Below are 53,226 nucleotides of genomic sequence, written 5' to 3' on the forward strand. Positions count from 1 at the left end.
CACATCGTCTGGGAAGACAGAGATACCAATCTGGGTGCCCTTTTTTTCTATTTCTTGCCCAATTTCCCTGGTTTGAGCCTCCGGTTGTATAGAAGAGATGAGAGCCAACTCCCTCATCTCTCTTCCGATCCTAGGAGGAAAGCATCCAGTCTCTAGCTGTTGAGAAGGGTGTTATCTGTGAGTCTTTCGTAGAAGATCTCTTGTCATTTTGTCATCCTGAACTATTTTTTGAACGTATAGAGTAGAAAAACGTGAACCTTAGACTCAGACTTGAGTTTGACTTGATTAGTTTATTAATTCTACCAGGAACCTTTCAGTGTTAGATGCTAGTGTAGAAAAGGAAATCCCTCCTCCCAAACTGCTCACAGTGGAATGAGGGAGACGGTCATGTGGGTTCAATATTGTGATGTGCTGGGTGTGGTGATGGGGCGTGACCAGGACAGTGACAGGTACAGAAAACAGCCCCCCGGGAAGATGAGACGACCTCTGGACGTGATGTCTGAATTGCTCCTAAGCAGCACTGGAGAGAGTCCTGGAAGAGAGGGAATGTGCGAGAGGTGGCGGGACAGGTGGACCCCGCGTGCCACAGCCTAGCGCAGAGCGCAGAGCCTGCGGGTGTTGCTCAGACTCCTTCTTATCAAATTCCTGTGACTCGGTCGAGCAGCACTGGGTGGAGCTGATGAAGCTGTGCAGCAGCTGACTCTGTATGGCTCCCATGACTTGTCACCGTGGACTGTACGGCAGCCACATAGGCTGAGCTGTTAACCCAAGTGCTGCGTGGTTGCACTCAGCTGGAGGTCGTGACCTGGTTCTTCCTTACAGAATCTGGAACTTAAACTTACATGCTTCTTCTTGGGTCCTTTTCAGTTCAGGAAATGGCCAGGTGATTCATTTGGTAAGTGTCTCCAGGTCTGCCCTCCCCTGGAATGGCTTCTCCCCCAGGCTGCCCTGGGAGGCTGAGAAGGAGGTGGCTTTCAGTCCCAGTTCCCCGTCAGTGACTTCCAGGAACTGAGAAGGAAGCTGAAAGAACAGAAAGTCAGATAGTTTCTGTCTTGGGCTAAAAACACTCAGCTCCTCTGTTCTTACAACACTTGTCTCTTGGCAGCCAGACCAGGAAGGAGAGGGACGGTGAAGGGTGCCAGGGTGCCAACAAGAGCATCCGAGTCCTTGACAGAGCTCAAAATAGCATTCACAGTGCGCAGTGACTCATCTCCCGCAGGCCTGCCCACCCGTGATCCGAGCAGCGAGGACGGGCTGAGTCAGGGCTCCTGCATCTTCCTCCCAAGACTGAAATTCCCTGCCTTCCCTGGGCTCTCCTGGCTGCTCAGCAGAGGGAGGCCCACAAAGCAGGAGGCGGGGTCAGGGAGGAGGACTGCCCTGGGCCAGAACTAAGCCTTGCTGGCGTCTTTGCTTGTTTTTGTTTTGGGTACTGGGAATTGAATGCAGGGTGTTTTACCCTGAGCTTTACCCCCAGTCCTTTTTGTTTCTGAGACAGTGTCTCCCTAAGGTGCTGAGGCTCACCTGGAACTTGTGATCCTCCTGCCTCAGCCTCCCAAGTCGCTGGGATTATAGGCCTGTGCCACCACACTTGGCTTTGTGACTTCTTTCTTGAAGGGCTTTCTCTCCTCTCTGCATTATGCCTGAGGTCCACCTGGAGAAAGTGACGCCTCACCACTGGTTTTAAGGACTGAGAGAAATGTGGGAACTGCCCAGGCCTGCTGGGCTAAGCCATGCTCCCATGCTGATCTCTACCAGTGTGCTGGGGATTGAACCGAGGGCCTTGTGCTTATGAGGCAAGCACGCTACCAACTGAGCTACATCCCCAGCCCCACTTATATTTATCTACGATATCACAGGTGTTGGACTTTTGCTCCACCAGGTGCATCCCGGTCTCATGGGTGGACCTCGTGTGTTACTAGCCACGACTGGAGAGGGCACCCCCGTGCTTTCACACTGCATCTCTGTGTGATCTGGGCCCAGTATTCACCACTTTTGTCTCCCTTTCACCTGCAATCACTTGTTTAAAAATCATCTCCATCTGATGTGGTGGCACATGCCTGTAATCCTAGTCCCTTGGAAGACTGAAGTAGGAGGATTGCCAAGTTCAAGGTCAGCGTGGGCAATTTAGTGAGACCTGTCTACAAACAAACAGACTGGGGATGTAGTCCAGTGGTAGGGCACCTCTGGGTTCAATCTACAGGACCATAAAACCAACAAACAAAAAAATAATCTCAGTGTCTGTGTCAAGAGAAGATAACAACTCTGCTTTGAGGAAATAAGAACATGTTTTCTGTAAGGAATCCCACCGAAACCACGCCGGACACAGGAAATCACGTAAGGGAGTTTATTAAGCAAATAGAGTGTCTCCCTGCAGGGTAAGAGAGAAAATGAGAGGAAAAGAGAAAGGGTGTGCGCTAGAGAGAGAGTGAAAGCCAGGAGGATAGAGAAAGTGAGGAGGAGAGACAGAAGGATGAGAAAAGATGGCGGGGTAGCCACAGTAAAGCAATTGAATTCTGCTGAGCTAACAGGGGACCAATATCCGAGAAGGACACTTGCAAGCTGACTGATGAACCAATAGCTAGCTAGGATGTTCACAGACTGACAAGTGGTTGGGAGGCGGGGAAAATGGCTGCGAGGGAAAGGGCGGGGAGCAGCTGTGTACATTACAGTTTCTTCTGAGCCAACACGAATGACCATGCCACAAGAACACACGCTCTGGGTGACAGGAATTCCTGCAGGACGTGGTTTCCCAAGGACATGGCTCGCCTGTGACGAGATCACATAAGCCTCTTACATTTCTCCAAGAATCCTGGAGGGGTCATCGGATAGGTGGCCACAAAAAGAGGAGGAGAATCTTCCACAAGATTCAAATGTTGTTTTCAATAAAGCACAGAAATTTCCTATAGGACTCAAGTGCTGTCTCATTCCCAGGCTTTAGATTTAATAGAGGCCAGAGGTCCATCAGCCTCATATACATTTTAAGATTTTATCCAGGAGAAAAAAAATGCTAAGTCAGATACAGAGGTCAACGATAAATGGCTGTCAGTGGGGCCTAGAATAGCTCAATACAACTTAGGCTTCTTAATTTACAGCACTTCATCTCTCCTCAAGGTCACAATGCTCCAATCAGTGGAGTTTAAACAATCTAGAAGCTCTTAAATACAAATGAGGCCTCTGGAGAAACTTCAGTTCACACGTGTTGTGCTTAAAAATGGATCCTTCATCATCTGGTCGACCGGAGACAGGTCGCAGACCTGACGTCTCCTTCAGCCGGGCCCTCTCATTCTCTGATCAGCGCACAGCTCCTGCTGCGTGTCCTACTTTACTTTTGTAGCAAGTCATTTCCCCTCTTTTGCCACTTTCACAAAACTGACTTTCTTGGATCCACTCAAGTTAAAATTGTGAAGTGTCCCCGTTCCTCCCTCACAGAGGGAGCTCTTTGCCTTCCAGCTCTGCCTGTGTCTGTCATTACCAGCATTGTTCCCGGACACTTGATATGCAGATCTGGGGACTTGTCTCCAATGACACAGCACTGTCTGTCGGCGGGGGAGGAGGATCTCATACAGCTTCTGAGGGTCTCCGGTTCCCCATCCTCCTTGCAGGCAGCTTTAGTGACAAGACATCTGAATGCATTTATTTCTAAAAAGAGCAACATAAGAGGAGGACCTGGGTACCATGCAGATAATGCCCTGTGTGAGAGAAACAGGAGGCTGTACGTGAAGAATTCTGTACTTTTGTACCAGAATCAGAACTTGTGATATTCCTCCCCGTCTCCAGATAATGGATGATTCCGAACCCCCACGGATGGTCGACCCACTTACTTCAACATGTTATACAACAACCTGCAGCTCAGGGGAGAGTGATGGACAATTCACCAAAATGTGAAACGGCTTGAAAGAACATCCGCTTTTCTCATCAGAGCAATCCCATGAAATGGGTGGGACAGAGGGTTGGCCCCATTGTCACGTGAGGACACCAAGGCACAGCAAGACTGCCATTCAGCATTTTTTTCAAAAGGATGCAGACTTGGTTAGCACGGTTGGGACTGGACCCCTGACCTGTCTGATTTCTATCGCACTTCTCTTTCTGTAGTCAACCTCTTTCATTTGAGAGATGAAACCAATCCACCACCAGCAGGACCTGTGCTCTGAGTTGTCTTGTTAAAGTAGGAACGGGTTCCATCAAATTATCCACATGCTGTTCCCTGGAACTGTGGGTACATGGTCCTAGGAGCAGCCCCTCTCTGTGACAGCTGAGGACTCTGAGCCCTCTCCTGCTAGCAGTCACCTGACTTGCTCCTGACCTGTCCATTCCCCCATTGTCTTTCTCTCTTTCTTTTCTTTTTTCTTTTTCTTTTTCTTTTTGTAGTGCTGGGGGTGGAACCCAGGGCTTTACACATGCGAGGCAAGCGCTCTACCATTGAGCTGTGTCCTCAGCCCTTGTTTCCTTTCCTTGCCAGCTCCCGACGTGCGGGGCTGGAAAAGGGGACACTGTGTTCCTGCTCCCTAGAAGTACTTCCCTGGTCCCACCGGTCATGGTGCACCTGCCAGGTGTTAGGTTCTTCACCAGGTCTGAAGACAGCAAGGGAAGGCCTAGGTCTCACGCTGAGGACCTGAGTTTAGTCTTGGAAACAATTGGATTATTCATCAGCCTCTTCGCTTGCAGTTCCTGAACTGTCTTGTCCGTGTGCTGACTTCCGGGAAGCTCTCCTCACGTCACGAGTTCACACTGCACTGTTGGTCTCAGTCCTCTTCACTGCCCAGCAGAGCTTGGGACAGTCACGTTACTGACCATGCAAACATCCCACCCTCCAGTTGTCTAGGCCTCCTTAACTACACTGCCTCCAGTTGTCTAGGCCTCCTTAACTACACTGCCTCCAGTGGCAGGACACTGCTGTCACCCACAGGGGTGGTCCTTCCTCCAACTATTTCAGCCCAGAATCTCTCTGACCACACTTCAGGGGATTGACGGGCTATGACCATGTCTCCTCTCTCCTCTCTTTGCCTCTGGCAGACATCACTAATTGATGGCTGGGGCACTTGGTCTGACTGAGCCCAGACATAGTGGGTCTATCCCAGCACAGTGGGGCCCCCTCCTCTGGTTGTGCTTGACCTAAGGGTTGTCACTGTTACCACCTGGCCCTGCCACCCTTCTGCCTTGCCACCTACCCCCCACTCATCACTACCTGCAGACCCCAGAACTCCCACTCTCCTGGCCACTCCAGACTGCCTTCTCCCGTTTCTCTGCAGAGTCCAGAAAACCCTATGGCTGACCTGGGAGACGTGCCTTCGTTCAACGATGAGCAACAACTCAAAAATGGTAGGAATACATTTTCACACTGTCACCAGAAATAAGTCCTCGAGGTGGTAGCTTCGTGAATTCGCTTGGTGTAATCTTCCACAGTTATACCTATATCAAAGCCCCACCTCACACCGTACATAAATGCACGTGTGGGGAAAAAGACTTTGCACCCAAAATGACAAAGTAGTACTAACTACAAAGCTGTGTCCCTGGGACCCGAGTCCCGCCCCCGGGCTTTATGGAGAGCCCCTGGAAAGCCGCCCGGCACCCGAAGCCCCTTCTCTGCGCTCCTGAGCGCACTGCGCCGGCGGGTCACAGGGTTTCCAGGCATGCACGCTGCAGCCCTGAGTGCCATCAGCTCCCAGTGACACTTCCCAGTGGACGTGCCCTTGTGCAACCATCAGCGTCACTCCTGGTCCCTCCACCCCCCGGATGACTTTGCTCATCACTTTGCGAGGAGGAGGAAGCCCCCTGCCTTCCTCCCCCACCCTGTGCAGGCTGCAGGGTGCTTGCCTGGCTGCACTCCATCAGCTCGCTCTTCCACCTCCAGTCTCCCCTCTTCCCCTGTCATCCTTTCTGCCCCTCCAGCCTCCCCCAACTTAAAAAACAGACAAAAAGTACAAATCGACATGAAGCCAAAACCAAATCTCCACAAACAGCCCCCTCTCTTCGTCTTCAAGGGACGCCCTTGGCCATCTGACTTCCTTGTCCCCATCGCAGCTTCTATACAGGACTCCTCTAGAGAGCCCCCCAGGGTCCCCTCCCTCCAGCCCCATGGGCCACTGCGCAGGACCACCCTGCCTGACTTCCCATGGCTCTGGGGAAATCTCCTTGCTGGTCTCCCACCTGTCCCCAAGCCCTTTAATGTACCCATGCCTGGCTAATCATTCTCAGGGACGATTTTGAGAACTCATTGTTCTGCTCAAATTTAATTTGGCAGTTATGGTTGCCTTGTCCTGATCCCCTCCTACCTGGTTAGCTACCTCCCTTCCTGGATTCTGTGCCAGGCCACCTGACCCTGACTCCATGCCCAGGTTTACCCTTGTTGTTCTTCCCCCAGGCCGTTACTCTTGCCGTGTCGTCTCTGGAGCATCCCTGCCCTCTTACCTGTCCCTCAATGCTCAGCTCAATTTCTGTCACCTTTAGGAACTCTCTAGTGATCTGCACAACTATGAGCGACCTTTTCCCTGCATCTCTCAAAGCACATTTCTGGAGCCTCCTGAAAACACTTTGCTCTCTTAACTACTGCCAGGTCTATTTCTAGCCTTTAATCTGTTTGAGCATCAGGAATATATCTTTTATATTTTTTCCACCTCCCCAGCTCTTCTCCATTGTCCAGTGATGAGCTCTGTGTTCTTGCTGAGTCCTTGCACATAAAGGAGCTCAGTGTAGACAAGGCATTGGGTGTTAATCTCTCTGTGCTCAAGGGCCCAAGCTGGTAGCCCACAGCATGCACAGCAACCCCTGATCTATTTGCTGAGCCACTCTAGAGTTGTTGTTGTTGTTGTTTTGTTTTGTTTTTTTTTTGGTTTTGGTGGTAAAATATATAGAACATGAAATTTGCCATTGTAACCACATGAAATGTACACTTCAGTGGTGTTATTTACATTTACATGTTGTGCAACCGTCACCACTATTTCCAAGCTTCTTAATCCCCCTAAACAGAAACTGTGCCATAAAGAATGATTCCTCATGGCTCCTGCCCCCTGTCCCATCCCCTGATGATTTCCCATCTGCTATCTGTCTCCATTAACTTGACCATTCAGCGGGTTCATGTGTGTGCAGTCAGGCAACATTTATGTCATATTTCTCTTAACATGCTGTTTTCCAAGTTCATCCATGTTGTGGCTGAATGGGTGACTAGCATTCCATTATATGGTATACCTACATTTTGTTTATGCATTTGCCTGTTAACGGACAATGTCGAGCTATTTCACCTGTTGGCTGGGTGAATAATGCTCCGAAGAACAGTGGCATACAGCTCTCTGCCTGAGATCTTGCTTTCAGTTCTTCGGGGGAACATACCTAGGAGTGGATTTGCTGTGTCATATGGTAATTCTATCTTTAGCTGTTTCAGAAACCCACTGTAGACTATTTAAAATTCAAATTAGTTAACTTTAAAAAATGAGGGATTATACACAAAGCTTAGAATTTTTTCAGCTTCTGAGAAAAATAAGAAGTCTGGCACTTTGGGGCCCACCTCTCTGTAGGGGTGTCGTCTGCTGGGGTTGAGTGGGGACTGCTCCCTCTAGATGGGGCATCTGGCTCCACCCCAGGAACCTCGTCTGTTGGCATCAGACCTCGGTGCTTCCTGCCTGGTCCCAGGTCTAAGCCTTTGCCTGGGTCCCCTCCCTGTATGAAACTTCAGTCCCTCCCTCCTGCCATGTTGGTACTCGCTCTGTTATATTCTTCACATGCCACCCCTTCTTTACCTAGGCTATGATCCTCTGAAGCAAGGGTCTTTTCATCTCTAATTTACATAGGACTGACAGACCCATTGTTTATGCACAACCTGTTTGTAAATGAAGTTTTACATTTGATACTTGAGGTTAAGGACTGAACTAATTGATAAAGTTCTCACTGACTGAGCCAACTAAGTGCTAGACCACACTGTAGAATATTACAAGAAAAGGAAGGAAAACTAAGATCGGGGAAATGAGTCAGAGATTACAGGCAATGAGGGAGTGGCTAACCATTTCCTCATTTGAAATATTTCTTCATAGGGGTTTTCTTTTTTTAACCACTCATGTTTTTAATCTGATGAAAGTCATCTAAAATGTCATTTATGGGAAAAAGGTAAGACATCATAGAACAAGTTAATAAGAAATTGACTTAAAATGTAATGTCTATGTGCACATGCAAAAGAATGATTTTGGACCCCTAACTTGTATCATATATTTTTAAAAAATGATTGAAAATGAATCATATACCTAACTAAGGACCAAAACTAAAAAAATTCTAGAAAAAACACAAGACTAAATCTTTGTGATGTTGAGTTAGGCAATGATTTCTTAGATGCACTGCAAAATCACAAAGAACAGAAGAAAGAATAGATAAATCAGACTTTATCAAGTTGAAAACTTCTGTGTTTCAAAGGACATTATCTAGAAGGTGAAGACAGTTTACAGATGGGAGGGTATATTTGCAAATCATATCTGATAAGGGGCTTATATCCAGAATATATAAAGAGTTCTTACAACTCAACAATTAAAAAACAGGGACAGGAACATTTCTCCTACAATATAGTTGTTATGGACATAAAAACCAAAATTACAATGAGATATCATTTCGCTTTCACTAGGATGACCATAATAAAAAAAGATAGATAACAAATGGTGAGTTTGTGGAGAGCTTGGACTATGTTATAGTTTGGATCTGGGATGTCCTCCAGAGGCTCACTTGTTGAGTCTTGGTGCCCATTGAAGCAATGTTCAGTGGTGGGCCTTTCGAGAAGTGCTTGGATCATGGGGACTTCATCTCATCAATAGATTAATCCACTGATGGAGCCACAGCTGAGTGGGCTATTGGGAGGTCGTGGAAACTGTAGCAGGTGGTACCTAGTGGAAGGGAGTGGGTCTAAAACTTGGCGTCATGAGCTTGGGGACTATATCTTGTCCCTGGTCCCTCTACTCTCTTTGCTCCCTGGCTGCCGTGAGGTGAGCAACTTTTCTCATGGTGCTCTGCCTTGGAGCCAGCTGACCACAGACTGAAACCTCTGAAACTATGAGCCAAAATTAACCTTTTCTCCTCTAAGTTCAGCCCCTGCCCAGGTGCTTGGTCACAGTGAATTGAGTGCAGTGGTAGATGCCTCCCAGTGACTTGGGAGGCTGAGGCAGGAGAACTACAAGTTCAAGGCCAGCCTGTGTACAGTGAGTCTCATGAAGTCAACTCAAACAAAATAAAAATGGAAAGGACTGGGGATGTTGCTTGATGTTCAATACCTGGTACCTTAAAAAAATTTTGTCACAGTGGCAAAGAGCTGATTAAGACAGACTACTCACACATTGCTGGTGGGATTGTAAAGTGGTGTAGCCACTTTGGAAAATAGTTTAGTGGTTCCTCAAAATGTTAAATATAGTTAGTCTGTTCCAGGAACTCTGCTCTTATATACAAAAGAAAAATGAAAACACATGTCTACACAAAACTTGTAGATGAGTGTTCACTGCAGCATTATTCATAATAGCTAAAAGATGGAAACAACCAAATGCCCATCAACTGATGACTGGATAAACAAAATGTGTATATCCACCCAAAGGAATATTATTCAGCCATAAAAAGAATGAGTTCTGATAAACACTATAAAATAGGCATATCTTATTAATATTATGCCCAGCAAAAAAAGCTAGTCACTAAAGACTGTGTATTTTATGATTCCACTGAAATGCTATGTTCAAGATAGAAAAATGCATAGAGAGAGAAAGTAGATTAATGATTGGGACTGGAAGGAAGAAGAATATGGAAGGGCTGCTGATGAGTACAGGGGTTCTTTTTGGAATGATGAAAACATTCTAGAATTAGATTATGGTGATTACATAACTACGAATATGTTAAAAACCACAAAATCTAAAAATCGAAACAAAAAATCCCAACACTGAACAATAAAAGAGAAATGCTATTCTTTTCTTTCACATGACTAATAAAATACACAGCTCTCAAATGAACAGAAAGATGTGTCTCAAGTATTTAGACTAAAGCTTTGCAGATGACCTGGCATGATGGACTGAGTTTGCTTCACAACACTGCACCCGTCCCCCATGCGAAACAAACACGGGCCAGAGATGGCCTAAGCCAGTCCAGGGAAACGGTGATCGTGGCTGAAGCCTGGAGGTGGGCACAGGACAGTCATTACCCTGCTCTGTTCGTGTGTATTAAAATTTTCCCATAAAAAGAGTTTCGAGAGAGCAAGCATGAGCAAGCTACTGCATCGGTAGTTCACTGTAGTTCACTAGTCACGTCCACTGTCCGCATTTGCGTGGGGAGCTCAGGGGTGCTGGGGCCGCGCTCTCCCTAGGCACGTGCATTCCAAGGAGAGAGGGCTTGCCTGGAGGAGAAGCCAAAGCTCTTTGTGCAGGCCTTGCTTTGCTAGGGCTACATGACAGACACTGGGGGCCTTCAGACAACAGAAATGGATTCTCCCGTGGTTCTGGAAGCTGGACACCCGAGATCAAGGGGTCTGTGAGACTAGCCTCTCTTTGAAAGCTCTAGGAGAGGCTCCGTCCTTGCTTCTCCGAAGGCCCTGGGCAGTGCTCTCCCCCACAGCACTGGTGCTCTCTCCTTCCTCTTGTTTTCCCTCCGTGTGTCTGTCTCTATTTTCTCTTCTTATAAGGACCATAGTCATATTAGATCAGAGCATAACCTCATCTTAACTTGATTATATCTGCAAAGACCCTGTATTTCCTAATAAGGTTGCATTTTTAGGTAGTGCTGGTTAGGATGTCAGTATATCTGAGGGAACATAATTCAACCTGCAGAAGGTCTCGGGAGGAATAAGCAGACCCATAGACAGCTTCTTAGCATTGTAAATCTGAAGAGCAGAATCTTCAGCTGTCCAGCGGGCGGGCTGTGGGGACACAGCACATACAACGACAGGAGCACATCATTCACTGCCCACCTTTATCTCTCCCAAACAGAGACAAGGCTTTTCTGAACCCATTCCCAGATTGCAGCCTGACTGATGAGTGACACATCCAGACTCTTCCCGCCCATCACCTCTTTCCACCAGGAAGTTCTTGGGCATAATTCTAACAAGTGTTCTCCTAAGACTGTTCCAGAAAAGGTGAGTTTCTTACTCTTTGGTGCAGACTTCACCTTACTCTTAGAGTTTAGTTTTTGAGCAGGCTGCTGAAGTTATTTTAGACTGTACTGTTAAATTGACCCAGAAATAATTTCTTTGAAATGTCCCCTGAAATGTTATTTACTCTGACTCCAATTCAAGATTACAGTGTACACTTCTTTGCTCTTCAATCTAGCTCTGGCCTTTGACCAAAAGCAATAAAATCTGACTTTTTTATTAAATGGTACTCAATCCCCACCCCACAAGTATTCTAGTAAACCAGATGTCTGATAATTGTAATGTATTTTCAGATGATCACTGGAAGAGTTTCACGAATACTTTACCAACTGCATGGGCTGTTTTGCCATTGATTAATTTTCAGTGGACACAGGAGGAAGCAGAAGTCAGGGACAGGGCACTGGACTTTGAGCTCACTCACCAGCATTTGCTCCATAGTCACCTTCAACCTGTGTTTGAGCTCCAGTCAAATGGAGTCATTTTCAAGCCACTTGCTTTCTTTCCACTCCTCTCAGGAAGGGGAAAGGACATGAGCAGGCTTTGCAGAGGACAGGGAGGAGGCTGGTGTGACCCAGGTGGAGGGAGTGTAGGACGGGGGTTGAGACTGACCGGAGAGACCTGGGTGCTGGTCTAGATTTGAACCACTGTGGGTTCCTGGCCAGTGCCTGAAAAGAGTGATGGGCACTAGATGGAACAGTGATCTTGGGCCACCACTGGCCCTTATGTGGACGTGGAGGTGAAGAGAGCAGCAGAATCCAAACAGGGCTGAGGGTGGTACTTGAAGAGTTTCCCTGTATCGCCTGGACCCCATGGCTGGGTGCTGTGCTGACAGCTTGGCGTGCACTGGGCACCTGCCCCTGCCCTGCGTTCCACCCTAGGTAGAATACTAGTTGACTCCTGTAGCTGGCGTGGGTTCTGCAGTGTTCCAGGAAAGCACACCATGGAACTGCTTCTCGTTCCAAGCTCTTCCTCCCCTCCTCCCATGTCTTACTGAACACGCCATGTGCAGTTCGCAGAAAGCCTATTTACCAAGAGCTGGGCGAGAGGACCCCTTACTTGAAAGCATAGAAAGAGGAAAAAGCAGAAAGACCAGTGACGATCCACAGGTGATCTTGAATGCAGTTGAATTAATTGTACTACTAGAAAAGATGGTCCTAGGAGCTTTTATAAATGGCTTGAAAGGGACAGCCAGCCAGATCTACCCCTAACCCACAATAGAGGCAGGCTGATTTTTTTTGAAAGCTATTTGTTAAAAAAAGATTCTCCCGGGTGAGTGGCTGTATTTCCCTTGTTAATTTGGATCAGAGTCTGATCTGTGCAACAGGTCGAAGTTGTTCTTTTTGCTCCTGCAATGACCGGTTTGGGTCTGTCCTCATGTGCTGTGTTCCCAGTGGAGTTGGAAAGACGCTGCCATCATCGGACCGGGGCAAGTCCTGGAAAATGCTGGGAATGCACACATTCTAGCAGCCGTTACCGTCTCATCCAGTGATTGTTTCTAAACCTGGGCAATTGATTCCTACTGGAATTTTTGGTTTCTCCATGTTTCTTCTAAAGAGTAGCTCATCATATGCTCACTTTATGAAATTTGGGGCTTGTTTTGCAGCTTCCTTTTCTTGAAAGATAGAGAAGAGAAACATTTTTACAAATTACTAAACACGCTGGGTAAACCTAAGCAAAAGGAAGTAGTGGTGGAAACTTCCAGGGCACCAGAGAGTCACAGGCTCCTGAAGTCCTGGCAACACCTGGGTGAGGGCTCCTTGCTAATTTGAGGTCAGGCTCTGAGCCTAGCTCGTGGTCATAGATGGCCACTCCACAGAGAGGTTTGGAAACCCATTTGTTTTGGAGGCTCAAATGAACATTGGCTTGTGCCTTGTGGGTGTCCACCCCAGGGAGTGTCTGAAGGGTTACAAACGACATGTAACAAAATGTTAACAGCCATGACTCTATTGTGATGTAATTAGAAAAAGTAGAACAAGCACATAAAACCAACGTCACAAACTTTCTTTTTATTTATTATACCTGAATATACATATGTGTGTATAATATATATATATATTATTGGTTCCTTTTTATTATATATAACATTACAATTTATTTTGACAAAATTATAAAGGCATGGAATATAACTTGTTCTAATTTGGTCCCCAGTACGTCCCAAAATATGGAACGCTTCCCGAATCTGCATGTCATCCCTGCCTGGGGACCATGCTAATCTTCTCTCTGTTGTTCCAGTTTTAGTAAGTGTGCTGCCAAAGCAAGCTCAGAGACACAGACTTTCTGTGCAAAAGTGGAGTCACGTGTTGCTTGATGGTGGGACAAGTTCTGAGAAATGTGTCCTTAGATAATTTGTCATTGTGCAAACAGCACTTTACACAAACTAAGGTCCTGGGATGTCTGTAGGTGGGAGGAGCTCCTGGGACCACTATCCTGTATTTGGCCCATTGTGGATCAAAACATCCTTATGACTGCCAGCAAAGTTAAGTGAGTCATGTGTTCAGGTGATTAATAGGTGAACGCAGGAGACAGCCTGTACTCTGGAGAAGACTCAGGGTGGGTTACAAGTGCCTCAGGCTGAGAGTACAGGTTTAGAGGCAAAAGGCTCAGGTTCATTAATCAGTATTGCTGGAGAGTCACAGACATGTCAGGCACCAACTGCTGGTGAGGTTTTGGGTGCTGCTGAGGGAGTACTTCTCAAACTTCTTAGTTCCCCCAATTAGGAATTACCTGGAGATTTAAAATATTAAAATGCACACGCTGGTTCAGTGGGTCTGGAGTGTCACTGATCATTTTGCATTTCTAATAAGCCCCAAGTGCTGCTGGTCTGGGGACCACACTTAGAGTAGCAAGAGTTGATCCTGGAGCTCTATTTCTTTATAACTAAGAACAAAGAAGTTTATGTTTAGGAACAGGGTGAGTTCTGAATGGATCAGAATATATTGGCATGTTTTCATCCACATGGTTATGAGAACCACCTCTTTCATCTGCGATGAGCCCAGTGTAATTATTTTGAGAATGTTTGCAAGTCTAGCACGTCTTGCTCTCTGCAGGAATACAAGCTGGTTCCTTTATACTGACCAAGCAGTTTGTAATGAAAACTTTTGGCTCAAGTTGTTGCTAGGGCACTACCAGGGGAACCAGCCCCACAGAGGGAATGTGTAACTTAATATTATTATGTGGGAATGAATGGATCCTGGTCTCAGAGAGGTAGGAAGGGCTCTGCCTCACTCCTTTTCTCAGGTGACATCCCATCTGATGCATTTTACCATCCAGGGTCATTTCTCTGGGCAGAGAAAATTGGACCATTGAATGGGTCAGAATATATTGGCATGTTTTCATCCACATGGTTATGAGAACCAGGTTTGCAAACAAGTTTGGTGGGTTATAATAGCTGCAGCATTTAGAAAACAAGCCAGACAAATACAACAGGACCCAGGCTGAGGTCATACTGAAACTGAGGGACTCCATCCAGGGCCATGCTGTTTCAAATGAAATGACCCTTGATGTTATCTCACCTGCAGAGACCAGAGTGAGAGGCTGTTTGGGAGGCCCTGCAGTTTCACAGTATTCTTTCTGACAGGGCAGAAGAATGTATGAAGGAAAAAGTCAAAGCAAGTCGTCTTTTCTTTTTAAAGTTCAACTGGAGCCACACCAGCAAAAATCAAGGTCTCCTGTAACCATATGATGCAGAATATTAATACCAAAAATGTTCTCAGGGTCATCAAACACGATGGTGTTTAATTTGAGGGCATCGTGATAATCCGGACTCCTTTTCCCTCAAAAACAAACATACGGTCTTCCACGTAATTTCCAGGGATGAATGGGTTCCCTGGTGGATCCTGGATTCCAGGTTAAAAACCTCTGATGCAGTTTATTTCCGTCTAGTTAGAACTCAGAAAAATGAGGCCCAGAAAGAAGGAGAGTGTCCACGGATCTCACAGTAGTGCTGGTGGTGAACTACCCAGATGATTGCTGTGCCCAGGCGTCCATGTGAAACCTGGTGCCAGGTAATATGCACATTTATTTCTGGAAGCCTTGAGAGGAACAAGTGGCCTAGGCTTCTGGAGACAGTTACACCATTAGCTGGGAGAACCGCAATTTTAAATCAAATAATGTTTGAAAAAAAAGTAGATATAATTGAGCCAGAAACTTCTTGGACCCAAACTTTTCAAAGTGTTCAAAAGACTTGAGTGGAGGTCTTGCTGCTCCTTGCTGGCTGTGCCCTAAACAACAGTTTGGGGTATTTTTAGGGCAGGTCATAAATTCGTCTGAAAGGTTGAACTCACATGCCAATGTGAATCTTCCACAGCCCTGAGAACTACTGGGCAGGATGCCTCCCTGAAACAGCGCTCCCAGCTTGGCAATACCATTACAGGGTTCAGCCCCTAACAATCCTGGCACAGTCTAGGTGCTCATTAAGTATTTATTCGAATGAGTGGGCTTTCTTTTACATTAACTTTCTGGAGACGGAAGACACAGCAAAGTGGAGAGAGACCAGGACACAACTTCTAAGTATACAGTGGGAAGTTGGGGTTCCAGATAAGGGATTTAGAGTCTCACAAACACAAAAGAATCCCTGCACCATGATTCCAACTGTGTGAGGAAAAACAAGGACCCAATTAACCTCTGCTGTTAGAGGCTGGGATATTGGTTACCTTTGGTGCCAGGGGGATTATGCAGGAAAGGGGGCTTCTAGGGTGTTGGAACTCTATTCTGTTCTCAATATGGGGCCTGGATATCCCCGTGGATTCACTTGGTAATTCACCAGATGATACTCTTGTGACAACATTTTTCTGTATCTGTGTTGTACTTTGGTAAAACTAACACACACAGTGAAGGATGAAGGCCTGTGTCCCCCAAACTTGAATGTGCATACAAGTCATCTAGAAATCTTATTAAAATGTAAAATTCTGCCAGTGAAGTGGTGTAGGCCTCGCTACGCCTGAGGCTGACGCAGGAGTATCGCGAGTCTGAGGCTAGTCTGGGCAACTCAGCAAGACACGGACTCAAAATAAAATATATAAAAAGGGCTGTGGGGGCTGGCGTTGCAGCTCGGTGGTAGAGTGCTGGCCTAGCACATGTGAGGTACTGCATAAAAATAAATAAATAAAATAAAGGTATCATGTCTATCTACAATTAGAAAGCTTTTTTTAAAAAGAGGCTGGAGATGTAACTCATGGCTAGAGCATCAGGGGGTTCAATCTCCAATACCTTTTGGTCTTGGGTGGGGCAAGAGATTCTGTATTTCTAGCAAGGACCTATGCACTTAGAGATTGGTATCTTCCAGTCTCGTTTTAGGGAGAGCCTGGTGTGGTATGGTGTGTGTGGGGTGTGGTGGTTTGATGCCAGGGATGGGACCCAGGGCCTCTTTCCTGCTAGGCAAGTGCTCTACCACTGAACTATGCCACCAGCCCCAGAAGTTGCTGTGAAGGCAGCAGGGTGTCCATCTGCTGTGTTCTAAACCAGTAGAGAGTTCCCAAGGCCAACCTGTGCCTTCCTGTAGGCCTGGGAAATTCCCCTACCCACAGCACCTACAAGATGATTCTCTGCAGGGTGGGGAACAGCTGGCCACACCAGTGAAGTGGCCACCTGGTGACCAGTCCTGACAGCCCACGTTAGGCCCCTGACCCGCCTGCCCTGTGGAAGCCACTGGAAACCTGGAGGACACGAGGAAGGCACTGGGATCCTCGCTTCCTCTCCAGTCACAGGCACGGGGGAAACAGCATTGTCAGCAATGATGGCTGCATAAAAGAAGTGGGCATTCCAACTCCTCTTTGTTGAGCTCTGGAAGATGTGGATTCATGCTGTGGTCTGGATGCTGTGTTCCCCCAAACTCATATGTTGAAATTGTTTTTCATGTGGTGCAATTTTAACCATCAGTGTGAAGGTGTGAAGAAGTAGAGGCTTCGAGGGTTAATTAGGCCACCAGGGAGGAGCCTTCGTGAATGGGATTCCTGCCTTCACCAAAGGGACCCAGGGAGTTCCCTCCCTTCTTGTGCAGTGTGAGGACTCAGTGAGAAGATAGCCGTCCATGATCCAGGAAGCAGGTCCTCACCAATACCTTGGTCTTGGATCTCCCACCTACAGAACTGGAGAAGTAAGTGTTGTGTAATGCACAGTTCGTGGGATTTTTGTTATAGCAAAAATGAGACAATCCCCAAACACCAAACTGGTATCAAGATAACCATAATTTTGAGTGGAAAATAAAGCAAGTCAGACACAATATGATTCTTTTCATAGAAATATTAGAAATAGGCCAAACTGGGTTGGGGCTGTGGCTCAGGGGTAGAGCACTTGCCTGGCATGTGTGAGGCACTGGGTTCGATCCTCAGCACCACATAAAAACAAATAAATAAAATAAAGGTATTATGTTCATCTACAACTAAATATATAAAAAAGAAAAGAAAACAGGTCAAATTAATGAATGCCTTAGTCCTGGCTAGAGATGGAGGTAGTGAAATACAAAGCCTAGGCAGAGTGATCAGTGCTTACTCCAGGAGGGGGCCGACCCCAAGAGCTGGTCGGTAGGAGAGGTAGGATCGTCCTGCTCCTTGCCGGCCTTCTCCCCTCCCTCATTCCCCCATTTTTTCTTCTTGTATATTTTCCCTTTCATCCTAGTTATCTATTTAAGTGGATTTGATACCCACCATCTATACCTCTATGTGGTTTTTCCCTTCTAGGGGCCTGTATTTCCATTCGTCTCTTGGCTAGATTGCATCACCAATACTTTTTTTTAAGGAAGGGCCCATGGTAACTAAAGGCTACAAGTAGTTATTTCATGTTTGTGAGTGTCTGCCATTGATTTTATGTCAGTTTGGCTGTGTATAATATTCTCAGATGGCACTTTTCTCCTCCGACACTTTTAGATGAACCCTTTGTCCTCTGGCATTGAATACTGGTCTGGGGTGAGTCTGAGATTACCTTGATTTTTTTTCTCCTCCTCCTTTAAAAGTTACCCGCTTTTATTTTTTTCCTTCTACTAATATGTCTGAACAATTCTTTTTGTTTTTCTTTAAATCTTTGAAGCTCAGAATCTTAAACAAGTTATGTCAATTATCAATGATACTAAAACAGTTTTTCCTGGAATAACTGTACTGTTAAACTTTCACATTGAATCTTTATTCAAATTAGAGAATTTTTCCTATATCTCTGAGTCATTTTATGTTGTTTTTGTTGAGATGTGTATATGACAACACAAATTAACTTAGACTCTGACTTTTATGTATATCACATCCTGTCTAATCTCTTTTTTATGTATATCACATCCTTTTTAATCTATCTTCTACATCCACTGTTGAGTCTCTCCTCTGTGATGTTAGTTTGGTTTTTAGCCATGACTAGTTTCTTTTCTTTCTAATTTACTTATTGTATCTGTAATCATAGCATTGTGGTTTTCAAATTGTTTCCTTAGTTCTACAACCCCCTTTTCCATCTCATTCTGTTATTTCTTCTTGGTTTTGGGTTTTTATTTTATTAAATTAATTTTATTAAATTAAATCTGCACTACATTGTTCTAAAATGCAGCATACTTGCTGAGGTGGCTCTCTTGTTTGGGTGTGTTCCACTTGGAGAGGGTATTTTTTGAAATGTCTGTGACCAAACTCTGCTTTGTTTAGTCATTCACTGATTTTTGCTGTAGTGTATTTAAAGGATTTCTACATAGCTTTTTGTTTGTTTGTTTGTTTTCTTTGGTGCTGGTGATTGAACCCAGGGCTTCACCCATATCCATGTACTCTGCTCCTGAGCTACACCTCAACTCCATTTCTTTTTCTGTTTCTCACAATTATCTTTTAAAAAAATTTTTTTAAGTCATAGATGGACATAGTACCTTTATTTTATTTTTTTATGTGGTGCTGAGGATCAAACCCAGGGCCTCACACATGCTAGATGAGCGCTTAACCACTAAGCTACAACCCCAGCCCCACAATTAATTGATTGAACTGCTTTATCCAGATTTTCTACTTAGGCTAATATATCAGTTTTCCTTGATAGCATTTCCACCTTACCTGGATGGGACCAAATAGAGTGCTGGGTGTGTAAAGGTGGAAAAGGGGAGGGGCTTGGCGGGGGTCAAGTGCTATCAAGGATGGAAAATTGAGATTTATTTATTAATTAGACAAATATTTTTTGAGAGCCTATGATGAGTGCCGGGTACTACTTGATTATTATTATAATTTATAAATATTATAAGTATTTATATGATATATTTTATAATTGTTTATATTATAAATTTATGTTATGTTATTTTATTTTACTTTTTAAAATATTTTTTAGTTGTAGATGGACACAATATCTTTATTTATTTTTATGTGGTGCTGAGGATCGAACCCAGTGCCTCACACGTGGGAGGCAAGTGCTCTGCCACTGAGCTATAACCCCGACCCAATTTATATTATTTTATAATCATTATCTTATAATTATTTTATATTATATATTATATAACTATATATTTTATATTATAATTTGTAAATATTATGAATATTTATATTATTTTTATTTTAATGTTTAACTTTCCATTTTAAAATAATTTCAGACATACAACAAAGTTACATTAATAGTACATAGAATTTCCATCTATTCTTTACCCAGCTTCCTCCAATATTATCTAACATAATCTGTAAACGTAGTGCAGTTGTCAAAACCAGGAAGTTAATATTGATACAATACTATTCACTGATCTACAGAGTTTATTAGAATTTTGCCTGTTGGTCTTTTGTTAGATTCTCGTGTCAATCTGGAGTCCACATCGCATTTAGTTATGTCTGTTTAATTTCCTCCAGTCTGGAATAGGTCAGTCATCCTGTTTCATGATCGTAGCACATTTGAAAAGTCACTGGTTAGTTTGTAGAATGTTCCCCAACGTGAGATTTTTGGTGTTTTTTTAATGATTAAATTCAGGTGCTATACTACACTACAGAAGTCATGCTGTTGCCTCCTCAGTGCATCCCCTCAGGAGGCGCATGACCTTGACCTGTCCCTTTCTTGTACTTTGCTCACCTTGGTCCCTTGGATAAGGTGGTGTCTTCTGGATTTGTCCACTGTAAAGTTGCTATTTTCCCCTGCTATTGTCTGAATTGTTCCCTCAAAGATCATGTGTTGGAAGTTTAACCTCCAGATTCATATGTTGATGGTATTTGGAGGTGAGGCTTTGGGAGGTAATTAGGGTTAGAGGAGGTCATGATGGTGGCCCCCATGGTGAGGTTAGTGGCTTTATAAAAGGAGGGAAGGAGACCTGAGCTTGTGTGCTCTTTCCCTTCCACCTTGTGATGCCCTACACCATGTTACGACACAACAAGGACACCATTTACCAGACACCAGCACCTCAGCCTTGGACTTCCCAGCCTTCAGAACCATGGGAAATAAATTACCAGTCCGTGATACTCTGGACACCTCTTTTGGAGTCAGTAAGTCTTCTGTGGGGAGTCTTTGTAATCCGTAATATCCTGTTTCTGACCATGTTTCGACCTCTACCTCTGGCATCCCTTGATGATTCTTCACCAGGCACTGTTTTGGGCATTGGGCATTAGTGCCGAGGAAGACATTCTAGCCTGGGGCTTCCGTACTCCCTTTGGAGACCCTATGTAATATGGATACCGGGTCAGCTGTTTTAGCCAGAGCAGTATCCCTCACTGTGGGCCCAGCGTCTTCCTCCATCTAACACAGAGTTCTGGACGAAGGCAGGCTTGGGGCTGTCTAGGGGGTGCCCCTCGGTTTCTGGCTAGGCTGTGTATTCATCTCCATCCTGCTGCACTCAGGGTTAGAAGCTATTTATGAGGCTGTTTAGGATTTTGTCTGTTTCCTACTAGTCCCAGTGGAGCATCAGGAAGTAGGGATGGGATTAAGAATTGTGTTACCCTTTCCAACTGCCCTGCCCCACCTCGGGATCACTTTTTCCCCTTAGCCATCACTCTCTGGTGTTTATCGCTCTTTAAAGTTGTTCACGTTACTCTCATTTCCCTGTTAGGTTCCTGATAGTGAAGTTTCAGATAATCTAGGAGAATTCCCTCTGCAGGCTTAATCACTTAACCAGGTAAGATAACATGTGGACGGGTTCCAAGAATTCAACATGGACCTCTCGGTGGGCCATTATGCTATCTAAATAATTTGCCCAAGATCACAGGACCGGTAAGTGACAAAATGTACACACACACACACACACACACACACACACACACACACGTCACCTCTCCAGAATGTATGATAAGCCTGGCCCTGCATTAGTCAGCTTTTCATCACTGTGACCAAAAGATCTGGCTAAAACACCTTAGAGGAGGAAAAGTTTACTTCGAGCTCCTAGATTTAGAAGTTCGGTCCCTGGTTGGCGGGCTCCATTGCTCTGGCAGTGGAACATCATGAACAAAGAGCAGAGTGGAGGAAAACTCACCTCATGGTGGCTGGGAAGCAGAAAGAGGAGCCAGGAGGGACATGATGTAACCCCCAGGGCACACCCCCCATGTCCCACCTCCTTCAGCCATGCCCACCTGCCTACAGTTACCACCCAGTCGGTCCATTCGGACTAGGATGGACTGATTAAGTTACAGCCCTCATGAGCCCGTCACTTCACTCTGAATATTCCTGCACTAACACAGGAGCTTCTGGGGGACACCTCTTATCCAAACCGTAGCAGCGCCTCATCACGAAAAGCTATATCTGAAATGCCGATGGGTGGGAGCAGGGCAGAGTGAGAGGCTTCTAAAAAAGCAATTTTGTTATGGAGGTGGGGGTCTTGATTTATGCAATAACTGGGATCCTAAATTGGTGCCCCTGAATGAAATTTTACAAGGCAGAGCAGAGATGGCCTTTTGCAGTGTGAATAAAACCAGAATTTTCAAATGTCAAGCATTGGACTCACTTGGATTATCACCTAATGGGATTTCTACTATCCCACTGTGTTCCAGCTAAGCACAACAGTTCATAAAGGCATTCTGAAAATGACTTTTTTTTTATTGCAACAGTGGGAAAAACAGGGAAAGCTCAAAATATATTTACAAAAATGTCACCACCACCAATTACCACCAGACAGAAAACTGTTAACATTTTTGTGTATTTCTTCCCTGTTGTTCTGAGGCATATGGAACTTTTTAGGAAATTGGGAACATATTGAATTGACACGTTTACATCCTGCTTCTTTTACTATTATCAGTCTGTCATCAACAGTTTCTGTTATTGTGAAAGTTGGTTGTTCTTGGGGTAGGGAGAGGCCAGGAGGGTAAGACCTCCCTCCAAGCCATAGCAGCAGGGGACGCCAGATTCCAGAGACAGCCAGATTGGACCAGGTGGGATCCCATCTCAGTTTGCTTCACCACACATGGGAATGGAGACCCCTTGGGCTCCGCCCTTACGTTTGAGGTGGTGACAGAGCTGGGCTGAGCAGTGTGCCACAGCAAGCTTTCATTGTAGGAAGACGCCATATGGCAGCCAGAGAGAAGGAGGGGTTGGTTTAATGAGGTGCCTGCAGACTCAGGAGCACGTGGAGGGGGAGACCCACCAGGCCACCTCAGACATGGTGGGAAGGGCCAGTGGAAGCACCAAGGAGGAGGCGGCCCAGAATGGGTAGAAGAGGATTGTCCCCACCTGCCCTTTGTCCCTGGGTGTCCCTTCACCTGTCTGATGTTTCCTGAGTGCCTGCCAGGCCCAGGGTTGGGACCAAGCACAGAAGGGCAGAAGAGGAGCAAGAGAATGAATCTTCCAGAGATAGAGGATCTGGTGGATTTTAAGGAGTCCTTATTCCAAAACCCTCTGAGTCCTCTAAGGCCCTTCCCCACCTGACCCCTGACCCCTTTCTAATGTCATCTCCTCCTCCCCTCCCCTTTCACATCCCACCCAGGTTCGCTGGCCTTGTCATCCCTAGAGAATGGGAGAGCACCCCACCTTGGAGTTTCTGCATTCGCTGTCCCTCTGCAGGGACACCTGCCTACTCCTGTCTGGATGTGGTTCGCCGCTCATCAGCACCTTCAAGTCCTTGCTTCACAGGTACTTTCAGTGAGATCTTTCCTGTGTCATAGATTGAACTGTGTCCCCCGCAAAGTTGTCGAAGTCCTAACTCCTACTACTTAGGAAGGTGATCTCATTTGGAAATAGGAACTTTGCAGACCATGAAGCTGAAGTCATCAGGATGGGCCCCGATGCAGTGTGACTGGTAGTTTCTCACGAACAGCAGAAATCCGACCCGGAGACACCATGGGGAGACACCATGGGGAGGCACCATGTGAAGATGGAGGCAGAGACTGGGTGACGCTTCTACGAGTCAAGAACCCCAAGACGGCCAGGAAATCGTCCCCAGCTGGGAGCTGTCTGGAGCAGATTCTCCCTCACAGTCCATAGAAGACAGCACTGCTGATACTTTGATCTGGACGCCAAAACCGTGAGAGAATAAATTGCTGTTGTTTTAAGCTCCCCAGTTTGGACGCCTTGTTATGGCAGCCCTAGCAATCTAGTGCAAGCTCCTAAGCCTTCACCAAGGTTGTATTTCATAATCTGGGTTATGAATACATGAGAGTTTGGCTTTAGTACTGTGCTTTAAGCTATGTATATTTGTTTTATATAGAGAGAGAGGGTATGGTTTGGATCTGAAATGTCCCCCAAAGGGAATGTGCTAAGGGCTTGGCTGCCAGTCTATGGCACTATTAGGAGATAGTGCCACCTCTAAGAGGTGGGGCCTAGTTGGAGGAAATAGGTCACTGGGAGCATGCCTTTGAAGGTTATATTTTGTCCCCAGCCCCTTCTCACCCACTCTTGTTTTCTGGCTATCACAAGGTGAAAGCCTTCTCTGCCACACACTTCTACCACCAAGATGTTCTGCCTTACCCACCATAGGTCCCAAAGCAACCATGGACTGAAACCTCTGAAACCGTGAGCCCATAAATCTTTTCTCCTTTTAAGTTGGTTTTCTCAGGTATTTTGTCATGGTAACAGAAAACTGACTAATACATATGATTTCACACTAACAAAAATAAAATTAAACAGCAGCAAAAAAGGAACATCTAGTGACAGGCTGTGAGGTTAAGTTCAGGTTAGTCATAGGTTTTCTTTGTGTACCAAGATTGTAGCAGGGGGATGTCACCGTCTTCAGGTGGGTGGGGCATGTACCACAGGGGACTTTCTGGGGGATATAATAAAGACCATAGAGTTCCATATCTGCCAGAAAAACACTTCATGTGACCACAGGTCAGGTACCATCCTGGCCAGTGCAATGGCCACAGATGATGAGACACCCTTCCTTCCTGGGTACAGCGCACTGTACACCCTCGTGGGGAAGGTACTGGACTAGAGGGCCTAACTGGGTGTCCATGGGTTGGGGTTTCCAGGCTTCCCTCAGAAGTTCTGTGGGGGCCTGACTGACCTGGAGCATTGGGGTCTCCTGCCTTCCAGTGTGGAAGGCAACCGGAGGGTTACCTTCTTTGGTCTATTGGGGGATCATTTGGGACTAGCTAAAGAAGAGCCCTGAAAACCTCAAAGTAGGAAAGGTCTGAGCAGCCCCACCACCTGCAAGATGCTCATTTCAAACCAGCACATCTGATTCTCTGTCAGTGCCCGTGTGGAACTACCTCACCATGGCCCAGAGCCCCTCCCTTGAGAAACTGGTAGTGGAGCCAGCCGTAGGACAGAGCAGCCCACACCTGGTGTCTGGGCTTCATTGCCACCTGCCTTCTTCAAAACACTGTGAGCTTATGCAGGCTGACCCTCAGAGCAACCTTCTCTTTTCTCAGCCAGAGGAATCAGGGCAATGTGTGATTTCCCAGGGATTTTTTTCTCTTCACTTGGTTACTGCTTTGACATGACAATGGTAACTACCTTTCCCTGAATTCTCAGTGTATGGGTCATTTACTGAGAAAAAAAATTCTTAAAGGATGGGAAAGTGAATGTTGAACACCTTATATAACTAACTAAGCAAACAGACATGGGTTCTGAATGTGAGATAGACGTGTGCTGTGGAAAGTGGGTAGAGATGGTGGAAAATCACCTCACATCTCTCCAAGCTGTGTTCGGTCTGTGTAATGGTGGTCCTGGGGAAAGAATGAGATTCCTTTCAAAGCTGGGCTGCCTTGTGGCTGCAGCCAAGCTGTAAAGTTATTTGGGATGTAGAAAGTTAGTAAAGAGACCATTTGTATGGTCATTTTTTGTTTTTTGTTTTTTTTTGGTGGTGCTGGGGATTGAACCCAGGGCCTTGTGCTTGCAAGGCAAGCTCTCTACCAACTGAGCTATATCCCCAGCCCCTTGTATGGTCATTTCTAATGATCTCTTGGGAAGGGTATTTGGAATGGTCTAAATGTTGGCTGTGAAGAAAACCAGCGAGTGGAAAAATAACATCATGGGGCTTTTTATATGGCCCACTGGTATTATGATGCAATGTGATTATTTTTCTGACTTTCTGTTCTTACCACAGGAAAAGGAGGAAATCGGAAGAGTGCTCAGATGCTTAATTACTAGTGCTTCTCTCAGATAAATTATAAACAGGCAGTTAAAGAATTCTTTTGCCACAGCCAAGAAACAAAGGCGCCTTTAAACACTTTGGATGTCAACATGCCCTAATTTCAAAAGCACTAGAGCTGTGTATAACCCCAAAGATATTTTTTTTTCTTCAAGGAATGACTAAGCAGTGTTAAAAAAAAAAAAAAAAAAAAAAAGTAGCCCCATTTCTTCATTCCTGGGCCTGTGACAGACATCATTAATCAATCAAGAAAGACCCCCCTCCTCCGCCCACAGAACCTAGATGCTGCTCCAGAATTCCTCTCAACAACGTGTGCCTGACAACTACTACAGATGGATCAGAATTAACGTGTGAGCTGAGCCAGCAAGAGGCACCTGCACAACGCAGTCTCTGGAATCAGACCTCTGAAATACAGAAAGTAGCAGCTCCTAACTCAAGACTATTGTAATGATTAAATAAATTAATATATCTACAGAGCTTAGAATAGGTACAAATAGAAAATATTCAACAAATATTTTAATTTTCCTAGAATAGAGAATTAAAGAAGATCACTTACCATTTAAACCTGCAGGAAGTACTAGATTAAGATTTAAAGCCAGGGGCTGGGGTTGTGGCTCAGTGGTAGAGTGCTTGCCTAGCACACATGAGTCACTGGGTTCAATCCTCAACACCACATAAAAATAAATATATAAAATAAAAGTATTGTGTCCATCTACAACTAAAAAAATAAAAAAATAAATAAATAAAAAGATTTAAAGTCAGGTATGGTGGTGCACATCTGTAATTCCTGTGGCTTGGGAAGCTGAGGCAGGAGGATTGCAAGTTTAAAACCATCCTCAGCAATTTAGCGTGGCCCTAAGCAACTCTGTGAGACCCTGTCTTTAAAATACAAAATAGAGCTGGGGATGTGGCAGTGGTCAAGTGCCCCTGAGTTCAATCCCTAGTACCCCTCCCCCTCAAAAAAAATGATTTAGTAGTAACCTATGAATTGAAGATTTATTCAACAGATATTTTTGCAACTATTATGTGCCAAACCTTGTATAAAATGCTGAGATTTCTGTGGTTACCGAGATCAATCAGACATATGTATCTTACTCAAAGATGGAATATTTTTAAATGTCATGATATACTGATAAGTTACTTATTTATATTCAGTTTTTTAAAATTGTTTTTGGTCTAGAGATTGAACCCCAGGGTACTTAACCACTGAGCTACCTCCCCATCCCTTTTTTAGATTTTATTTAGAGACAGGATTTTGCTGAGTTGCTTAGGACCTTGCTGAGTTGATGAGGCTGACTTTGAACTTGTCTTAGCCTACCGAGCAGCTGGGATTATAGGTGTGTGCCACTGCACCCAGTTCTTATTCAGTTTCTTACATAAAATTAGATAACAGAAACTGGGCTCAGTGGTAGAGCACTCACCTAGCATGTGTGAGGCACTGGGTTCGATCCTCAGCACCACATATAAATAAGTAAGAAAATAAAGGTCTATCAACAACTAAAAAATATATTTAAAAAATTAGGTAACAGAAAAAGTATAATCAGAAAACAAGTGGACAATTAAATATTGAAACCTACTCAACTTTATTTTAAAATGGGTATAGAATGCAGCAGTGAGAATGGAGTATGGAAGATGGGAGAGATACTGAACTCAATCTAGGCATTCAACATGGAAATATAGGAAATCCAGGAAGAGGGAGAAGAGGCAACTAAAAAGAAAACCATCAAAGAAATAATATAAAAGTATTTCTAGTCCTGAAGATGTGCGTGAATCAAGGTCCACTAAATGAATGAAAAGACTCTCACAATGGCATTTCACCATGACATTCATTAATCATGAGAGAAAGGAAAATAAAGCCAAAAACTACGGGGGGCAGAAAACTAGTACACAGAGAAGCAGGAGTCAAAATACATTGAATTTTAAACCTATTCTATACCCAGCTAATTTATCTAAGTGTGAAGATTCAGCAAGGATGTATTAGATGGTAGTGACTTGAAAAATAGACTTCTGTTAATAGAAAATTTTCAGAAATGGTAAAATTATTACCCTCATATCAATATAGAAATATGTTAAGTATTTTATTTGATTCATTATTAATGAGGTCATCATTAACTTTAGGAACACCATTACGTTAATAGTCATTAAATTATTTCCCACAAGAATGTAACAGTAAGATGCTATAACCAGTTTAACTGAGAAGTCAAAAAGGTATAGATTTATATGGAGTAAAGGAATTTTGAAATAAATTTGCAAATAGATATAAAACGGGCTTTATTTTGGCATGAGGGAAGAGGGCTGTGAATTGTTAGTTTGCACGTCTATAGCTAAGACTTACTTAGCATTACTATCAGTTATCAATAATTTAGAGTTGTAATATGGCTCAAAGACAGTGAAAGGCACAGAGCCCCTGTAGCGTAAGAATCAGGTAACTCAGAAGGGCATGTTCTAAATAATGAGTAGCTTTTCACTGAATTACAAAATGTTCCAAGGGTATTCCCAAGTAATTTTTATTAGGACACTACTAGAGAATATGCTTTATCAGAAGGAGGGAACAAATAAAGAAAAGGAGGCAGAGGAAGCAGAGGAAGAGAAAGAGGAGAAGGAAGGGGAGGAGAAAGAGGAAATAGAATGGGAAGGGGAAGGGGGAAGAGGAGAAGGAAGAAAGGGAAGTGTTCTAATGAGCTGAGCAGAGAAAACTGGTTTTTATTTTTATTTTATTTATTTATTTATTTTATTCAATTTACACAAATGGAGAAAGCTGTTTTTATAGACAGAAGACTGAGGAAAGCAAAATCAGAGAACAAGCAGCAAATTGGTCATTTTAAAGTTAATTTCCTTGTAAAGGTTAAAGTAGAAAATGCTTTTATGCCAATTAAAACTAGCTTGTTTGGTGATGTTGACTGCTCACTCTTCTGATTTCTCAGAAGTTCATATAAACAACTTAGTTTGTTGATGTGGAACTTCAGCATAAGTGACTCCATTTTGGTTTAGCCAGTTGGACCAATTCAGTCCAAACTAATGACCTCCTATAAATTTTATTTGACCTGGGTGTATATGTCAAGGTAGTTGTCTATCAAAGGCAGTGAATAATGTCTAAAAATGACAAATTAGGAAATAAAAGTAGAAGCATAGTATCCATTCATGTGGAGATGAATACAGAAAAAATAACTAAAAGAGCTGCCAATGACTGCCTCTGGGAGTAGAGCTTGATGGTAAGAAAGCTCAGGGCAGGGAACGTTCACTTTTCATTAAAAACTTATATGCATAATTATATGTACATAAGAAAATAAATTTGAACAAAATGATTACACTTGGGAAAAGGTGGAAAGGTAGGGCATGGGCAGTCTCCAGCACTTCCTACTGAAGAATAAATTGGCACAGCCATGGCGGAAGGTCGTTTGGCAGAACCTGCTGAAATTGTACATACACGTACCTTTGACCTGGCACTCTTGCTCTTGGCTTCTTTTCTCAGTCCCTTGCAGACGTCCTCAAGGAAGCATGTCTAAGGATGTTCCTGGAGCATTGTTAAAGAGATTAAACGATAACGCTATAAACATCTGATGAGAGAGGAATGGTAGCACGACAATGGCAAGACAGATGTCTGATTTCATACTGGGCTGCTGACTCGGGCTCTGTGTGCTACGTGCTGATAAGGCACTAACCCAGTGAAAGCCACGACGGAAATTAAGTTTGGGCTGGGGATGTAGCTCAAGGCAAAGCACTTGCCTACATGCATGAGGCCTTGGGTGCAGTCCCCCACCCTGAAAAAAAGATTAAAATCGTAATCACACCTACATAAAATAGAACAGTGTGTTTTCATCTGTTCATACATATAAATGTATGCTTACATATAGGAAAAGTTCTGGAAGCATATGTAGCTCAACTAATAACAGTGAACAAAATCTATTTTTATTTGTTTTGTGGTGCTGGGATTTGAACCCAGGACCTTGAACTTGCTAGGCAAATACCCTACCACTAGCTGCACCTGAGTACCTCTATTGTTTCAAAAGTAAATCTAATTTTAAAAAATATTTTTCAAAAATTTTATTGTAGGGGCTGGGGAGATAGCTCAGTCGGTAGAGTGCTTGCTTTGCATGCACAAGGCCCTGGATTCGATCCCCAGCACTGCAAAACAATTAAAAAAAATTTTTTTATTGTAGAACTGGTATGTAGCTCAGTAATAGAGCCCTTGCCTGGTATGCACAAGGCCCCCTGTTTGATCCCCAGCATTAAAAAATTTAAATTTAATTGTGGTAAAATATAAAACATGAATTTATTGTCCTAACCATTTTTTTATGAGTCAGAACATCAAGGTGGAGGAAAATTGTCAGCTCATGACAGCCATGGAGCAGAGAGAGAGGGTAAGAGACTGGCTACGGCTGCTGTCTCCTCCCAGAGGTCTATTCAGATTGTTAACCCATCAAACGAATTAATCCACTGGTGAGGTCAGAGTCCTTATGATCCAATCCAATCATGTCCCCCAAACCCACCCAACAACATTGCTGCAGTGTGGACCAAATCTCCAACACATGAACCTTTGGGGGGACTTCCAGATCCAAATCATAACAGTACTGTTAAGTAACTCTCCATATCAATCAAACTATACAGTGTTTGTCTTTTGTGTCTGGCTTAGTCACTTAGCATGATGTTCACAAGACTCATCCATGTTTAGTGTATGTCAGAATTTCTTTTGAAGGTTGAATTGTTTTATCTCTTTTTAAGACAATGTATGACCATATATTCAGTGAAACTGAAGATAAATGTGGTTAGTTTATTTGTTTTTTGTGGTGCTGGGGATTGAACCCAGGGCCTTGTGCATGCAAGGCAAGCACTCTACCAACTTAGCTGTATCCTCTGACCATGCTAAATGTGTTTTTTTAAAAATATTTTTAGTTGTAGATGGAAACAATACCTTTATTTTATTTATTTATTTTTATGTGGTGCTGAGGATCAAAACCAGTGCCTCACACGTGCTAGGTGAGTGCTCTACCACTGAGCTATAACCCCAGCCCCTAAATATGGTTTTTGAAAGGACAAACAAAAACAAATTCAGAAAAATAAACTGGAAGAAAATATATAGGATGTTATTTATTTCTGGGTCAGGCATTATGATCATATGATCATTTAAATTCTCTTTCTCTTTTTGTGGTCAAAAATTGGGTTATTTTAACACTTAAAAAAAAAAACAACATAAAAACAAAGTGTGCCCCTCTGGTGTGTCACCTTGGAAGCTCTGCCATTTGGACAGAAGCCACATCTGACCTGCGGCCTTGAATGGGCTCAGTGGACTCGGGGGATATGGTTGGAGTTCTTGGGCCTGACACCTGGCCCATAGGTTTGGTTCACCCCCAGAGCAGGCAGCTGCTCTCCCTGGGGCTGGTCCACAACCTTGTGGATCAGGCAGGGCCTCCAGATTCTCTGGAAAAACAACCAGACTTCTGGAAAAGAGTAGTAAGGGACCAACTCTACCAGGTGTTTAAACAAGTTTAAAGTTACTTGATTATTAAAATGTGGGACTAGCCTGTAAGTGAATAGACACCTCTATGAAATAGATTTAAAGGTCCAGAGTAGACTCAAATATATGCAGGAATTTAGTTTATAATTTGTGGTAGACTCTGGGAACCTCACCGTTCAACAAATGGTGTTGGGGCTTCTGGCTAGCCGTCTGGAGAGAAAATCGGACCTCTTCATCACATCCTAACCTAAAATCAAATGCAAACCAATTGATGTTAAAATGTAAAAACTGCCCCCTGTGGTGGTGCATGTCTGTAATCCTAGTGACTCAGAAGAATGGCAAGTTCAAAGCCAGCCTCAGCAACTTGGAGAGACACTGTCTCAAAAAAAAAAAAAAAAAAATTGAAATCATAAAAGCACTTGTAAAGTGTGAGTGAGAACTTTTAAAATGATGCAAAACTGAGAAATCATAAAAGAAAACTTCAAAAAGTTTGACAATATAAAAATAAACTATGGTCCTGAATCTCATGGAACTGTACGCCTAAAAATGACTTAAATGGTAAATTTTATGTTATATGTTTTTTTTTTACCACATTAAAGATGCCTACATAGCTAAAAACAAAGTCAAACGACAGTGTAAGAAATGTGCATAGCTGACATCATGACCAGAAGCCTGATTCTTCTGGTGCGTACATAAAAACTGCAGAGCTACACTGGACGTGGAAACACACCGGACAACACCGATACCTGCACTGACGCACTTTCCAGGCCTGGTGAGCCTTCTTTGATTCTCACCACGACTCGGACTCTGTGGGTACACACTGCTACTGCCTGTGGCAAACTGGGCACAGATGGCACAAACAACCTGCCTTAGGTCATACAGCTGAATAGCAGCAAGTCCGAGACTCAGTGTTCCCAAGGCTCCAGAGCCGGCTATCCTAACCACGGTGCTACGTCATCCCGCCTTCAGGAGAAAGGAGAACACACATGACCCTCAATCAAGAGAAAAGCTGCTCACCCTAACTCAGTACGAATTGGAAATACAGTAAGATTCTGCATCTTTTGCCTGTCAGTTTGGCAAAGTTTGATAATGCTTTGTTGTTGTGTTGGGAAAGACATTATTGATGGGAATGCAAATTGGTTCAACCTCTGGGGAGAGCAACTGGTCAGTACCTATCAAATAACAAATGCACATACACTTCATCAAAGAAATTCCACTTCTAGGAATTCACCCAACAGATAAACACATAGAAGAGACGTGTAGATATAGGGATATTCATTGTGGTGTTGTTTATAATAGTAAAAGTTTAGAAGCAACCAACCAACCAATAGGGGATTGATTAAATGAACCCCCTTGAGGTCATTAAGAAGACTGAGGCAGCTCTGGGTACCAATCTGAGATAATCTCTGACATACAGTTAAAGAAAAAGATTGAGATGTAGAACAATGAATACGGTATGCTACTATATATGATTTAAAAAATATGCACACACGTAATAGAATATAGTCTCTCCCAAATGAAGAAAATGGGAGATAAATTTCCACAGTTCCTGAGGTTCTAGATTCTTCCTGCCAGATTCCCTAACAGCCAACTAGTCTCTGCTGCACCATTTACCCATCATCTACTTCCTGCCTCTAAAAAGGCAGGCCAGGGATTCATTAGAGGGGAGAAAGGTTCCCTCCCATGTTGCCGCCTGCAGCAACAATCCCGCTGTAATTTATCGGAGGTGGACTGGAACTGAACTACTTCTATTATCTTTATCTGGGCTACTTCCTTGCTTGTTTGCTTGTTCGCTAGTTTATAGAGGAAGAGAGGCTTTGCTTACTTTTAGTTTTAGAGGAAGAGAGGAAGAAAGACTTTGCTTAGTTTTAGAAATGCTACTCTTTCAGAGAGGCTACGCTTATCAAAGGTCTACTGCTTCTTCTTACAGGTGCGTGTCTTATATACCTAAGGCAGCCAATCAGCTTAGGATTAAGTAGGATGGTTGGAGCATGCGCCACGGTACCAATTAAGAAAGAATGAGGAACATCTGTTGACCACTAGCGCAGAAGAGACATTAACCAATCAGGCAAAGGTAGATCACGCCGTGTTAACACTAATTATGCGCCCCCTCTTGGCCCAACGCCAGCCGCCATCCTAAGGCTCTCTGCATATCCCCCTTTTTAGTGAAGAATAGTAACGGATGTGTGATGGCTATCACTACATCTGGATCAACTGTGCCTGTCTTAGGCATCCACATGTCCTACTGACATTCTTACCCGTCATCGGATAACCAAGAAGCTTGATATTATTGTCTTGGCTCCTGTCTTAGGTTGATATGTCAGCCACACGAGACTTTCCCGTCTTTGACTACCAGCCATCCATTTGAGACAACCAAGCAGTTCTGGCTTCGAAGGCGGCAAGTGCGTTTTTTACAATAATCTTATCCCTTTGTTGGCATAGGCGCATCTTACACATGCAATAAAATGCTAACACATACAGACACATGAATAAATCTAAGTTTCCCGAAACTGGGGTCATATGTAACATCCATTTGTCATAAGTGACTAGGCAAAAAGCCTTTTACCAACATGAGGGACTAGAGAATGAGTTACACAGGATGAAAACAAGCAGCTTGCTTTACTAAAGAAAAGATGAAAACCGTCTGAGTGGTCAAATCAGCCTTATGATTACCCTCATGTAAAGGACCAGGTAAGTTGGTGTGAGCTCTAATATGTCCAACGAACAAGGGCTCCCCACACTCCCACAAAAGCCCCTGCACCTGCAAAAACAATTTGAATGCTGGAGTATGAGGGGCCACAGGTCCGGCCTACTCCAATCTGGGAATTGCCCAAGCGATGCAATCACTATCAGCAAAAAGATCTGCTGCTCCTTAAACTCTACAAGGACTATAACAGCTGCTTCCATTTCCACCAATTGAGCCGATTTTTGAGATGTAATCTGAATGATAGTGTCTTGGTGAGTAACTACTGCAGCAGTACCATTAGAAGAAACATTCAGTGCCTTAGGAATAGATTGTTTTTTACCGATAGAAAGGATTATGATGAGGAACCATCTGAATATGTGATTTGACATTGTTCCCTTCTAAAGTTCCGTACTTTTATGGGCCCTGTGCTCCATTTTTTAAATGATTTTGTAACATCTTGCCCTCAACATCAGTAACTAATCTGCACTTGTTAGCCCAATGTTTTCCTTTTCTGCACTTTGGGCAAAAACCTGGGGCACGAGGTGTAACAGATTATACTGTAGTCATCTCTTGTCTTTTGTTAGGGCATTGTCTCTACTGCTGTATATATCTGTGCATACACTCCAGGATCATATTGATTTTGATTATCTATTGAAGCGTATTGGCCTTCTCCTATTAGCATATCAACATTTCTACCAGGAAACCTTGCTACTGCGTTTCTGCAAGCAGTTTCCTGCCACTGAGCTCTCCAATTCAGATATTGTCCTCCAAATAACACTGCTCTGCATAGCTGTTTCCAATCAGTCCTAACTGCCTCTTTAAAGTTTTTCTAATGGTTGATGGTATCTCTATTTTGGTCCTCAAACACGGGCAGGTTCCACGAATTTTGGAGTTCTTTGTATTAGATTCAGCTCTCTCCTACCTTTTTCCCTTGTTCTTAAGTTTTCACTACCACTCAGTTATTCCTTTTTTGGGCTTTTTGTATTAGATTTAGCTCTCTCCTACCTTTTCCCCTTGTTCTTAAATTTGAGTAATTGTTTTCTAAGTCACTACAACTCAATTCTTCCTCACTTTGTTCTCTTTAACAGTTCTTTTCTGTTGCTATTAGATCCTGTTTATGAAGATCCCCTTGTGGCACATTAAACAGCCTTTCCTCTATAAACCCTGGGCTTATTTCTGCTAGAGTTTGAATATATGATCATGCAGTGGTTTCCTTCATTGTCATGTCTTTTGTGACCTTTAGTCATTTGGGTCTTTGACCGACTCTTTCTTCCTACTATCCCTCACCCTTAAACCGCTCTGTCCAGAGACTTCCGCGAGGCTCCTACTTTCCCTTGCCCTATTCCTGCGAAGTTGCTCAGTTTCCCCACTGAACTGATTTCCCCTTTCCCCATACGGGCCACCATTTGTCCCTTCCCCGTACGGGCCACCATTTGTTGCCACCTGCAGCAACAATCCTGCTATAATTTATTGGAGGTGGACTGGAACTGAACTACTTCTATTATCTTTATCTGGTGGGCTGCTTTCTTTCTTGTTTACTTGTTCGCTACTTTATAGAGGAAGAGAGGCTTTGCTTACTTTTAGTTTCAGAGGAAGAGAGGCTTTGAGAGGAAGAAAGACTGCTTAGTTTTAGAAATGCTACTCTTTCAGAGGCTACGCTTATCAAAGTTCTACTGCTTCTTCTTAGAGGTGTGTGTCTTATATACCTAAGGCAGCCAATCAGCTTAGGATTAAGTAGGATGGTTGGAGCATGCGCCACGGTACCAATTAAGAAAGAATGAGGAACATCTGTTGACCACTAGCGCAGAAGAGACATTAACCAATCAGGCAAAGGTAGATCATGCCGTGTTAACACTAATTATGCGCCCCCTCTTGGCCCAACGCCAGCTGCCATCCTAGCGCTCTCTGCACTCCTGTGGGGTTGGGGAAGGTTTGGGCCTCCCTGAAGATGGAGGGGCTTTGTGAGAGCCAGTCACAGAGAGTGTGTGTGTGCATTCATAACAGGCCCAGAACATTCTACCTTGACTGGGTCTTCACCCAGTGTCTGAATCCCAAGCCTAGATGCTGCCATAGGAGCAAAGTGAGTTCTTGGTGCTTGGTGAGAATGCCCTAGTGTTGGGGGCCGGGCGAGCAGGACCGCAGACACCTGCAGCCTGTGTGGAGTCCCAGGGCAGAGGTGGGCTAGTGAGGCCCTGTAAGAAACAGGAGGAAAGCTGCAGGAGGCAGCTGCCCTCGGAGCAGAGGGTAGGCTATGGGGTGCAGCTGCTCCAGGGCCTGCCAGGGGATCCCAGGAATATGCTCCCCAGGCTGGAGCTGAGGGAGCCACATAGGCTAACAGCACTCAGTGCATAGCACTGCCTCAGGGACAGTGCCAGGCAGAGGTCTCAGAGGGGCACTCCAGAAATCCCACATGGTTTCCATGAGTCAGGGATATGATCTGAACTGTGACATCCCCAAATTAATGTGTTGAAGTCCTAAGCCCCGTACCTCAGAATGAGGTGGTATTGGAGACGGGCTCTTTAAAGAGGTGACTAAGTTAAAAGGCAGGTCCTAGTCTGATATGACTGGTGTCCTTGTAGGAAGAGGAGATTGGGACACAGACCCTAGAGAGAAAAGATGGTGAAGATACAGGGAGGGCTGGGGTGTAGCTCAGTGGTACAGTGCTTGTCTAGCATGTTGAGAGAGGCCCTGAGTTCCATCCCCAGCACTGAAAAAAAAAGAAGAGAAAGGAAGAAGTGGCCATCTATAAGCCAAGGAGAGAGGCCTTAGATGTCAACAACCCTGCTGATACCTTCATCTCCGACTTCGAGCCTCCAGAACTGTGAGAAAATTAGTTTCTATGGCTTAAGTCAGTTCATGGTACTCTGTGATGGAGCCCAGGCAGGCTAATACCATGAGTCAGCACTGAGAGCCAGTAACAGCAGAAGCCAAGAAAAGAGGCCCTTCCACATGGCTTCTCCTTCCTCCCCGTCTTGGAAGAGCCCCTGGTGCTGTGTGGCCCCATGGAGCCGGGTGGAGGTGGGACAGGAGTCAGGAGAGCAGGCTATGCCCCACCCATTGCTGGGGACTGCAGGGCCCTTAGGCCCAGAGCAGGGAGGCAGGAGACACTTGGAATTGGATATTAATTCTAAGTTTTAACCAACTTTTAAATTCTTGTATGTGGGACATTTCTAATAACTGAAAGTGAGCGTGAACTTGGTGGAATCTCCCTGACATGCCACTAGGAGGCAGGGAAGAAGAATCAGACCTACTATGCCCACAGGTGGAAGGGACAACTGTGCTGGGATTGTGCCAACTGAGGTCAGCCCCCGAAAACGTCATGGCGAACACACCTGTGTGTGCGCGTTCACCATGGTTTAGGGGACGTGTCCTGCCTCTGGCTGTGGATCTGTGGTCAGGAGCGGGAGGAGGGTCTGCATTTGTTTAGCTGTGTGGCGTTTTGTTCTATGTATTACGGTGCCTTGCATCTGCAGGGTTTCCATCTTGCTCCAGTAAGAGACAGGAAGCTTCGTGGCCACGGGTGAACAGTTGGAAGCCAGACTACTGGGCAAATCACTCAACAGCTCTGTGCCTCAGTTCCCGCATCTTCAGAAAGGAGAGGGTGGTTGTAAGCTCATGGGGCTGCTCTGAGGATCACAGAAGCCAATCCAGGGTGCCATATGTAACAAAGGGCACACGCGCACATTACACTGAGTTGGTGGGGTCGGGGGCCGGAGGGACGATTTAGTGGTCAAGGTTCAACTCACCTGGAGACAGGCAGTAGGCTGTGTCAGAAAGATCAAATGGCAATACAGCCAACCCTTGAGCTCAGAGACCAATCTCTGGCAGCGACAAGGTAGGACCATGGTGGGACTGAGAGTCTGTTACATTGGTGACTCTCCAAAGGACTGTGGGTCCTTGCCATCACCTGAGACTAGCTTGACTCAGCAGAAGTGGCAGCCAGCAGTCTTCCTTAAGAAGCCTGTGGTGGCCACACTGAGGGTGCAGATCCACGAGCTGGCTTCTCCACTAAACTAGATGGACAACCGAAGAAAACCCTGAGGCCTGAGGGGATAGGTATCCGCCTCCTACGTTCTGCTTTTACAGTCTTGGGAACCCCGAGTCGTCTGGTAAGAAGTCTGTGGCCTGTGAGAGAAGGCCCTGGAAGGCCTGTCCTTGCATTCCAGCTTCTTTCCGGAATGTGGCCACATGGGTGATCACAGCAAGGCCAGCAAAGTGTCCCAGCAGAGCCCAGAGTTGGGAGCAACATGAAGCGGTGGCTGTTTAAGGCACTTCATCTTGGGGTGGTTTGTTACACGGCAGTAGATAACTAGGACGAGGACCGAGTGCTGTTTTCTGCTCTGATTGCTTAATGGACCTCCTGGAGTTCTTTTAGCCTGGGTGCAGCAGGAAAAGACGGGAAGCAGTCCCACAGCAGGGCTGGCTGCTGGAAATTAGCACGAGCGCTGTCTCCTGGAATCACCGTCATCACCCCAGCTGACCTTGCATTCTGCGCAGGGACAGGAGGCAGCACCACGGAGGGAAGGGCCTGGGATTTAGAGGGACCAACCTGTGCTCAGTGTCATCTCTGCCACACACCAGCTGTGAGTCTGGGGCCAAGTTTTAATTTCTTTTTATTTATTTATTTATTTATTTATTTTTATTTTTTCCAAGTTTTAATTTCTAGAAGCTTCATTCCTCATCTGAAAAATGGATCTCCTTGTGGAATTGCTGTGAGGATGCTGAGACATTACATGTAACGCAGAGCATGCATGGGGGCAAGTAGCCAATGCAGCTCCAGAGAGCTGTGGGGAGGGAGGTCCTAAGGATGATGGATGGGGGCTGTGGGGCCTAGCAGTGCCCTGCTGTGGACCAGAGTGACATCCAGCACCCATTATTTGCCAGGTTCCTACCCCAAACATAGGTGGCACATATCCTAGCTGAGGTGCTTCCTTGTACCATAAGCCAGTGGCTCTCCTGGGATCCAACCCAGGAGGATCATACACACACATCAGCTGATTCCATGCCTGAACTGACCACGTCTTAGTCCATTTGTGCTGCTGTAACAAAATGTCTGCGACTAGGTGATTTATAAAGAACAGAACTTTGTCACAGTTCTGCAGACTGGAAAGTCCAAGCTTCTGTCATTTAGAGAGGACGTTTTGGCTGAGTCCTTACATGGCAGGAAGCAGAAGGACCAAAAGGACCACTCCCTCAAGTCCTTTGATGCCATGAATCCACCTGTTAGGACTCTGCCTAACACCCAACACCTTCCTAAAGACCCCTGCCCCCCTACTGTTGCTTTTGCGATCAAACCCAACACATGAATTTGGGGGATACATTCAGACCACAGCAAACTCCCATGTTAACAATTGGAGTTTGATGTTTAAGGATATCCTGAAAGAATCATTTTTAAAAATGGATATATTCCCTGATGAAGTTATAACAGGGTCCAGCTGCTAAGAACAGAAAACCACCAGAATACTAATGGCCTAAACAAGTGGTTTCTTTATTTCTCATATGTAAGCACTCCAGAGCTGGCTCTGCACGTGCTCAGTGACCTATCTGTCCTCTGCTGGTCTTGGCCTTGCAAAGATTTCCTAGTCTGTACTGGCCGCCACAGTCCCCAGAAGAAGAAAGGAAAAGGGTTCCCACTTTCTTTTAAAGAACTTCCCTAAGAGTCTCTCATATTTCTGCTTACATGTCACTGGCTAGAATCTCAGCACAAAACCACACCTAGCTGCAAGGGAAGTTGAGACATGGAGTCTTACAGCTGGCAGCCTTGCAACCCTGAATGAAATGGGAGTTCTGTACATGATGAGAATGTTCTAGAAATAGTGGTGACCGTTGCCCCACCTTGTGAAAGGACTAAATACTAAAGTGTTAGGGTAGTAAACTTTGTTATATGAATTTTACTACAATAAAAAGCATTAGCATTCTGTTAGAAGGGAATAAGATACCAATGACTCTTGGAGTGGGCACCCAGCGGACTTGCCATACTGTACCTGCAACCATTTTTTTTGTGCTAGGTCTCTGGGGTGATGTCACCATGTGCAGGGAAATGGGGCATTGTGATTGGGCGACCTGGGTCAGGTGCTCACCTTGTAAGTCTGGCCTCAGTCTGTGACTAGGTGAAGTGGGGGAGGGTTGCTGTTTCGACATCCAATAATCATCCTGGCATTTGTCTTGAGATTTAGCTATGAAGCTTCCCTGAAGTGAGGCATGCCTGCATCAGAATCTGAGGGGGGCAGGGGCATGGAATTACCTCCCATTACCTGGAGCAGCTTGGTGAAAAGGGGGCTCTAGGGTCAACAAGAATCTTCATGTGATGTCTTAGTCAGCTTTGACTGCCATAACAAAATGCCACAGTCCAAATGGCTTAAATAGCAGAAATTTACTCCTCACAGTTCTGAAGGCTGGAAAGTCCCAGATCAAGGTACCTGCTGATTGGGGTCCTGTTGCGGGCTCTCTTCCTGGCTTGCAGATGACCTCCTTCTTGTCTGACCTCACATAGCAGATAGAGAGCTAATGATAGGGGAACTTTCTGGTGTCTCTTCTTATAAGGACACTAATCCTATAGGATCAGGGCTCCACCCTTATGACCCATTTAATGTTGATTTTCTCCTTTTAGGACCTATCTCCAAATAAAGTCGCATTGGGGATTAGGCTTCAAAATATGAATTAGGACGAACAGAGGACCCAATTCAGTCTATAGTGTATGGTGGTCAGGAGATAACCCTGACTTAACCATGAAGGAAAAAGTGAATTCATTAGCCTCCCCTCAACCTTGGCCCGCTACTTTCCTATGGGCAGTCTTAATTGTATTTCCACTTAATGACCAGTTCCCCGAATTGTTTTCCCAAACGGGAGGCCGGGTGCTTGCTTCAACTTACTCCGCTGGCCCTTTGTAACCCGGAGCCCATGCTGAGGATGTCTCTATGAGAACACCAGGCAGGGCCTGTGTCAGATGACTGCATTTCCTCTGCACCCCAAATATGAAGCGGTGGTCTCCCACCTTGCATCAGATATTACCTAGGAAAGAAAGGGGAGAGGATACTGCAGAGATGGAAGGTGGGGGTAGGCCATCCCTCCTGCCCCACCCTTTTCCAGAGGACTGAGTCTTGTCCGTGTGCAAGACACTCAGGAGCAGGGCAGGGAACAGAGGAGGGAGGGGAGAGACAGAGGGTAAGTCTGTCCCAGTCTTTAATGTGATGAAACAAGGATGGAGAGCCTGCCAAGAACAGGTCAGGTTCAAAACAGGAAACCCCAGCGTGGTGATAAATGGACGCTGCTCTGTGTATTTTACACGGATCTCTAGGGAAAGTGCGGGAACTGATCTCATCCGCTTTTTTTTTTTTTTTTTTTTTTTTTTAGCAAATCACATTGAAGAGGAAATGCACATTGAGCTCTGCGGGTTGCCAGTGATACTAATCTCTTCCAGGTGCTGAGATGCTAAGGTAAAGGGGAAGCCACAGGAAGCTCCTTCCACACTTACTAGGGACAGCAGGAAAATGGCCCTTGAAGGGGCAGAAGTCAAGTGGAATAGCAGAATGCAGAGCCAGGCTGCTGCCCTGTGGTCTCAAAAGCTCCAGCAATGTGCTCCCCAGGTCCCTCAGACCCCAGTGTTGGTGTGGGGGAAGGGGAGGGGGAGAGGAACAAGGCTCTGGGGGCGCCAGCCCACCCGGGAGCCCCCAGACAGCCCAGCTCCTGGGCCTGCACACAGAAGCCAGCTTTGCTGGGTCCCCTGGTTCACATGATGCCTCCTAGGACTGTGGGCTCTCCCTCCTTATGGCTCACTCATGCCTCCAATGGTTCTCTCCACCCCATTCATGCCAAGTTCCTACCTACTGTGAGAGCTGTTGACCTTCCTTGGCTTCTAGAAGCCCTTGCCCTTCCTCTCTGGAGGGTGGAACTTGGCAAGAGCTCAGCCTAACTTGCACCTGGCCCCTGCATCCTCAGGCATCATTAGGTCTCTCCTACCCCTTCCCATCAACCTGGCCTAGCAGCATTCTCTTCCCTCTGGCCCTACTCCACCCTCACAAGCATTTGCCTGGAAAACAGAGAAGTTCCATGTCAAATTGTCCTCTAGGAGCCTCACCCTTCTGTGGGGGTGCAGTGGGGCTTCTTCATCTCACCTGCCCTGATTCACTCATGTCTGCTAGGCTGACTGACTTAGAGATTTTCTTCCGTGTATCCTGCTACTGTTTTAGATCTGTTGACTGACTTTGACTTCACTTTGGCACTTCCCTACCACTGAATGGTTTGGATCCTTGCTTTCAGTGTGACTACCAATGATAACAAAATGTTCTTCTGGTGTTTAACTTCCAGGCACCAGGACACTAGTCAGCCAGGCCTGGTCTCCACAGACTGAGAAGTTAAGTTCGAAGACTTTGCAGGACGGAGAGTCTTCTAATGGTAAGGGATTTTGCTTTATCTTACTGAAGATATTAATTCCTATATGTTAAGCAATTGGTGAGCAATAGCCTTACGAGGGGTAAACTTCCTTAAGCTTTAATTGCTGGGTGGAAAGAAATTGACACAGGCAAGGATTGTCAATGGGTACGAAAAGCCATTAGGGGAAAAGTAGCTGAGAAACAGGATATTTGTGTGGTGTCAAAATACTGCCTCACAGGATGACTTGCTAATTCACAGGAGGAAAAAGTAACTTTGTAAAATAAAAATCTGGGATTAAGTGACAAATTTAGCATCATTAATAACTCCAGGACAGTATTGCTTCCTGATGTCATGTGATATGAAATGTTCTTGCCCCAAATGCTTAGCCTTAATTTGAGTACTTTAATTTCCCAGCCAGGACCTGGGAGCAAAATAAGCTCTCATGCCCCAAGGCTTCTGTGATAGTCAGGGTTCTGCAGAGAAGCAGAACAAACAGAAAGTATGACAGAGAAAGAGAACTGGATCACACTTCTTTGGAAGCTGAAGTCCCAGGTCCTGCATGGGCAAGCTGTGCCCAGGAGGGCAATGCATGTTCCAGTCCAAGTCTGAAGGCCAGGGACCCAGGAGAGCTGAGAGCCTAGTTCTAGTCCAAAAGCCAGCAAGCCAAAGACTCCAGGAGAATTAATGTTTCCATTTGAGTCAGAAGGCAGGGAAAAAGCAAAGTCCTGGCTTGAATGCTGCCATGCAGGAGGAATTCCCTCTTCCCCTCAGGAAGGTCAGACTTGTTGTCCTGTTTAAGCCACTGATGGATGGGACAGGGCGTCTACTTTACTCACTCTATGGATTCAAGTGTTAATCTCACCCAGAAACATGCTCAAAGGCACACCCAGAAGAAGATTTGACCAAATGTCTGGGCACCCTGTAGCTTAGTCAAGTAGACATACAAAATTAACCATCATTGCATCCTTTGTTAACAAAATACTTCTCTCCTGTGTATCTAGAACAGTTCTAGAGCAGAAAGTCATTCAACCTTGCTACATTCTATAATTCCAATAAGGGGTCCCAGAAAAGAAAGCTCAGTATAGAGAAAATAAAAAGAGGGAAAGTTAAATGGTGTAACAAGAGAACCATCAAAAAATTCCAGAAAGATATGGAATATTCTAAACAAAACAAAACAACAACAACAAAAAACTCACCTGGTTTCTTTAAAAATTCAATATAAAAAGAAATAAGCTCGGCATGGTGGCATGTGCTGTAACCCTAGCTACCTGGGAGGCTGAGACAGGAGAATCAGATAAGTCCAGGAGTTCAAGGCCAACCTTGGTGACACAGGGAGAACCTATATTTTTTTAAAAAGGCATAGGGGAACTATTCTGGAATAAAAAAGAAAAGAGACATATAAAATATACTTTGAAGTCAACTGGGCAAATCTAAATATGCACTGGATGTTAGATGACATTAGGAAATTATTGCAGACTTTCTTAGGTGAGCTAATGGCACTGTGGTCACTTTTAGAAGCTGTATATTCACTTATTTAAGGATGAAATATACACAAAAATTTTTGTAAACATTTTGGTGAAGAAAACGAACATATAGAGATAAAATATAAATAGCATAGTATCTGTGATTATTTAACCTAAGTGGTGAGCATACAGGTGGCCATGTCACCCCTTTCAACTCTTCTGTATGTCTGAACATTTTCACAGTAACGAGTTGCAGGGAGTGAAGGTGGAGGTGGTAGACACTCAGCCAATCTGGGCGGGTCCTTGATGTCTGCCGGCATTGGAGGCGCAGGAATGCCAGGCTGGGGAAAGTCTCTTCATTTCATGAAGCTCTAAGAGAACTGTGATGGGCGAGCTGTTCCCTCCAGGGCTTGTATTGAAATCTCAACTCCCAGTACTCCACACTAGGACTGTCTTTGGACACAGGACCTTTACACAGAGGTAACCAACGTTAAATGAGGTCACTGGGAGAGGGCTCTAACCCAGTATGACTGATACACTTATTAGAAGAGGAAATTTGGATCCATATTGGCAGAGAGAAAAGACATACTATAGACTAACTTGTGTCCTCACCCCACCAAATTCTCATGTTGAAGCCTTCACTACCACCGTGATCATATTCAGAGGTAAGGTCTTGGGGAATATTAGGTTTAATTAGGTCACAAGTGTGGAGCACTCTTGATGGAATCAGTGTCCTCCTAAGAAGAAGAGATCAGACCTCTCTCCGCTCTAGGACATCATGAGTAGAAAGCCTCCTACAAGCCAGGAAGCAAGTCCTCTCCAGAAACCAAACACGCTGGCACCCGGATCTTGGACTTCCAGCCACACAAATGGTGAGAAAATAAATTTCTGTTGCTTAAGTCACTCAGTTGGTGGTGTTTTGTTATGGGAGCTGAAGCATACTCATTCATACACGACGTGAAGACACAGTTGGCCACCTACAAGCCAAGGAGAGAGGCTTCAGAAGGAAACAATCTCGCCAAACCTTGATCTCAAGCTTCAGCCTCCAGAAGTGAGAGACAATCAATTTCTGCTATTCAAGCTATCTGGTCTGTGGTACTTCTAGTACACAAGTGTCATTCACCATTGTCTACATTTCACTTAAGTGAGACACAGCTCTCACACAGGAAGGAGAGTCTACACGCGGCAAAGTCCAAGCTCGTCTCTGCTTTCCTGTAGTTAGGACAAAGCAAGATGGCAGCCAGAGGCCATCCGCCTTAGAGAGCAGGAAGTGGAGACAAAACAAGGCGTGGGAGTCAGTGGGGACTGCAGTGGTCTCACAAACCTTGGTCACAGGAATAGAATGTGCTTTTCATAATTGTTTCCTTTTGCTCTCCCATGACATTAACAGAGTTATATTTTACAACTAGTCTGCAAAGCAAAAACAAATAAAAAGGGTATTTGCATATTTGAAAATAAGTTTATCCCATGAGGGTAAAACTAGGAATAATAGTCAACATCTGAGAGACAAGATCAGCAGTCTGTATGAGTAGTTTACCCTCAGGGCATAAACCTGAAGCTTCCAAGATGGTATGTGGAAGTGTTCCCAGCTTAGTCCAGGACAGACATGAGCACAAATCGTCTATCCTTCAACTAGGAGCTATGGGATTTTTTGTTGTTGTTGTTGTTCTTTTTTTAAATTTATATATATATCCTGGCGATTAATGCTCTGTCTGAGGTGCAGGTGGCAAAGATTTTCTCTCATTTGGTAGGCTCTACGTTCATGTTCTTGATTGTTTCCTTTACTGCGAAGAGGCTTTTTAGTTTGATACCATCCCATTATTGACTCTTGATTTTACTTCTTGCACTTTAGGAGTCTTGTTGAGGAATTTGGTTCCTAAGATGACATGGTGATTTGGGCCTACTTTTTCTTCTAGTAGACGCAGGGTCTCTGGTCTAATGCCTATGTCCCTGATCCACTTTGAGTTGAGTTTTGTGCAGGGTGAGAGAGAGGGGTTTAATTTCATTTTGCTGCGTATGGATTTCCAGTTTTCCCAGCACCATTTGTGGAAGAGGCTATCTTTTCTCCAGTGTACGTTTATGGCACCTTTGTCTAGTATGAGATAACTGTATGTGGGTTTGTCTCTGTGTCTTCTATTCTGTTCCACTGGTCTTCTTGTCTGTTTTGGTGCCAATACCATGCTGTTTTTGTTACTATAGCTCTGTAGTATAACTTAAGGTCCAGTATTGTGATGCCTCCTGCCTCACTTTTCTTACTAAGGATTACTTTGGCTACTCTGGGTCTCTTATTTTTCCAAATGAGTTTCATGACTGCTTTTTCTGTTTCTATAAAGAAAGTCATTGGATTTTTAATAGGAATCGCACTGAAACTGTATAGTGCTTTTGGTAGCATGGCCATTTGACTATATAAATTCTGCCTGTCCAAGAACATGGGGGGGTCTTTCCATTTTCAAAGGTCTTCTTCAATTTCTTTAGTATTCTGTAGTTTTCATTATAGAGGTCTTTCACCTCTTTTTAAATTTTTAATTTTTAAAATTTTTTCTTTATTTTTCACAGACTGCATTTTGATTCATTATACACAAATGGGGTACATCTTTTCATTTCCATGGTTATGCATCTTTTACCTCTTTTGTTAGTTTGATTCCCAAATGTTTTATTTTCTTTGAGGCTATTGTGATTGGGATAGTTTTCCTAATTTCTCTTTCAGTTGATTCATCACTAATGTATAGGAATGAAATTGATTTATGGATGTTAATTTTATGTCCTGCTACTTTGCTGAATTCATTTGAGTTCTAGAAGCTTTCTGGTGGAGTGATTTTGGTCTTCTAAATATAGAAACATGTTGTCAGCAATACGGATAGTTTGAGTTCTTTTCCTCCTAATCCTATCCCTTTAATTTCTTTCTTCTAATTGCTACGACTAGAGTTTCAAGGACTATGTTGAATAGAAGTGGTGAAAGAGGGCATCCCTGTCTTGTTCCAGGTCTTAGGGGGAATGCTTTCAATTTTTCTCCAGTTAGAAGGATGCTGGCCTTGGGCTTAGCATAGATAGCTTTAAAACATTGAAGTATGTTCCTACACTCCCTAGTTTTTCTAGTGTTTTGAACATGAAAGGGTGCTGTATTTTGTCAAAGGCTTTTCTGCATCTATTGAGATGATCATGTGATTCTTGTGTTTAAGTCTATTGGTCTGATGAATTACATTTATTGATTTCCGTATGTTGAACCAACCTTGCATCCCTAGAGCTATGGGATTCCAACTGTGACAATTCAGATAACTTGTTTGGGCCACATTTTCCTCATCTGTAATATGAACAGGATGTCACCTACCTTCAGAGTAAGATTAAAGATCATAGAGATGAAGCTCTGGGTACAGTGCCTAGGCAAAACAAATGGTAGCTACTATTACTGTGCTATTTTTTGAAAATATCAAATGAAGGTGATGGAAATTCAATGGAAGGGAAATGCAGATACATTTGAATGTAAGATACCTACTTCACACGAAGGGTTACTAGATAAAAACACAGGGAAAGGGAGATTTTTTTTGTTCTTTTTTTTTTGGCACTGGGGATTGAACCCAGGGACACTTAACCACTGAACTACATCTCCAGTCCTTTATATATATTTTTTTCCATTTTTACAGATTGCATTTTGATTCATTGTACACAAGTGGGGTACAGTTTTTCATATCTATGGTTGTACATGATGTAGATTCATACCATTCGTGTAATCTTACATGTACATAGGGTAATGATGTCTGTCTTACTCCACCATCTTTCATACCCCCACCCCGTCCCCCTTCTCATTTCTCTAAAGTTCCTCCATTCTTCTCTTACTTCCCACCTCCCCACCTCCATTATGTATCATCCTCCACTTATCAGGGAAAACATTTAGTCTTTGGTTTTTTGGGATTGGCTTATTTCACTTAGCATAATATTCTCCAATTCCATCCATTTACCTGAAAATGTCATAATTTTATTCTTCTTTATGACTGAATAATATCCATTGTGTATATATACCACAGTTTCTTTATCCATTTATCTGTTGAAGGGCATCTAGGTTGGTTCCACAATCTAGCTATTATGAATTGAGCTGCAATAAACATTGATGTGGCTACGTTACTACAGTATGCTGATTTTAAGTCCTTTGGGTATAAACCAGGGTATAAACCGAGGGGTGGGATAACTGGGTCCAGAGGTGGGTCCATTCCAAGTTTTCTGAGGAATCTCCATACTGCTTTCCAGAGTGGCTGCACCAATTTGCAACTCCACCAGCAATGTATGAATGTGCCTTTTTCCCCACATCCTCACCAACACCTATTATTGCTTGGTAATAGCCATTCTAACTGGAGTAAGATGAAATCTTAGAGTTGTTTTAATTTGCATTTCTCTAATTACTAGGGATGTTCAACACTTTTTCATGTATTTGTTAATCACCTGTGTATCTTCTATAAATTGTCTGTCTAGTTCCTTGGCCCATTTATTGATTGGGTTCTTTGTATTTTTGGTGTAAAGTTTTGTAAGTTCTTTATAAATTTTAGAGATTAGTGCTCTATCTGAAGTGCTTGAGGAAAAGATTTTCTCCCACTCTGTAGGCTCTCTTTTCACATTATTGATTGTATCCTTTGCTGAGAAAAAGCTTTTTAGTTTGAATCGATCCTGTTTATTGATCCTTGCTTTCATTTCTTGCACTTTAGGAGTCTTGTTAAGGAAGTCTGGTCCTAAGCCAACATGATGCAGATTTGGACCTTCTTTTTCTTCTATTTGGTGCAGGGTCTTTCGTTTAATTACTAGGTCCTTGATCTTTTCTTTTTTTTTTTTTTTGCAGTTGTGGGGATCGAACCCAGGGCCTTGTGCTTGCAAGGCAAGCACTCTACTGACTGAGCTATCTCCGCAGCCCCCTTGATCCATTTTTGAGTTGAGTTTTGTGCAGGGTGAGAGAGGAAGGTTTAATTTCATTTCACTACATATAAATTTCCAGTTTTCCCAGCACCATTTATTGAACAGGCTTTTTCTTTCTTTTTTTTCTTTTGAGCCAGGGTCTTGCTAAGTTGCTCAGGATCTTCCTAACTTGCTGAGACTGGCCTTGAACTTGGCAGTCCTTCTTCAGCCTCTGGAGTCACTGGGATTACAGGTATGTGCCAAGGTACTGGGTAGAAAGGGAGTCTTTAAAAAACCCATAAGCCATAAAAATGTTGATAAATTTGACTATGTAAAAAAAAATTAGAAATTCTAAGAGCAAAAATCACTATAAACAAATTCAAAGACCCGACTGGGAGAAATATTTTCAATTTATGTTGAACAGAGCACCTGCCCTTGCTGAAGAAAGAATTTTACATGTTGGGAAAATGACCCTCAAGAAGTCTAGGAAAGGGTCCCCTGAGACCATGAATGCTGCCATTTCTTCAGGACCCCCAGGGCGGCCCAGGGGGGTGCCGCTGGTGGGAAGGACAGTTCTTCAGCTTCATAATGTCCCAGCTCAAATATCTCTCTACATTCTCCATGTCCCCTTTCTCTGAATTTTTACTGACTTCTTCAGACACATATGAGGTACCAATAAATATGCCTTGCAGGGTTTCATACATCAAGGTGGGTTCATTTCCTAGGGCCACTCTGACAAAGGTCCATAAACTGTGTGGTCGCAAACAACGTAAAAATCTCTCTCATGACTTTGGAGGTCAGAAGTTGGAGATGAAAGTCTCCATAGGCCAGGGTCCTGCTAGAGGCTCTATGGGGACATTCCTTGCCTCTTCCTGGCTACTGGTGGCTCTGGCATTGCCTGGCTTGTGGTATCATCCCTGCAACCTCTGCCTCTCTTCACTTGGCCTTCTCTGTGCCTTTATGTCCTTCTGTGCTCTCTCCTCCTCTTTTAAGGACACTGTTTTCACCTTTAGGGCCCACTCTATAACCACAATGATTTGGTCTCAGTATCCTTAACTGGCCAGGCCCAGTGGCGCATGCCTGTAATCCCAGCAGCTCGGGAGGCTGAGGCAGAAGGATCTCAAATTCAAAGTTAACCTTAACAATGGTGAGGCACTAAGCAACTCAGTGAGACCCTGTCTCTAAATAAAATATAAAATAGGGCTGGGGATGTGGCTCACTGATCAAGTGCCCCTGAGTTCAATCCCTGGCACATGCCCCCCACATACACACAAAATATATATATCCTTAACTGCTTATCTCTGCAAAGACTTTGTTTTCAAAGTTGACCACATTGTGTAGTTCTGGGTGAATGTGGATTTGGGAGGACACCAGTCGCAAATTACAGAAAACCACATCTGACTGGCTTAAACAAATTCTTGGTAGAAATTCTAACAAAAAAAAAGTACCTAGTACCTCTCCCTGAATACCAGTAGAACCTCATGCACATCCTTGGCTTTGATTAGGCCACATGTTCATCTCCACACTGACCAGGCCTGAGTCCACCCTCTCTCCAGGGTGGAGAAAGTTCAGTTTCACTGAAAGCATAGAACTGAGGATGTTATGCCCAGATGCTCTCACCAGGAGAAGGGCAGATGGTGCTGTGTGGGAAACAGATGTAGCCAACCAGTAGAATGTCGGTCTTCATCGTCAGTGAGCTCCTGAGAGGCAGAGACCCTGGTTGTCACGTCTGCATTCCAGAGCGTCAGAGAGCAGCAGGCCCTCAAATAAGTATTTGCTGAGTTATTTTTGAATTTCTAGCACAATTCAGTCTCCAAGGGCTTTATCCATTATAAATCTGAGACTCAGTGTCTGGAGCTGGGTGGCCCCTCCCTGGTGGAGATTCCATGCCCTGTGTAAGGCCCTGTCTGGGTAGACCAGCCGGCCATTCTTAAACACTTCCTTTGAAAGTTGACTCACGTCGGGGACAAAGTATGAAAGGAGAGACGCAAGTGGCGGGTGAAACTGAGGAACAAAGAGGTAACCTGTCCATCCTCCCCTTGTTCTAACACACACGCAGACAGTCACAACAGCAAGGCTGGATCACTGTCACCAGGAGTACCCTGGAGCTTGGGGAGCGCGTCACACTCTGGGTTGAGCTGTGTGTCATCCAGTGGTGAAGCTCAAGTCCTGCAGCTTGGTCACCCACAGACGGCCCTTGTCTCCCAAGCACCGCAGGAGCCAACAGCCGGAGGGTGAAATCAGACAACCTTAAGCTGGCGGAGTGGACTTGGGAGCCGTCGTGGAGTTTAATTTGCTGACCTAGATGTCGTCTGCTGCCCACAAAACCTCACACCACAGCAGAGCTCTTTCTTGTGCTGAGGCAGCTGGCTGAGCGTGGTGTTGCAATGACTCGGTTCTCAGTAGAGGTCTGAGGAAATCAGGGGCAGGACGGCAGTCCCAAGACCACAGCCCGAGGGGCCTTCCTGTTTGTCCCCGGGTGAGGGAGGGGCCCTCTGGGTGGCAGTGGTGTTTCTACAGAAGGACCCGGGGCTTGGCTTCGGTCTGAGTGGGGTGTACTCGGTGCACACATGCCGGCCAGACAATCGGAATTAGAGTGAGAATTCAGGACAAACCACAGAGGCCCAGAGCGTTTTTGGAAATTGGTCTGAAAAACCATGTGAATCAAGCCATATTTCTTCTTGACTTCCATTTTGAAATCCAGAATAGGTTTAAGAGGAAGACTACTTCCATACAACGAGGATTGAAAACCCTGGCCCTGAGGACTTCCATGAAACAGAGCAGATTGAACGTGTGAGTAAGCTTTCACCTCCTCCCGAGCCCCACTAAAATGTGAGTGAAGACACATAAGAAAAAGTAAAAGAAAAGAAGCATAAATCCATAAGGGAGGTAAGAACAGAGAGGGAGACCAAAGAAAATTTTTTTGGTACTGGAGATTGAACCCAAAGGCACTTTATCACTGAGTCACATCCCCAACTCTTCCGTATTTTTTATTTTGAGCCAGGGTCTTGCTAAGTTGCTTCAGGCCTCACTAAATTGCTGATGCTGGCTTTGAACTTGGATTCGCCTGCCTTAGCCTCCCGAGTCATTGGGATTACAGTTGTGTGCCACTGTGCCCAGAGGGGTCAAAAACAAATTTTCAAGGTGAAAATGAGATAGAGATAACTAACCTCAAACACCAGAGAAAAGGAGGAAGCTCTTTTCAGAAGGGGAAGCCAAGAAGAGAAACTGACCCCTGTCTCCAAAATGCCCCCAAAGACTTGGGAACCGAGGTCCCAGTTACTTCTGAAGACTAGCCATGGCTGTGGCTAAAAATCAGAGCCCCGGTGAAGTTAGATCCCTGAAACCCCCTCCCAGCCTCTGTAACCAGCCACCAAGACCCACCATTAATCCTGTGGGGAGTCGGAGCCAGAGCAACTCTGGACATGGGGAACCACAGAGAGCGGAAGTTTAGTTCAAAAGAGGATTAAATGAAAGTCAAGGGAGCAATCTGTGGCCTTCTCTGTTCTCACGTTGGATCCCTGGATGCTGCAAGCAGGTTTGGAAAGCTCCCCCGAGAAAACCCACCAAGAGCAGAGACACAGGGATAGTATCATAAGGAAGTCACCCTGAGGACACTTGGCCCCTGACTGGCCAGGCAGCTCTGAGGCTTAACACATACTCGAGTCTCACATCAGACTTCTGGAATGACTTTCTTAAATATGGGTACACAACAAAATCAGATCATTCATGGAAGTCTCTAACATGAGAGACAGAGATCAAAACAAGTGAACAGAAGAAAAGGAGAACCCAGGAGAGATAGCCAAAGAAGGCAGCAAAAGAAAACAAAACCAAACCAAAACAAAACAACAACAACAACAACAAAACCCCACAAAAATCCCTCAATGAATATGCTCAGAGAGATAAAAGTAGTTTTTTGTTTTTTGTTTTTTTTTGCGATGCCGGGGATTGAACCCACAACCTTATGCTTGCAAGGTAAGCACTCTACCAACTGAGCTATATCCCCAGCCCAAAAGTAGACTTTTGAGTCCATAAAAAAACAAGGATAGGCTGGGCGCATGCCTGTAACCCAGGCTCGGGAGGCGGAGGCAGAAGGATCGTGAGTTCAAAGCCAGCTTCAGCAACTTAGCCAGGCCCTAAGCAACTCGGTGAGACCCTGTCTTTAATAAAATCTAAAAAAGGACTGGGGATGTGGCTCAGTGGCGAAGCAACCCTGGGTTCGATCCCGGTACCAGACAAAACCAAGGATAGGATGGTCTCCAGTTGGGTTCTCAAAGCAGATGCTGGAACAGAATTTGGAGGGTGAAGGAATCGCTCTGAGGGAGAAGAGGAACTGCGTTTGGCCCACTCCATGGGACACGCCGTAGCCTGGGTGGACCTCAGAGGTGTCCCAGGTTGAGCCGAAGTGGCCAGGTCTCCACACCCTGGCCTTGATCAGTTGTTGGTCATCTTTGAGGAAGGCCATCTGCAGCCCAGGTGAGCTGAGAGTGGGTCAGCATGTCCCCCCTGGATGTGGGTCCGTGGGATGTATCATCGTGTCTCCAACTGGTGCTTTTTTGAATGAACACTTAAAGAATAGAAAAGAATTCCTGGAAGGCTGAGCTATAACGGTAGAAACTACATATTCAAGAGAAGGGTGGGGTCCTAAAGTCCAGCAGGCCTGACAGTCAGACCCCTGGAGAACAGAGGCAATGGAAGGCAGGAATGAATGTTTTAAAGTTCAGCAGTTACCCAGGAAAACATTTGGAAATGGAAGGCGATGTATTTTTAGATTGAAAAGCCCTATTTAAGTGACTTGCTCAATGACAGAAAGAAATCCCAAAACAAGGCATAAAATTGTGAAATAGCTGA

At 44.6% G+C, this 53,226-nt stretch overlaps 1 long non-coding RNA gene and 1 other non-coding gene across 2 annotated transcripts; one reads left to right on the forward strand and one right to left on the reverse strand.

The window, feature by feature from the left end:
- Nucleotides 1-581: 581 nt before the first annotated feature.
- Nucleotides 582-21,254, forward strand: LOC124991686 (uncharacterized). Its single transcript, XR_007109919.1, has 5 exons — nucleotides 582-895; nucleotides 5,250-5,319; nucleotides 10,932-11,077; nucleotides 16,970-17,186; nucleotides 20,386-21,254. It is a non-coding gene; the product is annotated as an uncharacterized LOC124991686 (long non-coding RNA).
- Nucleotides 13,248-13,350, reverse strand: LOC124992088 (U6 spliceosomal RNA). Its single transcript, XR_007110083.1, has one exon. It is a non-coding gene; the product is annotated as a U6 spliceosomal RNA (small nuclear RNA).
- Nucleotides 21,255-53,226: the final 31,972 nt, after the last annotated feature.

This window comes from Sciurus carolinensis, chromosome 8 (assembly GCF_902686445.1).
Source record: "Sciurus carolinensis chromosome 8, mSciCar1.2, whole genome shotgun sequence".
In the NCBI taxonomy this organism is placed as follows: domain Eukaryota; kingdom Metazoa; phylum Chordata; class Mammalia; order Rodentia; family Sciuridae; genus Sciurus; species Sciurus carolinensis.